At 35.9% G+C, this 72,089-nt stretch overlaps 1 protein-coding gene across 1 annotated transcript; it reads left to right on the top strand.

The window, feature by feature from the left end:
- Positions 1 to 20,897: 20,897 nt before the first annotated feature.
- On the top strand, positions 20,898 to 70,263 carry LOC141660795 (polyadenylate-binding protein-interacting protein 12-like). Its single transcript, XM_074467778.1, has 9 exons — positions 20,898 to 21,030; positions 67,913 to 67,991; positions 68,083 to 68,095; positions 68,336 to 68,378; positions 68,461 to 68,573; positions 68,700 to 68,759; positions 68,847 to 68,894; positions 68,967 to 69,035; positions 70,207 to 70,263. Exons 1-9 carry the CDS (start codon positions 20,898 to 20,900, stop codon positions 70,261 to 70,263), a joined length of 615 nt encoding a protein of 204 aa, XP_074323879.1.
- Positions 70,264 to 72,089: the final 1,826 nt, after the last annotated feature.

The following is a 72,089-nucleotide window of genomic DNA, read 5'->3' as shown; positions in this document are numbered from 1 at the left end:
TTCACTAGTGGCCCATTTTTAATCTGGTAGCAGCTATCCTCTGAAACACTTAAATCTTCTTCTAAACTTTTTCCCACCTTTACTTATATCTCAAATACTCACCATTTACTGTAACTCCCGAATCCATCCTCGTAGGTATAATTGCTTCATAGGACAAGTTTTAAACTGGGGTATAGAACAGGGTGTGGGGTAAACTGAAGAGATACACTCGCAATTGAATGTCCAGTAAAACAAGAGTAAACAGATGGAGGTTCTTAAATAGATAGTCTCGTATCAAGAGGTGATAGAGTAGCGTAGAATAGCTTGAAGAGGTGCCACTGTCATAACAGAAGGTAGTACCGTTAATACTGATGGAGGAACAAGGTGCAAATCAAATCCGAGAGAAGATGACGATCCTTGAACGGAAAGCTCCAAACGATCGGATGATACCAGGAAATCAGGATCCGCCATTATCATTGTCTAGAAATCACGTCACAAGCTAAGAATCCTGAATTGCAACACGAACCGTGCCGGAGACCTACTATACAGTCGCACTCAACCTCACGATGACTTATCTTTCTATTTCCTATTCCTAATCCTAACCTTCAACCCAATCCCGATAATTTAAGCTTGTTTCAGTGACTTATAACCTGTAGCTCTGATACCAACCTGTGGCGCCCTCCAAACCCGGGTCAGAAGTTTGGGGTCTACAACACATATACAATATATAAACCTGTATATGAAATATTATTTGCAATGACCCTACTTTACATAACCACGGATCGCAACAGGTTAAAGTATGAAAACAAGCCACAACCTTAACTTTTATTACAACGTACCAAATCCCAACTAATTTAACTTACAACTGATATTGAAATTATTCTTAGAATCTTATTATCTCACTACCATATGAAGCTTCTGCTAGCTCGATCCAATTCGAACTGGAATCCTAGCTCGCACTTTAGACTGAAGAACTTCACTATCATCCATATCCTTCTTAACTGTAAATATATAAAAAATTCACAAGAGTGAGCTAACTAGCTCAGCAAGTCATATTATCAATAACTGAGGTCAAACAATGATCAAACGAGATGATTCGAAGGAATCAAGTTTCTTGTTAAACAATCAATAGAATTGGATATTCATTTTAAGTTTTTAAAAACCAAAGTTAGGCTGCTGATCAGTCACGCACTAACCCCGAGCAAAGCACACAGCACTGCTCTAACTACTGGATCCAAGGCACACATTGGCCTAACTTGACCATTGGTATGGTCTGACCACGAATCTGGTCCACTCAAAGAAAAGTATCCAATTCTAAGGTAGTTCAATATGATAAACAATATAATTCAATAAAACCAGATCATAATCAATAGCAATAAAACATTTGTATAAGAGCATGATGAAAATTCATGGGTACCAAAAGGGTATGTCAAGGTATATAAAAGAAATGGCCTCCAGCCTGTAGGAGAATCGGGTATTAGATGAACAATGTTTGTACAAGGTTTTAGTTCTTTGATATCACAAGATATGGTTGAGTATAAGAGTTTATGTATGTTTAAATAATTTTGTTCCAGTGTTTGGTATATGATGGGTATATATTTGTGGAGTAATATCATATTTGTGTGGTTCAGTATCTGGTAAATCAACAAGAAATGGTTCACAAAGAATAAGGCTTACGGCTCAAGGATCAAATGATGTGGCTCAGGTTCAAGGCTGAAAGATTCAAAGTATTTACAATATAAAACAGAGCTATTTGAACATTAACAATATGTCACAAGAGAATTTGGAAATATTTGCAATATATCTTGAGAAAGGTTTAGAACTACTTGCCTTATCATAATCGATTTCAACTTCACTTGTACTCGTCTAATGACTCTATTCAACAACCACTCGTATGCTGCTCCTATGCCTCGCTTCTATCCTCTGATCACTTGCTGTATTTTCTACATGTCAATTCTATTTTCTCATCACCTGATTCCCTTTCCTACGCCTTGCTTACTCTGCTAGGCCTCATAAGCATCTATCAATATTCATCCCACAGTGTTCTAATCGTCACATGGACGTCATAAGGTTTCAACTACCCTTCGTTTCACCAAAATCCGATTAACGGATTGAAAGTTACGCTATAAACAAATAAAAACCGAACATGTACACCGACAGTTAACCAACAAGTCACATATAGCACATAACACGTCGAATAATCAATAATATATCATTTATAAAGAAGTCTCGGGTCATAAACAGGCTTTCAAGTATTTAAAATGATTTTTAAAAAAATTTCGGAATTAAAACGGGTAATTGGATTAATTCCAAAGTAATAAACAGAGTTCGGTTGGCCAAATCTGGCTTCAAAACAATTTTATAATAATTATTGAGTCTTGAAAACAATTTAAAATAATATTTTAAAGCTCGAAACTATTTTTCAGAATTTTTAAATTATTTTAAAATAATTAAATCCAATTAAATAATCAATTAACATCAATTAATATTAATTAAACTAATTAATCAATTAATATTTAAAAAATTGATCAATTAATTAATTAATTATTAATTAAAATTAATTAATTAAGTAATTTAGATTTATTTTTAAATTAAAGATGAATTTTTTAAATTAAATAAATGATTTTTTTTGGAATTTAAAATAATTAAAATTACTTTTAAAATCATTTTATTAAAAAGAAATCCGGTTTTTGAAAATAAATAAAACAGAAATTGAATTTTTATAAATTTTTAAAACGCCAGGGACTAAGTTGCAAGTATCACAAACTCGGGGGGTCAAATGGCAATTTTGCCCTCGTCCCCGACCTATCGCCGGCGGTCGCCATTAACGGCGACCCCGAGCTTTTCCGGTGACACCTCGACAACCCAGAAATCAACCAGAGTCACAAGAAAATGAAGTTGAAACCTCCAGGAACACGAATATAGGATCATGATTGACAACCATCCAACGAAACGGCCGGAATCTTAATCGGAAAATTCCGCCGCCGGTCTGAACAATTTTCCTACGAGCCACATTTAGCTATCCTCTGTTAGTCTTGTATATACCAAACAAATCCTTATTCCACGATCTATCTATTGATGTAAACCGTTTAACCTAATAACCCCTAACGAATAAACGCCTAAAATCAATTGGAAACATTCATAACATTCATAAACCCTAATTTACAATTTCGAAAATCAAACACCAAATTGAACACGTTATTGAACTCCAAATCACACATATAATATATCAAAATCATCAGGAAGACGAGCTCTACAACATGCAATCATCAAATCATACAAACAACCTCTCGAACAAAAATTCATAATTTAAATACCAAGAAATTCGAATATAAATAATTAAATAGAAAATCACCTGATGTTTCTGGGTTGAAATTGATGGAATATTTGGATTCTAGATTTCAGTAGCTTCGTTTTGAGTATATGTACGCCAAAATCGGATATCGATAACACCTCTGGATTTGTGTTTGATTACGAAGAACAAAATAGAATTATAATATTTTCTCTGTAAAAACTCTGTAAATACTGTTTGCAAATGATTTCTGGTACAAAATAAAATACGGTAAAGGCTATTTATAATTACGGGAAATTAGTATCCCGTTGGATCATTCCGGATATAAAACGGTACGTTTATTTATAAAAACTGATCCCAACGGTACCGGTTTTTGGTATAATTATCCAAATCAATACAATTTGTATTGCGGTCTTGGTCTCAGCCCCTGGTTACACGTATTACGAGGTGATAATTGTGATAGTTTAATAAAAAGATCCCGTTTATCAAAAATACGAGTTGTATTGATTTACCGAAACGAATAATTTATCGAAAATGTTGCGCCGGGACCCGCACATGACAAACCGTACTCCGGATCGAAAAAGTCGAAACATGGAAAATGCTCGGAATATTGCAACTAGGTTTGGAAGGAGTTTTCGGAAGAGTTTCGGGTTATAAAAATGTAAGAACGGATGACGTCGGTTGGTTCCTGATTGTATAAAATAGTTTTTAAATACTCGGAAAAAGATTTTGTAAAATCCATATATTTCCTATAAAATCATAAATCAACATAAAAATAAATAGGAAGATATGAAAATTATTTATATTTTATTTTGAACATTTAAAAATTAAAATACTCAATTAATATTATTTTTAAATATCCAAACACATATAACACTTAACAAATAATTCACAGAATAGATACTGAACATACATAATAATTATTTATTAGTAAAAATAATTACACGATATATCCCGGATATTACATGACATCTCCATAAGAAACTCCTGGGCCAGCTTTCTCCACAAAGTCTGATAGCAGGGCTTTATTTCCAGTCATATATCCTGAACATCCACTGTTCAGAACTAGGATGTTTTTCCAGCTGCCCTGCAATCACAAAGACCACTATTGATTAGTTTTAAGGACCCATACTTGCTTGGATCCTTTGGCCTTATTAAGTTTGTTAGCATTTGCAGTGGATTTAGTTTCAGAGTTTATGCTAACATGCTTTTTATCAGACTTTATATCAGACTTTGCATCAGAATTTATACTAGAAGGAATTACACTAACTTTCTTTAAAGAAGGTTTTATTTTATAATAATCATAGTACAAACTATGATATTCCTTACAAGTATAAATAAAATGCCATAAACTACCATAATGGAAACAAGGATTTTGTGGTTTAAATCTAACAGACCGACTCTTAACTCCTGATTTAGAAGGTAAAGAGTTTATATATTTATTTTTCCTGCAAAAAGAAGCAAGATGGTTAGAATTTCCACAATTATAGCATTTCTTTCTAGGAGCATTAGGAACAGGCATATAATTATTACTTTTATTCACACCTTCCTTTTCATTCCTATTTTTCCTAGCTTCCTTTACCTTGTTCACATTTTTAATCTCTTTCAGCTTATACTTAAGCTGCTTCTTTGTCATTAATCCTATATTTACTACAGCTAGTTTATCCTATTTTAATTTGTCAGAAGTTGACTTTTCTTTGACTTCTGTCTTAGAGTCTTTCATCTCTTCAGAATCAGACACAACAGTTTTTGCTACAAATTTAACAGGATTTACCTTTGACTTAATTGGCAAAGTCCCTTTCTCACTTTTACCATCTTTATAACCTAACCCCTCTTTCCAGTTTCCACTACTTAGAATATTCTGAGTTGTTTTGCCAGAGTTAGTCCAAGTCCTAATGATTTCTCTTTCTTTTTCTAATTCAGATTTTAGATAATCATTCTGTTTAAGCAATTCATTCTTAACATACACAGCATTATCTATCTCTGTCTGAATAGTGTTCTGGTGAACTAACTCTTTTTCAAGATAGCTATTTCTGTTTTTGTACTTTAGATTTTCAGATTTTAATCTTTCATTCTCTAAAGTCTGATATCTATAGCTAATATAAATGTTTTTCAGAAATAATCTCAACTCAGTAATATCATCTGTATCAAAAGCAAGAGTTGATAGAGGTACCTCTAGTTTAGCAGCATCAGAACTGCTATCACCATTTGCCATTAGGGCATAGTTCACCTCTTCTTCAGATTCTGAAGTGTCTGCCCAGTTTTTCTTCTTTGTAATAAGTTCCTGGCCTTTATCACCTTTTCCTTTCTTGCAATCAGGAGAGATGTGGCCTCTTTCACTACAATTGTAGCATTTGACATTTGAGTTATCTCCTCTGTCAGACTTTCCTCCTTTGCCTTCAGACTTTCTGAACCCTTTCTTGTCAGCACTTCCACCTTTCCTGGAAAACTTCTTACCCTTTCTGAATTTCTTGTAGTCTATCTTTGTGATACCCTTCACCATAAGAGCACACAGTTGCATCATCTCAGCATCAACATCCACTTCAGATAAATTTTCAGGTTCTGAATCATCATCATCATCAGAATCTGATGACTCTGAATCAGACTTTATGATGAGAGCATTTCCTTTTGCCTTCCTAGAGACAATTGGCTTTTCTTCAGCCTTTAAAGCAACTTCCTTAGACTTCCCTCCATGCCTCTTCTTTCTTTGCTCCATCTCAAGTTCATGAGTCTTGAGCATCCCATAGATTTCATCAAGAGACATATCAGCAAGTTCATAGTTGTCTCTTATTGTAGTAGCTTTCAAATCCCATTTTTCAGGAAGAGCTAGTAGGAATTTCATATTTGAATCTTCTGTATCATATTCCTTATCCACTAGTGACTGATCATTCAACAGCTTTGCGAATCTGTCATATGTATCAGTTAGTGACTCATCAGATTTTGAGTTAAAGTGCTCATACTCCTGTGTGAGTATTGTTTTCCTGTTCTTTTTGATGGCATTGGTTCCTTGACATCTTACTTCCAATGCATCCCAGATTTCTTTTGCAGTCTTGCATCCAATCACCCTGTTTGACATGACATTGTCAAGTGCACTATGAAGCAAGTGTCTTACTTTTGCATCCTTACCTAGTTAAGAGATGTCTTCAGTGGTGTATTCTCTCTTTTCTTTGGGAATCATCCTCTGTGGCTCATTCCCAATTGCAACAGAAAGCTTTGTGGGCTTGTATGGACCATCATGAATTCTATCTAAATATTCTGGATCTGTAGCTTCCAGAAACATGGCCATCTTCACACTCCATACAGGGTACTCAGACACCCTGAGCAAAGGAACCCTGATGGTTTCATATCTACTGGTGTTTTGAATGGGTTGAACCTTTGCAGGTTCTTGAGGGTCTGGTATTTTTGCTTGTTCAGACATGATTGATTGTTTGTTTGGATCTTAACTGTTTGTAAGCTTAACAGATTGGCTCTGATAACACTTGTTAGGCTTCAATCATACTATAGAAGGGGGTTGAATATAGTATCTATAATCAATTCGATTATGAACACAAGTATGTAACAGAAAACAAGTTTATTCAATATAACAAACTTTGTTACAGTAGGTTAATCTACTCTCTCAGTGATGTATGATATCACTAAGAGCTGCTAGGGTTACAATTAATAATATTCTCGTGAACGATAACACTTATAGTGTAAACCCTAAGCTGTGTTTATATAATGCACAGTTACAAGATATCTTCTAATTGATATGAAATATATCTCTTCCTAAAATATATCAATCAGATATTATCTTTTTACAAGTCTTCTAGTGTGCAACTCCTAAAGCATATCTTCCTTTGTTTAGTCCAGATCCTCTCCTAGAAATCAGCCGCACTTTACTTCTGAAGCATATCCTTCCTTAAGTTCTGATATCACAAGTTCTAATACCTTAAGTTCTGATATCTTCCTGTCTTCAGTAAATCCTGATTTCCAGCTGAGTCCTCATAAGTCCTGATATTAAGTTCTGAAATTAAACACATCAGATTAGTCATGACATCATAAATATATCTAACAGCCATAATGGATTCGTTGAGCCATTGGACATTCATATGTTTTGCCTCTTCCACGTCAGAAGCAACTTCAGTTTGAAGTATCCCAGTGGTGAATTATGAAAGTTGATGTGGAAAGCTTAAACTACCACGCAAGTATGAAAACATGAAGCCTGTCTGAAGAGTATTGGTGAGATATCCCCTCTGGTGTTGGGATATCATCGCAAAATACCGGCATAAAAATGGACATTGTGTTACGACACAAATGGTTATTGTTACGGCCAAACTACCACAAACATCATGGAAGGCTTCAATGGCAACATATGATGGGCTCATTTCCTTCCAGTTACAGCAATGATGGAGTATTTATTCTACAAGACTGTAAGAATTCTGGACACACATCGAAATATTATTGAGGATAGCATGCAAAGGGGGGAAGAATTGTGTTCACGTTCATCATCTATGCTTTCTAAGATAGAAACCAAGGCTACCGCACACAACGTCACAACTTATAGTTTTATGCGAGCGATGTTCAGTGTACGTACGCATCAGTACATGTTCAAAGGATGGGTAAAGGGAGGCAATACACAAGTTTTTAAGCTAAAAGAGGGTAGTTGCATGTGCGGGAATGGGAAACATATCATATGCCGTGATCTCATATAGTTGCAGGATGTATGAAAAATAGCATTCAGTGGAAGCATCTCATTGAACCTTCCCACTATAACCAAGAACAACAAAAGTTGTATATGCCATTAATATCCACTACAACCAACTGAATATTGGAACTATCAATTACCCCTAAAATGGAAAATGTATGGTAAGTTGGTGGCCGATGAGTCCCTAAAGAAGAATAAGAAAAAATGCGGTGAAAAGGGGCAATCCGTGAGAATAAGAACGAAGATGGATGCTTCACATTTGGCCAACAAATACAACACCTGCCATCAAGAAGGTCACACAAAATGGAGTAAAAAAATGTTCATTGCGCCCGGCTACATAAATCTGATCTTGTAATTTTGACTATCATTTTAATTTAATTTTCACGTCAATTCATAAGGTGGATCTACACAAAGTATATTACAAAGTCTACAATGATGCAAATTTAATTTAAACACCCTTACAATAACATAACATCAAAACAACATACTAACATCCCTTCCAATATTCTGTGAAATTACGCTAAACATCACGTCTTCTACAAAACGGCTATAATAATTCAGTACCCGCCATGGATCATGGACTTATCATATTTCACATGATCTCGTTAGCCTTTGGCTTCAAATTGATAATCTAGATTCTTATTAAGAATAATCTAAATGAACAAGAAATTAAATGAATTCAATTATTTAAGGGAATATAGTGTTCTCAACTTTTATAAAAAGTAACAAAATAAACTTGACTTGTCAACTTTTAAAAAGTAAAGTCGACTTGTCAAATGATTTCACAAAGTTCATAGGATGCTGTCGAGGACTGTCACGCTGCATTACTATAGCCCATTGTTTTGATATTCTTACACTATATGCTTCACATTGTCCTACACAAGTTCATAAGCACCTTGTCCGTCAATCCTACTCATGTTATTTACAACAATATCTAGTTATGGTCTATATATGCATAAAACATGGCATGTGCAAATCTTCTCACAAATATGAAAAGTTAAAACAAATACCGTGTGTACTTAAAGGAACTGCACAACTCATAAATTCACAAGAGTAGTCACATGCAAATTTTTTAAATAATTTGACAACTCAACTTTTGTTCTCAAATCAATGACACGAATGAATACTTTCATCTTCAAAATTATTGCCCCAATGACATCAAATATTTTCACATTCTTAAATGCACAACTTAATATGACATTTTAACAATGTAAAATTTTGCCAATATATATCTGCAAAAATATAAGTCATCAACTAAATTTCCCACCTTTGTAGTATTACATTTTCCAAATTTTGAGAGTGCTATACTCAGGTCATGGACAAGGGCAAGGGACATGCAAGTTCTGATATTGGTAATAATGGGGAAGTTAATTGGTATAAATGGACCGAATCTCAGGAACCTACTAGAGCTTAACGAGCAGAAATCTGTCTTGTCAAACAATTTGTTAGAAGAATGCAAGGTTTACGGGCCGTACAAGGGTATGCCATCTGTGACAATGAACAGTTTGTTGGCTATGGAGAAATGCACTTGAAGTTTATGAAATCAACGATCGAGTATGAAGAAAACATTAATAAGAGTTTCAAAGATGGTCACATTTCAAAGGAGGAACATGACTATGAGTTAAAGCAAATGTGTCGACACTACCACTTCATTGAGGACGAGCTTGAGATGAAGAAAAGGGAGTACGAGGATGTAGTCGCAAGGTGTAGGGCTGAAAAGATATATGAAGAGGACCAACAGTGGGATAAAAAATATGCGAAATATATTGTCAAACCTGGGGATTTTTCTCAAAGCCACGATGATGCTGGTATGGCTACAACCATCTGTCATAGCACTCAGGGCCCCAACCCGTGGCCATCGCGTGATACTCGATCGAGTAGGTACGCCTCGACCCACGAATATGGGGAGGGAGGTCATATGCATACATCCCCTCAGATATAAGAGGATGAGGATGTAGATGATGAGATGGCTAACGAGGTTGCGGATCCAGAGTTTGATCAGTATGTAGTTAATCTTGCGGATGACTAAAATATTTCCAGCTTCTTTCATTATCCCCTATTTCGTTGTAGTGAAGGTTTCTCATTTTATGTTTACTAATTCGATGTTCACTTGCAATGTAGTTTGTTCTCCATTTCAATGAAAAATGCACTCGTCATTATATTTATTTGTCTACAACATTACAGAAACTTTTGTACTCATTGTGATAACATTCCCAAAGTTCATGACAATACTGCTATTAAGCTACCCTGTTTGGGGTTGAAACACTATCTCTATTATTGATAAAAAAATACTTTTTTCATATATCCATGAAAATGGCTTTCGGGAACACAATATTTTCTCAACTACCACGGTACCTTCTTTGGAGGTAGGAAATTCATATTATATATATATATATATAATTTTTTGATTAAAATAAAAATTACCCACTTCAAATAAATTTACAAAACTTGTGAAATATGAAAAAATTAATGCAATTTTTTTTTCAAATTTTATGTACAAACCGAAAATTCACTCTTCGTTATACTTGTTCATATATCCTTCTAAGGAACCATTTTCGGGTGTCAAAAAATATATCTTCATTAATTTTTTTCATGAAATTTTTCTGTCAAGTGGGAGTAGTGTACTTTTACTGCAATATTAGGCAAAAAATATTATAAGGATATAATATATTTTCTAATCCTCTCAAAACCGTTGTCGAACATGAATTTTAAGTTTGAGGGTCGGTTGAGTTGCGCAGCAGGGGAAGGAAAAAAACAAAAAACAAATATATACACCAGACTACACCACTTTAAGTGGCACATCATACTCCAACGCCACTTCACGTGGCGTAGTGTCTTATTTTTGCAACTTCTGTTTCAAGTGGGTTACTTTTCCAAACAACCCATTCAAGGATCCCAGAAATGCAACGAAGCCGCTAATTTCAGTGGAACTATTGTGGATCCAAAATGTTGGCTCCGTTGCATTTCTGGGAGACTTGAATTCATTGTTTGCAAAACTAGTCCAGTTGAACACAATTTTTAAAAAGTGTTCCACTATGCCACTTCTAGTGGCGTTGGGTGATTCTGCACCACTTAAAGTGGCGTAGTTTGTTTTTAATGTTTTTCTTTTTGTTTTCGCTTCCCCTGTTGCTAACTCAACCGATCCTCAAACTTGAAATTCATGTTCAAAAAGGGTTTTTAGAGGATTAGTAAGTATAATATATCCTTATAAAAAATTTTTTTTGCCTAATATTGCAATAAAAGTAAAATACTTCCACTTGATGGAAAAAATTCAGGAAAAAAATTAATGACAATATATTTGTTGACACCCGAAAATGGTTCCTTAGAAGGAAATTTGAACAAGTATAACGAAGAGTGATTTTTAAATTTTTTAAAAATATAGTTATTTACTAAAAAATTTAAATTTTGTGACTTTATATAGTAATATTTGTACACTACTTTGACAATAAAATTTAAATTTAAGAAAAAAAATAGTTAGATAAATGGTTTTTAGCCACCTGAAAATGGTACGAAAGCATAATGAAAATGTTAGATAAGTTCTCCAAAATAATACAGTAAATTGGGAAAATATATTTTTTATAGAATGAGCATATTAAATTTGAAATTACAATTATACAGAAATGACATAGTATAGATTACTATGCTCCATTTTTGTTTCCTGGTATGAAACAAACAGAAAGTAGCAAATATAAAATAGTTAAGTTAAGATAACTATATAGGAATTTTTTGTTATCTAAAATACAACATCTAGCTTGAAAACAAAAACTTGAAAATACAACAACTTCAAAGCAACAATACTTGAAAATACAACTTCTAGCTTAAAAATAACTAGGGACGAATTTATTACATTCGAGCGTCGTTGATACTGGTTTCCACTTCCCGCACCTTCACAACCACCTGAGCACGAATCGCTACCAACTTCACCTTATAATGTGCCCAAAATTCCATTTTCATGTCTTAGTGTTTCCTTACCATCTCCTTGTAAAGCTGGTGAACAGCTTCCAAAGCACAGCTTGTCAGTGGCTCATCGAGCCAAAAAAAGTAAGCATACGTCCGCCTAACACACCACTCCTAACTCCTACTGGCATATTCATCGGTCCACATATTAGATATCTCAGGTTCCACACTGCAAAATCACATTTCTTGCCTCTCCATCATAGCAATGGTTAAGATAAATATGAATGAGATTATAAACTTATGTTAAAAATGACAATTGGAAACTATTATTTATAGGCAAATATTTTAAGGCAACTTATCCCTTTGGATTCACATTTTATCCCATCAGATTTTGTGGTCATCCCTTTTGATTGACATCGTATCCCTTTGATTCAATTTTCAAAATGTTATCTGAATTAAAGCAGAAGTCGCATACATTCTTCTTCAAATAATTTGAATTGACTGCTGACTGTATGTATTGAAGTTTGTAAAAAATCATTATAATTGTATAGTCACTTTGGCACATGAATAAATACTGAACATGCAATTTGAAATTACTTTCTGTTATTGATAAGATATCAGTGGTTACTTTTACCAGTGATTTTGTATTGGTAACTTTTATCAGTTATAGTACATGCTAAGTCAATTGCAAGTCAGAAGCCCTTTGAATTCACTGCTTATCCCCTTAGAATTTTTGGTCATTCGATAAAAAAATTAATTATAATTGTATAATCACTTGAACACGCGAATAAAGATTTTACATCGCTTGTTGTTGTTACTAAGATTTCAGTGGTTACCTTTATCAGTGATTTTGTAGTCCCTGAAATTTATTTGTCGATAAATTTTGCGACGTAGCCCCTGAAATTTATTTTTCGATAAATTTCACTATATTATCACATCATCAATTTCTTGTTGGTATGAAGGAAATGTCTGTCAGTATTGTTTATAAATTTTTTGCCATATTTTATCACATATTTATTTTGTCACATCACTTTGTGATTAACTATTTCAAAATTGCAGAAGCAATTTGCTTTATGTTGTCACTATAATTGTATAGTCTTTAGCACGTGAATAAAGATTGAACATGCAATTCAAAATTGCTTGCTGTTGTAGATTAGATTTCAGTGGTTACTTTTATCAGTGATTTGTATTCTGTTGCGTGTCTGAATTACAATAAAGGTCATGAATAGTCTGTTACATGTTTGAATAACTTTTATCAGTGATTTATAGTTTGTTGCTTGTTGTTGCGTGTTTTAAAATATGAACTTGTTAGGTCCGTAATCAACTGTAGAGTGGGGATGAATATAATTTATGCAAATAATTCGATAAAGCTTTAACAGAAGCAACAGCTTTTATATTAATCTGATAAAAACTGTTACACAAGTACTCTCTCAAAGGATGAAAAATTATCCTTGAGAGATGCTAGGTTATCAAAAAGATATTACAATTCGTTAACGCAACTCATGAAGAGTAAACCTAATATGTGCTTATATAGTGCACAGTTACACAATCAATAAGGAATCATATTCTATTACAATAAGGAAACCTAATACATATCCATGTATGATTGCTTCTGAATAAAGTTCTCCACCACCTTGAATTCTGCAATCCTTTTCCTTCTCAAATATCTACTAAAGTGATTAAGTCCCGATGACATCAACTGCTGATCATCAAGTATTGATAGACAAGTATTGATGACGTTACCTTCAATAAGAACTGATATTAAGTCCTGATAGTTTATATCCTGATATCATCAATTATATCTAACAATCTCCCCCAACTTGTGCATTATGTAATCATGTACAAGTTCTAATTGATGATGTCAAAACTATCTAAATGCAAAAATCAAATAAACATATATAATCTTATAGACAGTGATTATCAGATTTTATTCTTCATTCTGAACTCTAACACAGTCTATAGCTTTTTCAAGAAAATTCTTCAGCGGATTTTCTTCCATTATGTCCAAATACCATTGCTTCTTCTGTTTATGTTCTTTCAGTTCTTCTGTTGATTCATCATTCTGGTAGATGGCATCCCTAAGGTCATGTAACTTTGAATTTCCAAGAGATAGATCATCCAGTTCCAGAAATCCAATTTTTTTTCCATCTGGATTAAAATGTAAGACTTGCCTTCCTAGACTCATTTCTATATTAGCTCCTCCAATAGGCATATCAACAGCATATTCAGTTTGATTAATGTACTTTAGAATGTAGTTTGATTTGTAAGTCATTCCTCTCTGCTTCAACTGTATCAGGTTCTTTATAAATGTAGACCATCTGGCAGTTACATGATTAGTTACCTTGATAATTGTAGAAATAAGTTCTAATTCGTACCATGATTTATCTCCCAACTGTTCTTGAGTCAACCTTAATCTTCTCCCAGACTCCAGAAAATAAATCATTTTCTCTCTAACAAGATCAATAACAATTTGTACTGATATGATCTTCTGTAAGTCTTCAAGCATCACATTGTCTCCAATTTCTATCAGATTTACATGCTTCCTTAGAATCAAAGCAGCACCTACAGATAGATCAACATTTAACCTTCCTAGACCACTTGTGATTCCAGGTTTTCTAGCATGAGAACTCCCACTGTAAATCTTCTTTAATGTTTCATAGGATTCTCTTCTAGGTGCAGGTTTCTTGCTTCCCCATAGTAACTTCCTTTTCTCTTCAAAAGTAAGTTCTGGCTTATCAGAGTTTATGTTTTCACAATCAGGATTTGATAACTCAGCTTGAATTGGGCTTGAAGAATCAACAACATGAGTAGTATCAAAGGTTGTAATTGGTTAAACAACAACATTAGCTTCTTCATTAACTTAAGCAGTGTCAAAATTAACTTTAGTTTCTCAGCCAAGTCAGCTCCATGAATCTTTCTTCTTTGATGAGCCTAACTAACCTTTTCTTCTTCAGCAATTTCATCAGTATCAAAAGCTTGAGCTACTGTATAGATTGGATCTATCAGTAGTTATGATTTAGGTGCCTTAGATACTGATTTCCTTTTAGTAGCTTTAGTTTTAGGCTTTGATGGCTTGGACTTCTCTCCTATCTTCTCTTTCCCCTTATAACTCCTGTCAACAGTTAAGATTTCTTGAGACATGAGAGATTTTTCAGTATCTGCTTGACTTACCTCCTTATGACTACCCCTTTGGTTGGTCTGTTAGAAGATTATCTTCATATGGATCTTGAGAGATAACAACATCAGTATTTTCTATCTTCATAGAATTCTTGAATTCTTCCTCCATCTGCTTTAGTTGTTCTAGATCAACTCCAGGATTTTCTTTCTCAAATATTCTTCTACTCACCTCAGAGTCAAATGCTTGAATCTTTGGGTCCTTGTAGAACAGAGTTGTCTTTCTGCCTTTTACTTCAAAGTTTGAAGATACTGACTAGCTTCCGTACCAGCTTGTATCTCCAGAATGCATTGGTTATCATCAGTAGTTGTGACTTTCAAAGTTTATTGAGTAGTTGTAGTCACAGTCAGTTCCTTTGATTGTTGAATTATCCTCTCACGTTTCCTGCTTCTTCCACCTTGTCTAGACTGAGACCTAATTGTAAGAACCCTGATTTTTGTAATATTTTAAAACTTCAATGAATAGTAACTGGAACTAATTATGTAATACGTATGGAGTTCATCACAAATATGAATAGTGGAATTTTGGAAATCCGAGATCATATTCTTGTTTATCGAGGAAAATAAGTGAATGTAAAAGCCGTCGGAATTCGAAGATTCACGATTATACTACGTGTTTTCGTATCTGTAAGGAATGGCGTAGAACCGGGAATACTACGTGGAATAAACATTATATCAAGGTTTTTCTATGATCAAGAGAAAGGAATAGAATTGGTTAAAGGATTATAAGCAATAAAAGAATTCACTACAAAACGAAATGTTATGCGGGTAAACTATCGGAATGAAACGACAATCGCATGTACGATAAATAATCGAATGAGAAATAAATTCCATGCAAGTTGGCCATGAAAAACCAAGCTAACTAGTAGTTAGGAGATGTAACTAGGGAATTAGAAGCTAACTAGAATAGTTAGTGGAATAGTAGTAGAATAGTAAGTGAATAGTAAGTGGGAGACAAGGAAGTACAAGGCCATACCTCCTCATTTCTACTCATCTAAAATTGTCAACCAAGCATTTTTTTGGCTGATTATTATGTCCATATATACACACTATCAAACACATCTTATACACTTCCACACTTTAACAAAAAAAACCAAGCCAAACCCCCCCCCCCACCCATCTCTTGCTCTCAACTGCTTCATGCAGAAAAGGAGAAGAACTCTCTTCTTCACTTCACTTCTCCATCCTTCCCTCTACTAAAAATTCTATAAAAATTCACAAAGCTTCCTTACATCCTAGTAAAGTTATGTCTATGATTTCATGGCCAAATTCTTAATGGTTTGTGAGAAACAAATTCTTGAAGTTCAAGAACTTTATGGACTGTTTTGACTATCATGGTTTCTTGGTTTTGTTTCTTAAGGATCTAGCCCTTCTAAGTGTTTTTCAAGAAAACCAATCCCTAATCATCTTAGTACTAACCCTCCTAGTGCTCAAGAAGGTATAACTTCCAACTCTTTAAAGTTTTAAGGGTGGGTTTAAGAGTTATTTATGATGTAGTGTCAAGATCCAAAAGTTTGTGAATGTGTGAGGTTGTTTTGCTCATATTCTTGCTAAGTACTTGAGTTTTTGAGTTGTTATGCTTGTATGTGATGCTAGACAAAGTATATAAGGTGTATTTGGGTAGATCTTGAGAAGTAAAAAGTGTTGTGTTGGTCATAAGTAGTGATTGTGTCAAGAACAAGTAGTAGAAATGGAATGTGGAGCCAATTACACTTGGTCTGTCTTCTGCAGTGTATTCGGCCATATAAATATTTGAAACTTGTGAGTAACTGGCCATGACTTGGTAGACCTTGATTTGTAGTTTCTGTACATGTGTGGATCGTCATGAGGGGATTTACGGTTTAGGAGTTATGACCGATTTAGTGTAGAGCGTTCATCCGAAAAGCCAACTGCACATAAGGCCACTTGCATGATGATTTTGAAAGGCTAAAAATGATTTCAGAATCTTGGAAAAATCATGATAATTAAATAATGCAGCAAGGAAGACTGTCCAAAAAGAATTTTAAGAAAATATTAATTTTTCGATTTTATAAAAATGTTTTAGTGAAGTGAATCGATAATCGCGTACTAACTAAGATCGTTGGTTATGGATTTTAGATCGCCAACAAAAGCCCTGAGACCATACCACTCCTAGCACTCGAGGCAAGTTTACGAAACCCTATCACAAATTATCCATGCTATATATATTGTTGTAATATTGATGCCATGATTTACAGTTTGAAAATATATGCTTGTCTGTGATATCAATACATTCAAATTATGCGATTGTTTAGGAAAACAAACTTCGTTTTATACGAGTATGAGAAATTGAAACGTAATTTTAATATAATACAAGATAGTGGGAGTCAGAGATATTTTAAATCGATTTAAATCCGGAACGAGCCGGACGCGAAAGATTTCTATTTCAATAAACAAAGTACTTTCACATAACATACATATTAAGCGAACGATTGAGATTTGATTTATAACTATAAGAGATAATCGAATATTCACTCAAGGGATATCCTATTTGATTATTTATTTATAAGTAATACCTAAAGAGTTACTAAAATATCCGAAAAATACTTAAAGAGATATTGAATTTTTTTTTAAATCAATTCACTCTATCTAGAACGTATGTAACCATTCAAAGGATAATTATAAGATGTAAAATCCTGTCTTAAGTATTTAATTGAGATTTTTATCAATTTATTGAACCCTTCTTAAAAATATTATGAGACCGTAAATATTTAATATTATGTACTTCTAAAAATCATTTAAAAATAGACATAGTTCCCAAGGATACTTTCTAAATTATTCAAAATTCTCGGAAGAGACCAATCATCTGAAACTTATCAAAACCTTAGGGAACTTAGTCTAGAGGCATAAGGGTTTTGCTTCCTCGCTCAATAAAAAATAAGTGAACAATATATGTAAAACTTTACTACAGTTAAGGGTTTGAAAATGATTTTAAATTCAAAACTCCGACAACTCCCAAGGATCAATTGAATTAAAAGTGATGAATAAATCATCTTATTTAAAGGTCAACTCAGGACGATCTATTCCTTCGATAAAGGATTTTGTGTAAATGATATAATTATTTTGGGACTGGAATGTGGCATGCTCGGCACGGAGAGGTATCGGGTAGTGACCAGGCGCGGAGTGGCGCAGTGTACAGTTATATGGTCTCTGTGACCATTGACTTTCGGACTTGCACGGAAATGGGCAACCATCGTGTAATGTCTTGATAAGCCCAAAGGCGGCTAGGTTTGTATTCCTTCTACTAGTAGAGAAAATTTCGTATTCGGCTGATCACCGGTACGTGGTTTATTCCAGTATAGTCCTGAATTCCCGACCTTGAATTTGGGGGTGTTACAGTAATGGTATCAGAGCCCTAGGTTATAAGTCTCAGAAACATTAGGGTAAAAAAAATGGTGAATCAACTGAATCAATGAACTAGAACTCACATAGAGTTCGTAGTCGGGCTACGAGGGAAGCACTGACATTAAGAACCCTTAGGGGTGATTTAAGTCTCCAAGGATAGTAATGTGTGTGTTAAATGACTTATAGCTACCCGATGTGTCAGACCCTGAGGCTGTAGAGGCGTATGAGAGAGAGCATGATGAGGCCCTTTTAGCTGAGACCGAGGTAGCTGACCCTGCCCCCACTGTGGGCTTGGAGGTATTCGAGTACCCGAAGACTGACCCTGAGGAGGATCCAGAGGAGGACCCCACTGAGCCAGACACTGAGATAACCCTTCCTGAGGATATTCCATACGGCAGCACTGAGGTTCCATCTCCAGAGATGATGAGGGTAGATGTGTATCAGAGGTCGATAGAGCGTTGGTTAGATCGGCTCTCAGCAGCCCAGGCTCGAGTCACTGAGCTCGAGAACGAGATGGGAGTAGCAGATTTGATGGATAGGATGATAGCTCTGCAGGCCAGAGTCACTGCACTAACTGAGGATTTAGAGGCGGAGTTAGGGGCAGCCACCCCAGTGAGGACACCCACCCCGCCCCCTATACCAGTTAGTCCCGCACGGACTGAGACAAACAATGGCATGGACCCTATTCTTGATGGTGTGGCAGCAACTCCTGCAGATTCCCCACTTCCACCACCCATACCAGTCATATCCCTAGCAGATCATGATTGGGTGGTAGGTCGCTATGCTACTAATCTGACAGTGGCCGAGGCCCGTATTGCCGAGCTGAGGGACCAGCTTTCCATCGAGCGGCACATGAGGATAGAGGCCCGAGGCAGGCGAGGATACCCCAGCGCCCGACGCGTGCGCAGGACCATTCGCCGCATAGAGCAGAGGACCATCGGTAGGATTCACCGCTTATCCCCACAGCGTGACTTGGTAAGTAAGCGCGAGGTTATCAGGGTTGTGGTCCACGCTATGAGGCGGATTCGTGATGTTGCTCGTGGCTAGTGGACACTTTTAGTAGTTGGTTATTGTTCCTCAGCGGTGGAACTTAGTTGTTTTGTGATAGTTGTTTTGGTTGTTATCTTTGACAGTGCCACCAGCTAAGGATTATTGTATTAAGGAAGATTGTACTTTTATTATTCAGTATGTTGTACCCAGACCTGGCATATGGCCAAATTATGTAAATTATCGTGTTGATTAGTTGCGATTTCTAGATTGTGGTTTAATCTTCTTTCATACCTGCATAATTATATACTGTCATAACGAATCAGGAAGCATGAGGATTGGCAAATGAAAATAACCTAAATAAGTTTATGTAACAGGAAAATGCCGCCAAGGAGAATAGTAACAAGAACTCGCCCGGCTGTATCTGGCGGCCAGGGCAGTAATAATGAACAAGGGCATCGAGCACAGACCCCGCCATTAAGAATTAATGAAGAACAAAACGAGTATGATGATGAGGACTATGAAGAATCAGAGGTTGAAGATACTCAGGGGATGGAAGTGCCAGTGAACCCTATGGAGTAGTTTGTAGAATTTCTGAGGCAAAACCTGCAACAGCAACGACCACCCCAGCAACCCCAGCAGGCCATGGCTAATGCGTTTAAATCTTTCAAGTCGGTCAAGCCCCCAGAGTTTCACGGTGTTGCTGACCCAGTTCAGGCCAGGGCTTGGCTGAAAGAGGTAGAAAAGACCTTTGAGCGAATGGGCACTGAGGAAGCCCACAAGACTAATTTTTCCACTTATCTCTTAAAGGGTGAGGCTAACTATTGGTGGGAAGCCAAGAAAAATATGGAGCCCCAAGGGATTGTTACTTGGGAAAGATTCACTGAGTTGTTTTTAAAGAAGTATGTCCCAAAATTTATGGAGATTCAGATGCAGCGAAAGTTCCTAGAGCTGAAACAAGAGAATATGAGCGTAGCGGAATATGAAGCTAAGTTCACAGAATTGTCGAGGTTTGTGCCACAGCTGGTGAGCACCGAAGAGCAAACGGCTGAGAGATTTCAACAGGGATTGAAGCAGTGGATTCAGAACAAGTCAGCAATTCTGGAGATAACTGACTATGCCACCCTAGTGCAGAAGGCCACAATAGCTGAAGCATGGAGTGAAATGAGCCAGAAAATGAAGCAAACTAAGAAACAAAAGTTTGATGGCCGAAGCAGGAGTGTGGGAGGGGAGAGCTTCCCTAGTAAGTTTTTCAGGGGGACGACCTCCCAACCCAACCGCAGTACAGGATTCTGGGGATCAGGGAGCGTGAGTGTGGCCCGGAGCGGGAACCAAACGGGAATGTCTTATCATAGCCAACCACGACCTCCTCTGCCAGAATACAAGAGCTGTGGTAAGAGGCATTCTGGGCAATGTATGCAGAAACCGGTGACATGCTTTAAATGTGGTAAGGTAGGGCACTATGCCACAGCTTGTATCCAGGAAGCGGCTAAGTGATTTCAGTGCGGAAAGACAGGACACATGAAGAAGGACTGCCCTGCGGCAGCCCAAGCTAGCTCGAGGGGTAGTGTAGCTGCATCTAACAGAGTGCCGACTGCCAGGACCTTTAATATGACTGTGAAAGATACCGTAAGGAACACCAATGTTATAGCAGGTACGCTCCTCCTAAACTCCAATCCCGCCAATGTGCTATTTGATTCTGGAGCTACTAAGTCTTTCGTATCTAAGAAATTTGCTGAAAAATTGGGCTTAAAAGTGGAACCTTTGAAAGAATCTTTCCAAGTGGAAATAGCTAATCAAGAGATTATCCCTGTAAATCAAGTTTATGCTAACTGCAACCTAGAATTATGTGGAGTGAGATACTCAGTAGATTTAATTCCCTTTCGAGTAGGGGAGTTTTCGATGTGATATTAGGAATGGATTGGCTATCTAGAAACCATGCCCAGATTGATTGCGAGGGGAAGAAAGTAAAATTGAAAACACCTAGTGGTAAGAGTATAATAATTAAGGGGCAATGGCAAACCAAGAAATTTCTAACTATGGTGCAGACCAAGAGACTTTTAAGGCAAGGATGTGAGGCCTACTTGGCTCACGTGGTGGATACCAAACGAGAAACCCCTGAGATCCACACCATACATGTAGTTAATGAGTTTGAGGATGTATTTCCCAAGAATCTTCCCGGACTACCCCCGGATCGGGAGATAGAATTTGCCATGGACTTAGCTCCCGTCACGGCACCACTATCAAAGGCCCCGTATCGTTTGGCCCCCGTCAAAATGAAAGAGTTGGCTGATCAACTGCAAGATCTATTGGATAAAGGAATGATTAGACCGAGCGTGTCCCCTTGGGGTGCACCCGTATTATTTGTGAAGAATAAGGACGGCAGCATGAGACTGTGCATCGATTATCGAGAGCTGATGTAACACCCCCAAATCCGGGGTCGGGGATCCGGGTTGTCACGAGTTCCATTTCCCTTAATAACACCCAATCTTAATAATTACTCAACTACTCTGTACGGTGACCCCACAATAAACACACACACCACACGTTATAGTCTCAGAGATGAACATCCAAAAATAACCACAAGTCATTTTATTTCACAATTATCTGCCAATACACCTTAAAAGGTTTTCTGAATAAATTTACATTTTCTTTGCCATTATTACAATTCATAAATATACATAACTCTGGTACATCAAAAGTTGAAGCCTAGTCTATTGGTAGTTCCCTACCTCAGCTACAGTGACTTCAATGCCTATAGGAAGCTGCGGAACGCTTCCTATCCGCTCGCGAATTGGGAGCTTGGTCCTGTTCATCTTGTCTATCTGATGTTGTGTGATGAAAGAAGAAAGCAAGGGTGAGCAGCAAGCCCACCAAAATAATATGTATAATGATTAACAATATATGAGCCTTCTCATAGTACTCATGAAAGTCTTGGTCAAAAGAAATGAACCAAGTTTGATATTTTAATGCGATGAAGTCGCAAAATATTTAGTATATATACATATATACTTTTCAAAATCTTGGAAGTCCTCTTCCATGCATAATATACACAAAGTTACAGTTTATAACTGTATAAAAATATCGTTGCAAGGTGATCTAATATATCTAACCTTGTCTCAATGTTTTTCTGAAAATCTTTGTCATTCATAAGACAATTATTAACTAGATATAAGTTTAAAAGATGAAGTTACCAAATACTTCACTACACTTATATCATTTATAAAGCTACTTGAACTACCACTGTTCAAAGTATAATGAGTTTTTACCAGTTCATCACATAGATGAGGCTACAAGACAAGATTTGAATAGATTAAATCTTTAAAATATTATTAAAGGAAATGAAGTTATGACATACTTCATAAAGTTCTGATATATATATATATATATATATCCACATATACATCTTCCTTTATACATTTCCTGAAAACCTCTGCCATGTAAAGTATGAACAGAATTGCAATATCCAATAAATTTAGAAAGGAAAAGAATTTTGGCATAAACCAGATATCTTGCTGATCAGGCAAAGATACCCATAAGTAACCTTTTCTACTAGTAGATGGACGAATTCCCCACTGGTCATCACCCTGGTCGTAATAGGACCTTATGTTGGACTGCCACTCAGCCACTTATGCATTTGATGGACTCCCACTGAGCCACTTACACTATCATGGACGCCCACTGAGCCCATGTTGCTTATGCCGACTCAATAGATGGACTTACTTCCCGAACGTTGGGTAAGTAATCAATTCATTTACCAAAACTGCAACCTTGTTGCAAATATAAAATACACCACAGAGCCGGATCCCTCAGGTTTTGAGCGAGTATTTAAATCCCCTTAAAAAGGAAGATCTTAAATATAAAAATGAGTTTTGGGATCCGCTCTAACTTTTAAAAATCATTTTGAAGACTCGAAAACTTTTTAAAGAGTGTTAAATAATCTTTATAAAAATAATTGAAGTAGAAGTATTAAAACTTATACTTAAAACGAGTATTAAATAACCAAAGATATACTTATACGAAAGTACTATCTTTATTTGAATAATCAAAAATAAGTTTGATTATCGACACCTTATTCTTTAATACAATAAAGAATATTAATAAGTAATAAGCGGAGTCATAATACCTCGAATGAATATTATAAATAATATTCATAAAATAAAGGAGTCATACATCCTCAAATGAATATCCAAGTAATATCCAATAATAATATAAAAGAGTCATAAGCCCTCGAATAATATTCAAAATAATATTCATAAAATAAAATAAAGTTATCGAATAAACCTTATTCGATTAATAGTTTTGAAAACTATGACCATATATATATATAAATATATATATATATACGGAATCTACTCGGGATCCTCGACTCCCGGTTTTAGAAAATGTTTTCACCTTTGGGTCCCTATACTAAGGGTATATGCAAATTACCGTTATTCTCTAGCATAGGTATTATCAACTGAATCAACAATTATATATGGCAAGAATACGAAACAGGCATGCATATGTACCATATAACATGCTACAATATATCGCAAGGATCTGCTATAACAAATATGCATTTAACGCAAGATCATGCATATACACAAATACATCACAACAACAGTTATAACGGGTAGAAAACTTGCCTGAGCGACTTGGGGTGATAAAAGGCTCGGGATGAGTTTGGTAACCTATAAACAACAAGTAAGTTGGAATTAAACCAAAGTCACTTGTAAATCTATACTTTAACTAACTTAGACTCTAACGCTTGTTTTGCGCTTACTGATTCTCTTAAGTCACTCGAGTACCCTCGGCTCCACCATTTTTAATAATTTAACCTTTACGAGTTTTAAGGCGACTCCTTCGCGAGTGTCTTACCAACTGCCTAACACACTTACCATAAATGTTTCATACATTAATTAACCCTTTTTGGTCTTTAACCTATGTTTCAAAGTAAGGCGAGGGGAAAAGTTTTGTTCGCGAAACACCGTTACTTGAAACGGTCATTTCTCCTAAACCGTGCATCGGAATCGAACGAACTACATATCAAAACGAAGCTCGTAACACGAGCTATCTAGACATGGCAATGGTCATAATCTAGCAGGGGGTTCTCAGGTCCTAATGTTATGCACAGAAACAGTCTAAAGAAAATCGGACGTTACGACGACTATGTTTACGCGATTTCCCAATTTAAAACCATTCAAAACCAACCCAATTCAACCTCAAATCAAACATACAACCAACATCCATCCTTATCACATCATATCAGCCCCAACCAATTCAATTTTAACCTTCATACTTATGCCTAAGCTTGAATTTAACTATACTACAATCTTTTAACTAAAACAACAACATTTACCATTCCATTTCAATCCCAAACTCTAAATCACAAACATTATGCTACAATATCACCCTACTAATCAAAATCATCTTATAATACATAGGAATCTAGGGTTTGGAGATGATATACCTTCCTTGAAGTGGTGGGAGGAGCTAGGAAGCCTTAAGAAGCTTTGAGAAGTCTTAGGAATGCTTGGATCTTCAAGGAAATCAAGAAAAATTTCAAGTTAAAAACTTGAAAACACTATTCATTGTCTTCTTCTTTGATTAAATGAAGAATATTGAGAAGGAATTGATGGCTTAAACTCATGATATAGCCCTAACTAAGCATAAGGATGATTAGGGAATTAACTCACCAATTTAGGAGGCTTGGATCTTGAGTTTTGAATTTCTTGCCCTTTAAAATGATAAAAAGCCGAGAGCAAAAGATGAACAATGCCTTGGTTTCTTTTTTGATTTTGATGAAGAATGAATTTGCTTGGCTTGGTTGATTTGATTTTTGTGTTTGTTTTAGTTAATTACCTAGTTGCCTTTGATTTTGTGTGGTTAAAAAGCCACCACATCTCCTTCCTTCCCATGTCATGCCTATGTCATGTTGTGATGTCATCCTTCCCTCTTTGTCCTCCTCTCATTGGTTGGGTGACATCACTCTCTCTAATCCCTTTGATTAACTTCCTAATTGTTTGCCTAATGACCGCTGATCTGTTATACGGTTCGCTTAACTTTCGTTCTCGTTTATCGTTTGAGGGATCATGCCCGGGATCTTATTACTTAGGTTCCCTTAACCTTTCTCAATACATTATATTCCTTTTTATGATCCTCTATTATAATCCTTTAATTTAAATCCTTTTATCCTGTTAACTTATACTCAATTCTTTCCGTATCTATTGGATTTCCGAGAAAAATCAAAGAGTTTGAATTTGGATTCTGACGATCTTTACATACACTTATATCCCATATAAAGTACTAATAAAATCTCAGAATATCCATATCAGAACCCCTACATAGTGTGGCATGAAAAGTTTTCTCATTCAGCAAAAACACTATTCATAAGGGTTTCAAAATTTCAAAAAAATTGGGGTTATTACAGTCTCCCCTCCTTAAAAGGATTCCGTCCCGGAATCAGATAGAAAATGAATAGGGATACTCTCTTAGCATTGCACTTTCTAACTCTCGAGTAAATTTTCCCACATTGTGGTTCTACCATCAAACTCCGCCTAGTTTGATAACCCTTCTCCTAAGTACTTGTTCCTTTTCACTCTATAACCCTTCCTGGTTGCTCCATATAGGTTACGTCTGGTTGCATGTCTATGCGCTCATATGTCCCTATTTATCTGGCATCCGAATTACACTTCCTTAACATTGATACGTGAAACACGTTATGACTTGCTACATGTTCTGGGGTAAGGCTAGCTCATACGCTAACTTCTCAATACTTCTTAATATATCCAAGGGTCCGACAAATTGTGGACTTAGCTTTCCGTTCTTTCCGAATCTCATCAATCCTTTCCAAGGGTTTCCAAGGGGATACCTTTAACAACACTAGGTCCCCTACTTCCTATTCTTTGTCCTTTCGTGTCAAATCAACATACTTCTTATGTCCATCTTGGGTTACTACCAGCCGTCCTCTAATTAGATCTATTATATCACTGGCCCTTTGGACTACTGCGGGTCCGAGCATCTTGCGCTCTACAACTACATCCTAACATAAGGGAAATCGATATTGTCTTCCCTCAAGGATCTCATAAGGCGATATCTCAATACTGACATATGATCTATTGTCGTAAGATAACTCAATCCGCATTAAGTGATCATTCCAAATTCTTTCAAGTCTATTGCACAGACTCTCATTATAGTTTTTAGCATTAGAGCTTTTGCTTCTCAATACCCATTCTTTTCCAGTTCGTAATCGCTACTACCTTCTGTTCCTAATATTATACGAGTTATAATTTTGCTCGCTAGCGTTCTATAACCTTTTAATAACCACATCAACCTTAGTATCACGAATGTGTTTCCATTCCGCATACTACCACCACTTTATTACTCCTTTTTCAGTTGTTTCTATTTTCCAAAATTTGATCAATCAAATAGAAGTAACGGAATTTGTTGAGAGATCACTATGATCATGAACACTTGTTATATCGCATAGTTAGTACAGAAGGTGGCCAGCCTTTAGTACTTGACAAGCAATTAAACAATAGCTGGTATCCTACTCGGCTTCTATCACACAGATAGATAGTCATTCGGCAATACCTCCCCTTCTGGAAGGGTTGTTCTTCTCAGTTTACATGAAATGAAAAGAGAAAAAAGAACGAACTGAAGAGAATTGTATATATGAAAAAAAATATTGCCATAAAATATCTGGGTTGGAACCTACCTCTGAATTATAGAGGTTTGTCATAGGAGAACAAAACATATATGTATATATATCAACATCAAGTATTATCGCATCGCATTTCACATGCTTAAATATTTTTGTTATTCCGTCCATCATTCTATGGACCCATGCTCTTCCTCGAGCTTATACACAATCACCTTTGAAACTCCTTCGATACCGAAAATCGAACCTGGGATCTCATTCTAGACATCATCGTTACTTGAATTCTATGCTTGCACCGTAACCTTCCTCGTATAATAATACGATTCTCTATTGATAAGAAAGAATAAATAATCAATAGGTAGATACTCTACTTAATTAGTCTATCAATGATAACTTATACACTACCACGACCCGTTTAGTGGTACTCAATCTCAACATCCATTCCAATACAACTCTCACGGTTGTAACCAGCTCATTACTCGCAGAATCATTGCTGCATTACTATGGTCCACTACTGACCTATTGTCGTCATTCACGTTCCATGAAATCTTAATATCTAACCATACAGAGTCCATACATCTCGTATCAAATCCTTCTAAGGAGGTAACATAATCACCATTCATGATTCATGAAGAACACTCCTGATCCTGACATACATACATGACATGAAGCAGATAAAATTGCAGAAGAGTTTCAATCAAGGCAACGATAGCAGGTTAATACCATTCTTAATCATATGCCTTCAATAGAAGACTTAACTCAAAGGTTCGTCTAGTCCTTTTTGAAACATGGTCCTGGATTATCTCAAGATAGGACCTTCTAAGATAGATAGCCCGTTCATGGCGATTACACGAATTAAACCTTTACCAACTACTATTACGGTTGGGTATTGCACAGTCATCAGAAGGAATGTCAATCTTCCAAACCGTAATACAACCTTCCCGGCTTCAACCATCATCACTGTATTCCTTTGGCACACGCGCCTATAATTATCCTCTTACCTTTAAAGTGTCGGCCACCTCTTTGGCCTTTCCTGATAGTAAAATTTCCTTACAGTCAACGTCATTTTAACCACCTCCAAATAATTTTCTACCTCATTTCAATCACAGCTTATGTGAAAATGATTTTCTTTAATATTTGATGAGTAAATAAAAAAAAATATCACCATTTTTCCATAAGTTATTGCCTCAATCTTTAGAGGTTAATCACTGTCACGACTGACTCTCAATCATACTTAGAACATCTTTTATCTTAGGTCCTAATTGCCCTGAACAATTTCGACCTTTACTGGTTCGATTCATACTTTCTCGTGGTTTAACACGTGCCTCACTTGGAAATATTATAATTATGTCATATTTCCTTTATCAACATTTCTATTCTTGAGAATTTTGAATATTACCTTTCTCCTTGTAAAACCTCTAAGGTTATCCTTCAATCGTTCCTCCTGTATTCCCTAGATACAGGGCATATCACAATACCATTTACTAATACTAGAACCATTGTCTATATTCTTCTGAAAAATTTCTCCACTGATTCTTAAAGGTTGTTGTTACCTTAACCCTTTCCCAGTCATACTGTCAAAACTCATACTGTCCCTATTAAGGGTGACATGCCAACCTTTATGCAGTCCCCTAGGATTCATTTTAAGTTACCAATGTTCTATCCTTAATTCCACCTTTAAAAGGTACCTGCATCCTTCCATGGATAAATCAAGTCATATATCCTTGATAGATTATCTTATTCATCATTCCCACCTCGATAGTCTATACCTAACTTCATAATAGCATCCTTATTCAAATTGAGGTCAATCCATATGGCCTCCAAAAGATAACAATGGTCATCAGCTTTTCTTTCCTGATTTGGTAATGATAACATGGATGTTCTGGAAGATATTGGTCATGTTCAACGTGAACTTCTTCTTAATAATTCCTTATTTACTTTTGTTGTTTATCTCAACAGTCATCTCAATGTTGGGATACCTCTCATACCTGGTGTCTCCCTTTCTGAGTATCGAGCCACCGGTCTTACATTTCACATTATTCAAGGTCACTTCCTTCATCCAATTTCCCTACTTTCTTACTTTCTTGTCTCCTTAGTCTATCCGCGTCTCATTATTTATCCTTCAAACTATCTCAAGGTTTCCTCAAATCCTCCCAACTTACAGGGGGTAAACTATATGTATCTCTTATGCCTTCAACCATCAACTTCAACTCATGGTGAATCACCCTCATCCTGATAAATGCATACTTTTCTATGTCTATTGCTACGAGTCTTTAGGGTTTCCTCATACCCAACTCCTTTATCATACCTCAAACTCTATTGCCCTTGTATTCCTTTCCACTTCAGTTTCTTTTTTTTTCCTTTCTCTTATCATTATTTCATGAACCAACACAACATAAGCATTGAATTCAAACATCCCGTCATTCTGGATTCGTGTCCTTAGAACGAATCTTGACAACTTTTACAACTTAGATTCATAATTCATCATACTCGTCTGTCTTTGATCTGGCTCTAAAGCTTTTACACTATCTCCTTATCTTTGGGAATTACTTTCCCGAAAATAATTGACTGAACTTAAATCAGTTTATATAATCTCTTGCTCCGTGCCTTCCTTGGTCTTTCACCAGCGGGTGGTCTCTTTCTTAGGAGGGTAAGTGACAAAACAGTCTTTTGTGGTTCGTCAATCATTCAGAATCTCAAATGATTCATCTATTTCCTTTAGCCAGGCTCTTGCCTCGACTAGGTCAACCTGTTCCTTGGAACTCTGAGAGCTTAGAGACTTAAAGGTCCTGAAAGAATTTCATACCACATTGTTTCCTCAAGGTGGTGGTTAGGGGTAAAAGTATAAGTTCTGTTTAGACAGGTCCATAAATTGCCGTATAGGGGTACCATCTCGGGTCTCCTTTCCTTACTCGACTTTCTATTTCCTTAATATGAAATGTTTCATCCTTCTCCCATAATCGGGGTTATCTTATACATTAAAAACCTTGTTTTCCACTCTATTATGTTATGGGTTCTTTCTTTCTTGATGGCAACCTCCCTGACTATCACATTCTGGGTTTGCCCTAAATCCTATTCCTTAAACTATGGCTCTCATCTAAGTTCTCATCCTTAAGCTCTTGAACTTTCGGAACCCAAATTCTATAGGAATACCTCATTATTCCCTTATCATCTTTCTCGGTATTAATCTCATATTTATTTGTTGGCTCTCTGCCTTCATTCATCACCTTTTTCTGGCACAATATGCTCTTTTCCAATAATTCGGTCTCTATTGCAATCTCAAACAGCTTTTCGGTACCGGCTCCGGTTACCTTCACTACTATTTCCATTTTCTCAAAATCTCTTATCAATTCTCCCAAAGACATTATCATCTTGAGTCTCTCCTTTTTACTAAGGGCATCAGCCACCACATTGGCTTTCCCCGAATGATACAGAATCTCCCAATCATAATTCTTGATTAGCTCTAACCGCCTCCTCGGGCGTATGTTGAGCTCTTTCTACGTAAAAATGTACTAGAGCTCCTATGGTTTGTGAATCTCACACTTCTCTCCATACAAGTAGTGCCTCAAATCTTTAGGGCAAAACTATTGCCACGAGCCCAAGCTCATGGGTGGGGATATCGAATTTTAAATTCCCTTAATTGTCTTGACGCAGACGCGATTATCTTGCTGTGCTATATAAGAAGCACCCTAATTTCTTATGCGAAGCGTCACTTACAAATCACAAAATCTCCTTTTTCCATCCGGCAACGCCAACATAGGGGCCGTCACCAACCTTTGCTTCAGTTCTTAAAAGCTGTTCTCGCATTTCTCTGTCTATTCGAACTTCTCAGTCTTATGAGTAAGCCGTGTTAAAGGGGCTACTATCTTTACAAACTTGAACGAACCTCCGGTAGTGACCGACCAATCCTACCTCTCGTAGTCGACCTAACCATGGTCATCAATTCATCAGTGGTCCTTTATTCATTCTTGTCAGGATCCTCCTCAGCAACTATCCCTTCTAGGACAACATCCTCAACCGCTACATCCTCAATATCAACATCATCCGGTCCTGCATTAGGACACTCTATCGGATCCACAATCCAATCTCCAATTAGTAATAAACATCAACACGCTGTTGCTCCTCAACCTCAGGGTTCGGAGTCCCGCTACCATCTACGATAACGAACTACGCTTCTATCACGATATTTATAAGGGTTCCCATAAGGGTTTTAACTGTCAGTACTACGTTAGGTAGCCCGACTATGAACTTGGCAAGAGTTCTTATTATCTTAGTGAACTTATTATCTTAACGTCACATCATCTCTGAGGTTTATAATGCTTAGCTCTGAAACAAAATGAATATTCGTTAGAACATAAAAAAAGAATATGATATTTAAAAATAGAAATTTAAAAATAGAAATATTAAGATGCTTAGTTAGCTAAAAAAGCAAGATATACAAATGAAAAATAGACATTTTGAAAATTTTCTTATTCGCGAGGAGCTGGATGAGAAGAAACTCTCATGTCCAGTTCTGTAGTAGAGATGGAATTCAGAACCAACCATCAACTATAACCCCAAAAGAACCAGATTCCGTAAACAACATAGAGGAAGAACCACTTCTGTAACACCCCCAAATCCGGGGTCGGGGATCCGGGTTGTCACGAGTTCCATTTCCCTTAATAACACCCAATCTTAATAATTACTCAACTACTCTGTACGGTGACCCCACAATAAACACACACACCACACGTTATAGTCTCAGAGATGAACATCCAAAAATAACCACAAGTCATTTTATTTCACAATTATCTGCCAATACACCTTAAAAGGTTTTCTGAATAAATTTACATTTTCTTTGCCATTATTACAATTCATAAATATACATAAATCTGGTACATCAAAAGTTGAAGCCTAGTCTATTGGTAGTTCCCTACCTCAGCTACAGTGACTTCAATGCCTATAGGAAGCTGCGGAACGCTTCCTATCCGCTCGCGAATTGGGAGCTTGGTCCTGTTCATCTTGTCTATCTGATGTTGTGTGATGAAAGAAGAAAGCAAGGGTGAGCAGCAAGCCCACCAAAATAATATATATAATGATTAACAATATATGAGCCTTCTCATAGTACTCATGAAAGTCTTGGTCAAAAGAAATGAACCAAGTTTGATATTTTAATTTGATGAAGTCGCAAAATATTTAGTATATATACATATATACTTTTCAAAATCTTGGAAGTCCTCTTCCATGCATAATATACACAAAGTTACAGTTTATAACTGTATAAAAATATCGTTGCAAGGTGATCTAATATATCTAACCTTGTCTCAACGTTTTTCTGAAAATCTTTGTCATTCATAAGACAATTATTAACTAGATATAAGTTTAAAAGATGAAGTTACCAAATACTTCACTACACTTATATCATTTATAAAGCTACTTGAACTACCACTGTTCAAAGTATAATGAGCTTTTACCAGTTCATCACATAGATGAGACTACAAGACAAGATTTGAATAGATTAAATCTTTAAAATATTATTAAAGGAAATGAAGTTATGACATACTTCATTAAGTTCTGATATATATATATATATCCACATATACATCTTCCTTTATACATTTCCTGAAAACCTCTGCCATGTAAAGTATGAACAGAATTGCAATATCCAATAAATTTGGAAAGGAAAAGAATTTTGGCATAAACCAGATATCTTGCTGATCAGGCAAAGATACCCATAAGTAACCTTTTCTACTAGTAGATGGACGAATTCCCCACTGGTCATCACCCTGGTCGTAATAGGACCTTATGCTGGACTGCCACTCAGCCACTTATGCATTTGATGGACTCCCACTGAGCCACTTACACTATCATGGACGCCCACTGAGCCCATGTTGCTTATGCCGACTCAATAGATGGACTTACTTCCCGAACGTTGGGTAAGTAATCAATTCATTTACCAAAACTGCAACCTTGTTGCAAATATAAAATACACCACAGAGCCGGATCCCTCAGGTTTTGAGCGAGTATTTAAATCCCCTTAAAAAGGAAGATCTTAAATATAAAAATGAGTTTTGGGATCCGCTCTAACTTTTAAAAATCATTTTGAAGACTCGAAAACACTTTAAAGAGTGTTTGGAGTAAAGCTGATTTAATGAAGTAAATCAGTCCCTAGTATATTTAGAAAATGTCTGAATATTATTATTTAAATAATATTCACATAAAGAATAATCTTTATAAAAATAATTGAAGTAGAAGTATTAAAACTTATACTTGAAACGAGTATTAAATAACCAAAGATATACTTATACGAAAGTACTATCTTTATTTGAATAATCAAAAATAAGTTTGATTATCGACACCTTATTCTTTAATACAATAAAGAATATTAATAAGTAATAAGCGGAGTCATAATACCTCGAATGAATATTATAAATAATATTCATAAAATAAAGGAGTCATACATCCTCAAATGAATATCCAAGTAATATCCAATAATAATATAAAAGAGTCATAAGCCCTCGAATAATATTCGAAATAATATTCATAAAATAAAATAAAGTTATCGAATAAACCTTATTCGATTAATAGTTTTGAAAACTATGACCATATATATATATAAATATATATATATACGGAATCTACTCGGGATCCTCGACTCCCGGTTTTAGAAAATGTTTTCACCTTTGGGTCCCTATACTAAGGGTATATGCAAATTACCGCTATTCTCTAGCATAGGTATTATCAACTGAATCAACAATTATATATGGCAAGAATACGAAACAGGCATGCATATGTACCATATAACATGCTACAATATATCGCAAGGATCTGCTATAACAAATATGCATTTAACGCAAGATCATGCATATACACAAATACATCACAACAACAGTTATAACGGGTAGAAAACTTGCCTGAGCGACTTGGGGTGATAAAAGGCTCGGGACGAGTTTGGTAACCTATAAACAACAAGTAAGTTGGAATTAAACCAAAGTCACTTGTAAATCTATACTTTAACTAACTTAGACTCTAATGCTTGTTTTGCGCTTACTGATTCTCTTAAGTCACTCGAGTACCCTCGGCTCCACCATTTTTAATAATTTAACCTTTACGAGTTTTAAGGCGATTCCTTCACGACTGTCTTACCAACTGCCTAACACACTTACCATAAATGTTTCATACATTAATTAACCCTTTTTGGTCTTTAACCTATGTTTCAAAGTAAGGCGAGGGGAAAAGTTTTGTTCGCGAAACGCCGTTACTTGAAACGGTCGTTTCTCCTAAACCGTGCATCGGAATCGAACGAACTACATATCAAAACGAAGCTCGTAACACGAGCTATCTAGACATGGCAATGGTAATAATATAGAAGGGGGTTCTCAGGTCCTAATGTTATGCACAAAAACAATCTAAAGAAAATCGGACGTTACGACGGCTATGTTTACGCGATTTCCCAATTTAAAACCATTCAAAACCAACCCAATTCAACCTCAAATCAAACATACAACCAACATCCATCCTTATCACATCATATCAGCCCCAACCAATTCAATTTTAACCTTCATACTTATGCCTAAGCTTGAATTTAACTATACTACAATCTTTTAACTAAAACAACAACATTTACCATTCCATTTCAATACCATTTCAATCCCAAACTCTAAATCACAAACATTAAGCTACAATATCACCCTACTAATCAAAATCATCTTATAATACATAGGAATCTAGGGTTTGGAGATGATATACCTTCCTTGAAGTGGTGGGAGGAGCTAGGAAGCCTTAAGAAGCTTTTAGAAGTCTTAGGAATGCTTGGATCTTCAAGGAAATCAAGAAAAATTTCAAGTTAAAAACTTGAAAACACTATTCATTGTCTTCTTCTTTGATTAAATGAAGAAGATTGAGAAGGAATTGATGGCTTAAACTCATGATATAGCCCTAACTAAGCATAAGGATGATTAGGGAATTAACTCACCAATTTAGGAGGCTTGGATCTTGAGTTTTGAATTTCTTGCCCTTTAAAATGATAAAAAGCCGAGAGCAAAAGATGAACAATGCCTTGGTTTCTTTTTTGATTTTGATGAAGAATGAATTTGCTTGGCTTGGTTGATTTGATTTTTGTGTTTGTTTTAGTTAATTACCTAGTTGCCCTTGATTTTGTGTGGTTAAAAAGCCACCACATCTCCTTCCTTCCCATGTCATGCCTATGTCATGTTGTGATGTCATCCTTCCCTCTTTGTCCTCCTCTCATTGGTTGGGTGACATCACTCTCTCTAATCCCTTTGATTAACTTCCTAATTGTTTACCTAATGACTGCTGATCTGTTATACGGTTCGCTTAACTTTCGTTCTCGTTTATCGTTTGAGGGATCATGCCCGGGATCCTATTACTTAGGTTCCCTTAACCTTTCTCAATACATTATATTCCTTTTTATGATCCTCTATTATAATCCTTTATTTTAAATCCTTTTATCCTGTTAACTTATACTCAATTCTTTCCGTATCTATTGGATTTCCGAGAAAAATCAAAGTGTTTGAATTTGGATTCTGACGATCTTTACATACACTTATATCCCATATAAAGTACTAATAAAATCTCAGAATATCCATATCAGAACCCCTACATAGTGTGGCATGAAAAGTTTTCTCATTCAGCAAAAACACTATTCATAAGGGTTTCAAAATTTCAAAAAAATTGGGGTTATTACAGCTGAACAAGCTGACCATTAAGAACAAGTACCCATTGCCAAGAATAGATGACCTCTTTGACCAACTAAAGGATGCAACGTATTTTTCCAAGATTGACCTTAGGACAGGTTATCATCAACTTAAGATCAAACCGGAAGAGATACCTTAGACTGCATTTCGCACTAGGTACGGACATTATGAGTTCCTAGTTATATCATTTGGTTTGACTAACGCGCCCGTGGCTTTCATGGATCTGATGAACAGAGTCTTTAAAAATTATCTAGACGAATGTGTGATAGTCTTCATCGATGATATTCTAATTTACTCTAGATCGGAGGAGGAACATGCAGAACACCTCAGGATAGTATTGGAAATCTTACGGAAAGAAAAATTGTATGCCAAATTCTTAAAATGTGAATTTTGGTTGAAAGAAGTTCAGTTTTTGGATCATGTGATTAGTAAGGAAGGAATTCTCGTAGACCCTGCAAAGATAGAAGCTGTCTCTAATTGGAAACAACCAACCACGCCCACCGAGGTAAGAAGCTTTATTGGACTGGCCGGGTATTATCGAAGGTTTGTAATGGATTTCGCCAAGATAGCAGGCCCGTTGACTAGACTTACTCGGAAAACATAAAAGTTTGTTTGGATAGATAAATGTGAGGAGAGTTTCCAAGAATTGAAGAAAAAGTTGGTATCGGCCCCAGTGCTAGCCCTACCAGACGATAAAGGGAACTTTGTGATTTATAGTGATGCGTCCCATAAGGGTTTGGGATGTGTGCTGATGCAGCACGGTAAGGTGATTGCCTATGCATCCAGGCAATTAGAGGAATATGAAATGAGGTACCCCACCCATGACTTAGAATTAGCCGCCATAGTGTTTGCCCTTAAGATGTGGAGACATTACCTATACGGAGAAAAGTGTGAGATTTATACTGACCAAAAGAGTCTTAAATATATCTTCACCCAGAAGGAGCTAAACATGAGGCAGAGAAGGTGGTTAGAATTGATTAAGGACTACGACTACGAAATTTTTTATCACCCGGGGAAGGACAATGTGGTGGCCGATGCCCTTGGTCGTAAGGAAAGATTGAAAAGGATCACCACGTCAGAGGATTTGATCAGAGAATTTAAAAAGTTAGAGATTGAGGTCAAGGTCGTTGAGCCAGGGACCGAAGGCTTGTATGAGATGGTTATGCAACCAGAGCTACTGGAAAAGATTAGGCGATGCCAAGAAATAGTGTTGAGGGAGAACAAGGAAGTGGTAAGCGGAGAGGAGGCCAAGTGTGACCCAGACGAGAAGGGAATTAGGAGGCATGCCTACAGGATATGGGTCCCTAACGTCCAAGAATTAAAGGATGAAATTTTATGTGAAGGACACAGCTCTAGATATACGGTCCACCCAGGAAGCACCAAAATGTACCAAGATTTAAAGGAGTACTACTGGTGGCCTAACATGAAGAAGGATGTAGCGGAGTGGGTCAGTAAGTGTATGACATGTCAGAGGGTAAAGGCAAAACACCAGCGACCAAGCAGACTCTTACAACCCTTAGAAATTCCGATGTGGAAATGGGAGCAGATAGCTATGGATTTTATGGTAGGATTACCCCGAACTAAACTAACCGTGATGCAATATGGGTAATTATAGACCGACTAACCAAGTCAGCGCACTTTCTTCCAATCAAGGAAACCTACACAGTGGATAGATTAGTGGAGCTATATATTAAGGAAATGGTGGTAAGACATGGAGTGCCAGTAGCTATCGTATCTGACCGAGATCCCCGATTCAACTCCAGATTTTGGAGGAGCTTTCAGGAATGCCTAGGAACCAAACTAAACATGAGCACCGTTTACCATCCGCAAATAGATGGACAAAGTGAGTGTTATTCCCAGTGGACTAACAATGAGATTTACAGAAGGGGGGTTGAATGTAAATCTCAAAACTTTTTCAAGTTTTGAGCAGTTTCTAAGACTAAGTGTTTTGATGAACAAATGTGTGTGAATTGCTTTAAGCTAATACAGACAGATATATATATTCAAGCACAAATGTAAAGAACACAAAGAACTTAAAAACTTTTCTGGTGGATATGTTGTTCCACCAGAGATGTGTTATTTCAGAAAATCTGTGAATCAAAGAATTGATCACAGCTACTTCCTAGTACAAACTAGATGGTTTTCTCTTTGGATTTTTCTAAACAGCTCTGGAAAACTCCACTTCTAATTACTAGCTGCTACTTGGTTTATATAACATCAAGTTTATAAGTGAAGACAAAACTGTAAAATACAATTAAAAGATTCTTCACATGTTTCTTCTTCATTTCTCTATCCAATGCAATTTAGGTTTAGCTGTGAATCTTTGAATACTTCCTTGTTTACACCAGAATGGAAATGCTGGTTTTTCTTGATTCCTCCTAGAGGCTGCCACATTCCAGTTTGTCTCTGTCAACCCATGTGCCTCTGTCAGCTTATGAATTGTCACTATCAACTGCTATTGAACTTAGCATCCGTTGAAGCTTTTATCCGTTGATGGCTTTATCCGCTGAAGCCTTATCCGTTGATGCATTAGCAGTTGAAGCTTTATCCGTTGATGCACTCATCCGTTGATGGATGTTATCCGTTGAAGCTTTAGAGACATCCGTTGAAGCTTTGTTTCTCATCCGTTGAAGGCCTTTAATATCAGTTGATACTACTTCACTTATACAAAATTACAAGGCATGAAATATTTACAATTAGCCTTCCTATTTGCATATCCAATAGTAGTCAACATGACTTATAATTTCCCACAACATCTAAGAATTACAACTTAAATACAGAGAATGAAATGTGCTACAATACTAAACTTATTTCTAAGTAAAGCTACTCCATCAACGGATAGCGAGAATGGTCTTATCCGTTGAGGCTATAAACACCAGATTTCTACTTAAGTGTTTTGTTGAACTTATCATCAAACTAATACACATATTCCTAACAATCTCCCCCTATTTATGTCTACTAGAACTGTAGGCATAAATTTGGGTTTAACTTGATGATAACAAAACACTTGACAAACATATGAACTGAAATAAAGAAGAAATTCAAAAGTGTCGCAAAGGTGTATATACTGAGATAGAATTGAAGAATTACATTGTTTCCAAGGGTGCTCCTTTAGCCTGAGCAGATTAATTCCTTTTCCTTTGATTCCTTGTTTTCTTCTCTAGCCTCCTGTCATTCTCCTCTATTTGGAGTTGGAGTTGTCTGTAGAATTCAGCTTCATCTTCTTCATTGATGTCCAACTTAGATTGCATATCCTTGAGAGTTTCATTACTGGCAATCTTAAGCTGATCTTCAAGTCTGAAAAATCTTCTGACTCCTTTATTGTCTCTGAACTCCATCAACCAATGAGGTGATTTATGAACTGTAACTCCATGCTCTGGGATGAGTAATGTTCTAGGCAAGGCATTGGACTCCCACCAAGTTTTCCTTATGCTGGAAATCTTGTTGAGAATCTCAGTTTTAGCAGTTCTGGTAAAGCCAGAATCCCTTTTGATAGCTGAGTAGACTCTAATCAAGGTATAATAGCCTTCATCCAGAATTCTGTAAAGAGGCCAAGTCCTTTCCCCACTTCCTTTATATTTGAACACTAGTCTTTCTGGAAGCTGTCTGTAGGCATCTATTCCCCTTACTTCCTCCAGCTCATCCAGATAGAGTTCAATGTCTGTAAATTCCTTTATGTCACAAATGTGAACATAATCATCCTTTGAGGCTTGTGGCTTAGGCTTGAGTTTCTGAGTGAATTTGATTGAGGTTAGGGGAGGTGTTGATTTGATTTTTCTTTTCTGTTTCTTTGATGGTGGAGAAGTGGTTAAGAAGGTGGGTAATTTGATGGTGTCCCAACCAATTGGTTCCTCCTTAGGAGTGATTGTTTCACCATGGATGTTTATGAAGGGGTCAGGCACAATGGGTTCAGGAATAGAAGGTAGTGGTTTGGATTTTGATTGGGTTTCTTCAGTTTCATCTACAATCTTCCTTTTTGCATTGACCTTCTTCCTGTTCCCTTTCTGCCATTCCTTTCTTTCCTCACTTCTTTCTTCCCCATCATCACTAAACATGTCCCCCATACCTACATCTTCACCCTTGTCTTCAATTTCTTTCTTTTCTTCAGCTTGACTTGACTTTAGCTATTTTTCAAGCTTTGCTTGTGCTCTTTTGTCAGCCTTTAGCTTTTCAGCTTCTTCCTTCAACCTTCTGGTTTTTTCCCTCTTGGCTATTGAGAATTTGGGATGTCCTTGTATCACACAGATACTCTTTCCCTCTCTGAAGATAATAGCCATGTTCATTCTTTCAACCACATCCTTGGTCTCCTTGTGCTTTATGATATTACCATCCAAAACCTTGTCTTCATCAGGCTTTGGAAGAGGAAAATCCATTCCTTTCAACTGAGCAAGGCTTAGAGGGTTCTTTGTAGAGTCCTTGTTGAATCTGTTGTTGGGCTTCAGAACCATAGGTTTCAGATTCTTTGAAGAAGTCTCTCCAACCTTATTCCTCCTTACTGGCTTGAGCTTCATAATGATTGGCTCCACCTTTGTGCTATGCTTCACAGATTGTGATTTTGAGGTTAGAGCCAAACACTTGTTGCATCCTTTCATCAATTCTCCTCCTTTGCTCTTTGACTTTCATCTCAGCTGCTGTTATCTGGATTAGATCAATTCCATCAAACTTTCCTTTGATTTGAAGTGTTGGAGAAGTGGTGATGGCAGGAACTAGCACTTTAGATATTTGAACTTTTGTTGATGGCTCTCCTTCCCCTTCCCCTTTATTCTCCCCCTTTTTGTTATCATCAAGGATAGGGGTTAAGCCTTGTGCTTTTTCCAGCTGGGATTTTGAAGAATGGTGACCACAGAGTTTTCAATGACTTGAACTCTGTCTTCCAACTTGGCCAGCCTCTTGTCAGCATCAGATTCTCTCCTCAATCTCAGCACAAATCTTGCATTGTACCATAAGGCATGACTGAATCCAATTTCTCAGAATTGTAGAATTTTAAGTCAGCAATATCCTTCTTGAGTTCATCCACACTCAAATTCTGTCTGATGTGCTGCAACTTCAGGAGATGCAGAGATTCTAGGTGAGCTTGAAGAATAGCCTTGGTACCAGCATTTGAAGTTTCCTGAAGGGCCTTTTGAATAGCCATAACCTGCTTGACCAAAGATACACCAAACTGTCCTGGTGCAGATTTCTTTGTCCATGCCCATTCAGGTAAATTTGGAACAGAACTTGGGCCTTCATCTTTTTGGATTTTAATCGCAGCGGAAGCATGTAAAAGCACTTTTACACATATAAAATCCAAATAAAAGCATATAAATCGTGATTAAAACATAGGGATCGATTACTAACCTTTAATATGCGATCCAAAAGAAACGATCGGAGATCCTTAGCAGCTGCTCCTCAAACGTGAAGCACTCCACCGGTATCCACCAAGAAAACGATGTTAAGGAGGAGGAGGAGGTGGAGAGAATTAGGTTTTTATAAATTTTGGGGTTAGAATAAAAATAGGGTTTATAATAGTATATTTATAGGCAAAATTTTCAGCTGAAATTTTCCCATAAATATTATTATTATCCCATTTATTATTCTCATTAATAATTAAAACACCTTTTAATTATTAATCCTTTTTCTAAACACTTTAGAAATAATTCTCTCTCTTGATTTAATTTCCAAAAAATTAAATCCTTAATTAATAATATTAAGAACTTTTCTTAATTAATTTATAATCAATTAAATCTCATTTTATCAATTATTAAATTTGCCAATTAATTATTTATTTCACAAATAAATAATTATTAGCCATTATTAATTAATTCCTCCACCATTAAATCATTCTCTTTTTATGGTGTGACCCTGTAGGTTCAATATTAAGCCGGTAGTAGAAATAAATAATAATAAAACTATTTTATCATTATTTATATAAATTCTCTAATTTATTAAATATGATTAATTAATTAATCACATTTATTCTACATCGTGAGGGATACTTCTCAGCATATCGCGACTATCCGAATAATATGAATTCACTGCTTAGAACACCAAGAACCTATTCAGTGAATAGTTACCGTACAATAAACTCCTTCTACCCTACAATGTCCCGATTAAATACAAGGCATGGATCTCGTGTCAAGCCTATCTAATTTAATCACTTGCTTACCATTTACTATGCTTAGTTCTATGCAAATCAGAAACTCCTTTCTAATTTCATTCACTCTGGCCAGAGATTCTTGAACTAGCATAAGTGGATCAGCCTTGAACATTCGCTTCCTTCACTGAAAGGGGTAGATCCTTTATTGATCATACACTATCTTCGTGTACAAATTCCTATACCCAGTAGAGCCCTAATAATTGTCCCTAGAGACTAAGAACTAAACCAAAGTATAGTTCAGTGTACACAAGATGACTATGAAGACCTCAAGTCTAAGGATACTTATACAACTATCACTATGTGAACAACTGCTGACACGTGAGTGAACTCCATCAGTTGTTCAGCTGGGCGAGTCATGTTCAGTGAACTTATTCTATAATAAGCACCTACATACTAGCTATAGTGTCACCACACAAATGTCTATGAGAACAGACATCCTTCATAATGAATCAAGCATAGTATGTACCGATCTTTGCGGATTATTAATTACCAGTTAGTAATCCTATGACCAGAAACTATTTAAGTTTAGAGTTATCATCTTTTAGGTCTCACTATTATGATCTCATCATAATCCATAAAAAGCTTTACTCTAAACTATGGTATATCTTATTTAAACACTTAAATAGATAAAGCCCGTAATAAAAACAAAACTAGTCTTTTATTAATATCAATGAAATCAAAACAGATTACACAGGAAGTTATTCCTAAATCCTAATACATGATTGGACTTAGGACATATTCCTTTCAATCTCCCACTTGTACTAAAGCCAATCACTCTGGTATCTAATACCCATCTTGTCTTTATGACGATGAAAGTGACTTTCAGAAAGTAGCTTTGTGAGTGGGTCTGCTATGTTGTTATGTGTGTCAACTCTATTTCAATACAATACAAGAAATGTTACCGCGCTCCCACTAACCCTTTTGTAGACACATGGTTCATCTACGTTTTTGATAAAACCAAACTCTGTGATTGTCTCATCAAAATGGATGTTCCATTTACGAGAAGCTTGCTTTAAACCACATATGGTTCGTAGCAGCTTACACACTAGGTTTTCATTTCCCTTGGAAAGAAAACCATCTGGTCATTTGCCAGATCTCATAGTCGTAGTAAGTAGCAATCGCAAGCAAAATCCGAACTGATTTTAACAGGGCTACACGTAAAAGGTTTCATCAAAGTCAATCCATTGCCTTTGTTTGAATCCTTTTGCCACAAGCCTGGCCTTATAGGTCTCCACCTGGCCATCTGCTCTAATCATTCTTTCGTATACCGTATACATAGATTCCTTTTCGGATTTCATGGCACTATGCCATTTCTCTGAGTCAACACTACTCATAGCCTCATTATAGGTCACAGGGTCGTCATCATCAATGATCGACAACTCATTGTCATTCTCAATGACAAGGCCATATTACCTCTCAGGTTGGTGAGACACTCTCCCTGACCTACGAATGGGTTGTTCCACAGAAGGTTATTCAGTCAGAACAGGTGTTTCCACTTGATCCGTAGTAGTTTGTGCTTCTTGAACTTCATCAAGTTCAATTTTGCTCCCACTGTTTCCTTCAAGGATAAACTCCTTTTCCAAGAAGGTAGCATGTCTGGAGACAAACACCCGATGATCGGTGTAAAAGTAATACCCTAAAGTCTCTTTAGGATATCCCATAAAACTACATTTTACGGATCGAGATTCCAGCTTATCTGGGTCAACTTTCTTGACATAAGCTGGACATCCCCAAATCTTAACGTGTTTAAGACTCGGTTTCCTTTCTTTCCATATCTCATACGGAGTTTGAGGAACAGATTTGGAAGGCACCTTATTCAGTAAATATGCTGAGGTTTCCAATGCGTAACCCCATAGGAATACTGGAAGATTTGCATAGCTCATCATGGACCGAACCATGTCTAATAGAGTTCAATTTCTCCTTTCAGATACCAATCTGGAGGCGTCCACTGGGAGACTATACCATTTACTTTGAGATAATCCAGAAACTCTCCATTCAAGTATTCACCACCTCGATCTAATCGAAGAATTATAATACTATGTTTGGTTTGTTTCTCCACTTTATACTTATACTCTTTGAACTTTTCAAAGGCTTCAGACTTGTGTTTCATCAAACACATATCCGAATCTAGATCTATTATCCATGAAAGTAATGAAGTATGAAAATCCACCCATGGCTTGCGTAGACATTGGTCCACATACATCTGTGTGTACCATTCCTAGCAAATTTGCAGCCCTCTCTCCATGTCTACAAAATGGAGACTGCAGTGCCACAATGAAGTGAGATTTTCATCATCCCTTTTCTTTTATTAGTTTGTTCAATCTGAAGTAAATTATGTCACATTTATATAGACCATTATTTAAAGTACCACGTTCATAAAGAATATTACCTCTAAGAATAGAACATTCATTATTCTCAATAATAAATGAAAATCCAGCCAAGTCTAACATGGGAATAGAAATAATATTCCTCACAATCGAGGGAACAAAATAACAATTATTTAAAATAATAGTCTTGCCCGTAGGCATATGTAAATGAAATGATTCTACATCTTTAGCAGCAACTCTTGCTCCATTTCCCATCAGTAGAATCACCTCCTCTTCCTCAAGAGTCCTACTTCTCCTTAGTCCCTGCAACAAATTGCAGATATGAGAACCACAGGCAGTATCTAATACCCAAGTAGAAATTTTTATTTAATGACATATTCACTTCTATCATGAACATACCTGAATCAGAAGCGGTAGTTTCACTACCCTTCTTCTTCTTCAATTCTGCAAGGTAAACCTTGCAGTTCCTCTTCCAGTGCCCCACCTTGTTACAGTGAAAGCAAACAACTTTGCTCTTGGGGTCTTCAGCTTTTGGTGGAACCGGCGTTTTGTCACCTACTTTCTTCTTCTTGGAAGGGTTCCTCTTCCTTTTCTTAGGATTGGAACCTTCACCAATTAGCAACATTTGCATCATCTATCCACTTACGATACACAACATGTTCATCATTATGCGCATCGCTAGCAGGTTCAGTAGGCTTAGGTGAGTCAATCACGTATTCCAGCTTCTCAATCCTGAGAACAATTCTCAAGTTTCGAAGCCAGTCAGCATAATTAGGACCAGTCAACTTGTGAGCATCTAATATGCTCCTGAGTGATAGTGTAGAAGATATAACGTACAAAGTAAATCTGTAAATGATAAACACATAACAACACTTAGCAAATATTCGATTTCATTTCAAAACACTATATGAATCGGGTCTTTATTCATAAGTGGCTCCCACTAGTTTATCTAATTTATTCAACCCCCTACATGAAAAATTAAGCATTCATAATGCTAGTGGGAATAGGGATCCTACATTCCATTACACAACCCCGGCTGTAGCACGAACCGTCATGTAATGTTCAATAGGCAGACAACTCTTGTCAATTACATCTTATGTTATTCCCTAATCAAACTTTAGCCTCTTGAATACTTGAGTCACGGTTGTGGCACGACAAACTCAATATTCTAAGTCAAGTCTAACCCAACATTCCGTACAATTGAATCAGTCCCCAAAGGCCCACGGCTGTGGCACGTACCGACCTTTAGATTCTTATTCAATGTACACATCTCTATGTAATAGACAAGTATTTCTTATTTCAAAATAAAATCCCTCGGCTCTAGCACGAACCGACAATGATTCAAAAATAAGAACTACTTTCTATCATGTTGGAAGGCTATGACCGACACAAGCCCGGTGTATCATTGGCCAATTACTACTTGATATTATTTAATTTTAGAGGGATTATATTACGTTACAATCATAATCATATTATAAAGAGATTCTTCCTTTTAAATTAAATATTTCAAATCAATAATCGATAATCAGATGATTCCCAGATCGGGTGGAGCATTGTCAAGAGGCGTCACTTAATAACCCTTTCTTACAGATAGAAATCTGTTGTTGACAGAATCATCCTTTCTCTCAATATTGAAAATTCATATTCAATTACATGTTTCATAAACACAAGAATCTCATGATTGTATTCATAATATTATTATTAAGGTTATGAAACAATTTCACTATACTAGGTTGTCTAACAAACGCCTTATGTTCATTTAAGTTCACATAAATCTATCATCGCATGATAAACTAAGCATATAACACATATATAAACATGAATAAATGTCAAGGTAGGCATGTTACATCATCTAGCATATTGGTCTAAGCATTATACATCTCTATGTATCACATGAAGCATTTAAAAGCAGTTAAAACAGTTAAAAACAGCTTTAAAACACTTTCGGAAATATAAATAGTTCAAAACTTTATATAAACTAAAATTTGATCACTCCATTAGATCCTTCTCGGAAAAACGAATCCAATGATATATTGCACACCCAAAACGGAGTTACGAAACTCCCAGAAAATCAAATTTAATGTGGACAGTCGGGTTGTAACGCATTATAGGAACGCGTTACAAGCCCTGTAACGCATTCCGGTAATGCGTTACAACCCTTTTAAGCCATTAAAAGGTGTAACGCATTCCGTGAATGTGCCACAGGGTGTAACGCATTCCCAGAATGCGCGACACCCATTCGCGCGCACGTTCGCCACACGCGCCTGCAGCAGCCGCCGTGCTTTTCCTCGATCGCCGCGCCTGACAGTTCTGTTCCTTGCTTTGCTTCCCGTGCCATCAGTCAGACAAGCAGCAGCAGCAGATATATATATATACATACTTACAATTTATATATATATATATGATTATTTAATTACGAATTTTAATTGCAAGATCTTCAAAAATTCATAATAAAAAATCTATACATCATAAAATTATGAAAAAAATACCTAGACGATCTACAACAATTGTAGAACCCAGATCAACATTCAAAATTATTCTGAGAAATGATTTCTCATCAGACAAAATTAATACATGATATAACTTGTAAAAATCATAATTAATTCATACAAGCACATAAAATTCTGAAATTTTTACCACAGATCTATATGCATACAACCTATGCTCTGATACCATTGTTGGATTTTAATCGCAGCGGAAGCATGTAAAAGTACTTTTACACATATAAAATCCAAATAAAAGCATATAAATCATGATTAAAACATAGGGATCGATTACTAACCTTTAATATGTGATCCAAAAGAAACGATCGGAGATCCTTAGCAGCTGCTCCTCAAACGTGAAGCACTCCACCGGTATCCACCAAGAAAACGACGTTAAGGAGGAGGAGGAGGTGGAGAGAATTAGGTTTTTATAAATTTTGGGGTTAGAATAAAAATAGGATTTATAATAGTATATTTATAGGCAAAATTTTCAGCTGAAATTTTCCCATAAATATTATTATTATCCCATTTATTATTCTCATTAATAATTAAAACACCTTTTAATTATTAATCCTTTTTCTAAACACTTTAGAAATAATTCTCTCTCTTGATTTAATTTCCAAAAAATTAAATCCTTAATTAATAATATTAAGAACTTTTCTTAATTAATTTATAATCAATTAAATCTCATTTTATCAATTATTAAATTTGCCAATTAATTATTTATTTCATAAATAAATAATTATTAGCCATTATTAATTAATTCCTCCACCATTAAATCATTCTCTTTTTATGGTGTGACCCTGTAGGTTCAATATTAAGCCGGTAGTAGAAATAAATAATAATAAAACTATTTTATCATTATTTATATAAATTCTCTAATTTATTAAATATGATTAATTAATTAATCACATTTATTCTACATCGTGAGGGATGCTTCTCAGCATATCGCGACTATCCGGATAATATGAATTCACTGCTTAGAATACCAAGAACCTATTCAGTGAATAGTTACCGTACAATAAACTCCTTCTACCCTACAATGTCCCGATTAAATACAAGGCATGGATCTCGTGTCAAGCCTATCTAATTTAATCACTTGCTTACCATTTACTATGCTTAGTTCTATGTAAATCAGAAACTCCTTTCTAATTTCATTCACTCTGGCCAGAGATTCTTGAACTAGCATAAGTGGATCAGCCTTGAACATTCGCTTTCTTCACTGGAAGGGGTAGATCCTTTATTGATCATACACTATCTTCGTGTACAAATTCCTATACCCAGTAGAGCCCTAATAATTGTCCCTGGAGACTAAGAACTAAACCAAAGTATAGTTCAGTATACACAAGATGACTATGAAGACCTCAAGTCTAAGGATACTTGTACAACTATCACTATGTGAACAACTGCTGACACGTGAGTGAACTCCATCAGTTGTTCAGCTGGGCGAGTCATGTTCAGTGAACTTATTCTATAATAAGCACCTACATACTAGCTATAGTGTCACCACACAAATGTCTATGAGAACAGACATCCTTCATAATGAATCAAGCATAGTATGTACCGATCTTTGCGGATTATTAATTACCAGTTAGTAATCCTATGACCAGGAACTATTTAAGTTTAGAGTTATCATCTTTTAGGTCTCACTATTATGATCTCATCATAATCCATAAAAAGCTTTACTCTAAACTATGGTATATCTTATTTAAACACTTAAATAGATAAAGCCCGTAATAAAAACAAAACTAGTCTTTTATTAATATCAATGAAATCAAAACAGATTACACAGGAAGTTATTCCTAAATCCTAATACATGATTGGACTTAGGACATATTCCTTTCACATCTCCCCCTAAGTTCATGCTTCCATCCAAAGAAACAGAGTCATCATCATTAGAATTTACTTCAAATTCTTCAGATGGTTCACCAGCTTGAGAAGGCATCCTATTAACACCAGCTTTATCTCTTTGAAGAGATTCTGAAGTGTGCACTATGTTCAAAGTCTGCTCTGCCTCCACATTGCCCTGAGCAGCCAAAAGTTGATAGGCTGAAACAGGATGAGTAAAAGTGTCAGCATCCAAGGAAATGTTATCAATTGCAGCTTTGTAATATTGCTGAAATTGTCTTCCCTTTTCAGCATCATCCACAATCATTGACTCACTAGCAATGGTTGGATCCACCCTTATAGCTTTTGTACCTGTTTTTCTCTCATTTTCTCTATATTCTTGCATCAGGGGCTCCCCCTGGCTCACACACACCCTCACACCCTCACCCTCACCTACTAAGGTGGCACTCCTCTCACTCACTTTTGCCATGCTGGAAGAAATAGCATGCATATTTTGACTCTCAACCTCTCCTGTTGCCTGGGAGCAACCCAGCCTCTCACTCAAATTATCACTCCCTTCCCTCAATCCTAGAAGTGATTGTACAGTAACCATATCTTCTACACTTGGAATTGATTCAGATATATGTGTAGAGACTATCAACGGATAGGGAGTATCCGTTGAAGTAGAAACTGATGATATCAACGGATAACTGTTGTTAAGCTTATCCGTCGAAGAACAACCACTTGTCAACGGATGAGCGATATCCGTTGAAGAAGGAAAAGATGTAGATATTGAAAGTGACATAATTGTTGAATCTGTGTGGATTGATTTTAAGTGAGGTGACACAGATTCTTCAACTAGGTCTGAAAGAATTGGCTGATGATCCAACAAATCATCTAAAAGATGATGATCACCAGGATTTGAGTGGAGCTCCTCCCTGAATTTTAAAGAGGGAGAATCAGGAATTGATGTGAATATCATATCCACATCCAGAGATGGTGATGGAGAATTTGGTGATTGATGTGTGTCTATTATGAGAGAATGGGGATGTGACTCCACATTTACTGGAGCCACATCAAGCTGAATTTGAGAAGGCAAAGATACAGGTGGATGTATCTGTGCAGTGTGTGCCCCCTGTGTTGAAACTAGGGTTTTAGCCTTCTTTCTTCTTGAAAAGGCTTTGATAGGTGAATGTGTGGCTTCAGTGTCCCTCCCTATTTTTTTCTGTATCCCTGGTTGGGGACTATTTTCAATAGCTGCATCCTTTTGGGAGGATGCAACTAGGGATGTGTTTGAATCCTTTTGAACCACCACAGTCTTTTGAGAAACTGTGGCTTGGCTGGCTAGGGTACCACTCACCTCTCCTACCTTATCCTGGGGGGTTTCTTGATGTTCACCCCTCCCCTCACCACTCACACCCTATTCACTCCCTTCAGGGTTTATGGTAGTTGTTACAACTGTTGTCTTTTGAGAAACAATAGAGATGGTTTTCTTTGACTTATGTTTTGGAATTTTAGTTTTGGTGGCTTTGGTAGGAATCTGTTGGGACAGAGACACAGATTCCATTGCCACACTAGAAGGCAAAGAAATAATGGGGTTGGAAGAAGTAGGAGTTGCAGAAGCATTTACCTCACTTACCTGAGGTGCATTCATTATAGGTAAATATACCAATGGCACCTGGCTGTTGAGGTTAATTCTCAAAAGGTCTGCAAGGACCCTTTTCTCTTGTGCCCAGCATTTGAGTTTATTGCTCTCATTAGTTATGACCAAACCTTCAGCAACATGGTTAGCCAATAACATAAAGAATCTAGCATAGTAGATGTTATGAGGTCTATTAGCTTTGTTACCTAACCTGGAACCTAATTCTAGCATGACATAGTTGCTAAAATTAAAGTACCTATCAGGAACTAGCATATAGAGCATATTAACAAGAGATGAAGTTATGGCATCAAAATTGCTAATCTTCCCAGAGAAAACCTTGATAAAGGCATCTCCAAGAAAACTCCATTCTTTCCTAAGGCCCTTTCTTCTAATGCTCCCTAAACTAGCAGAATCAAAAGAATAGCCTATGGAATCTAACATAGCAGATACATCATTATCAGTGTGTGGTGTCATGGTATTATTCTCAGGTAGCTTAAAGCAAGACTGTATATCATTACAGTTAATACAGTAATCCTTACCTTTGAGAGAGAAAGCAATGGTCATGTATGTGGTGTTGAACTCTGTTGTTGTGCAAATCTCCTCAATTACTTCACAGTAGATAGTTGGGGCTTCCAGCATTGCATAGCTTAGTTTACAGTTTTTGATGAAGTCCATCATCTTGTGATAATCTGAGTGGGCTTCATTCTTTTCCACAAAGGCTACGAAATTGTTCTTTTCATAAACAAATCCAGACTGCGACATAATCTTGACTACTGGTGCCATTGTTGTGAGTAGAGGTTGCAGAGAAAGATTGAGAGTTTTGGGAGAGAATGAAAGCTTTTGAAAAATTGCAAGAAAGCGTAAAGTGAAAATAAGAATTCAAGGGGGCTTTTATACTTTCTTGAATTAAAACGTAAATATAATGATTAAATAATTCTTTTAAGTAAATTACAGCCGTTTGAGAATAAAATAAACGGTAGAAATTCTTAAAACTGCCTTTAATACAAATACACACAACTGTATATATATGTATCGACGGTTAAGTAAAAGAATCAACGGCTGTGACTCACTTAAAATGACTGATGTGACACTTCAACGTATGAGGTAAATGGTTATCCGTTGAAGATTAACACAGTTTTATCCGTTGAAGGATAAAACTACCAGAAATATATTTGTCTTTCAACGGATAATGAACATCCGTTGATAGAACAATTTTGGCTTTCAACGGATAGGGAATATCCATTGATGAAATAAACTATATGTAAAGCCAACTTTGTTCTTGCAACAAATTCATTTCAGGCTACAATACAAATTGCAATAAGACCATGAAATTATGAATAATTAAGCATACCTAGCTCACTTACTAATCTTGTGAATGTTGATTCATCAAGTGGCTTGGTAAATATGTCTGCAATCTGCTTTTCACTTGGAACAAAATGAAGTTCCACTGTACCTTTCATCACATGTTCCCTTATGAAGTGGTACTTGATGTCAACGTGTTTGGTTCTTGAGTGCTGCACTGGATTTTCAGTAATGGAAATGGCACTTGTATTGTCACAGAATATAGGAATTTTGTCAACAGTTAGCCCATAGTCAAATAGTTGATTCCTCATCCACAATATCTGTGCACAGCAACTACCAGCAGCAATGTACTCAGCTTCAGCTGTTGATGTAGAAACAGAATTTTGCTTCTTGCTGAACCATGACACAAGTTTATTCCCTAGAAATTGACAGGTGCCAGTTGTGCTTTTCCTGTCTATTTTGCAACCTGTATAATCTGCATATGAATAGCCAATTAGATTAAAACCAGACTCTCTAGGGTACCAAATTCCTAGATTTGGAGTCCCTTTGAGATATCTGAAAATTCTTTTAATAGCCACTAAGTGAGACTCTTTAGGGTCAGCTTGAAATCTATCACAGAGACATGTAAAAAACATTATATCAGGTCTACTAGCAGTTAAATATAAAAGTGAGCCAACCATGCCTCTATAACTTGAAATGTCCACAGACTTTTCAGCCTTGTTTAATTCAAGCTTGGTGGCAGTGGCCATGGGAGTTTTTGCAGATGAACAATCCATTAAATCAAACTTCTTTAAAAGATCATAAATATATTTAGTTTGACTAATGAAAATTCCACCACTAACTTGTAAACCAAGAAAATAGGTTAGCTCTCCCATCATGCTCATTTCATATTTACTTTGCATTAACTTAGCAAACTTTTTGCAAAGCTTATCATCTATAGAACCAAACATAATATCATCTACATAAATTTGAACAAGTATTGTAGAGCCATTAACATTTCTAAAGAAAAGAGTTTTGTCAACAGTACCTCTTGTGAAGTAATTATCTAGCAGAAATTTTGACAAAGTCTCATACCAGGCTCTAGGTGCTTGCTTTAGTCCATAGAGTGCTTTCAACAGATAATACACGTGATCTGGAAAATTTGGATCTTCAAATCCAGGAGGTTGGCTTACATAAACTTCTTCCTCCAATTTTCCATTCAGAAATGCACTCTTGACATCCATTTGATAGACTTTGAAATTGGCATGGGCTGCATAGGCTAGAAAGATTCTGATGGCTTCAAGTCTGGCAACTGGAGCAAATGTTTCATCAAAATTTATTCCCTCTTGTTGAGAATAGCCTTTAGCAACCAATCTGGCTTTATTCCTTATTACAATGCAATTTTCATCCATCTTGTTTCTGAATACCCATTTTGTGTCAATAGAACTCTTGTTCTTTGGCTTGGGTACTAGCTTCCATACTTTGTTCCTCTCAAATTGGTTTAGCTCTTCTTGCATTGCTAAAATCCAATCTGGATCCAATAGAGCTTCTTCCACTCTCTTAGGTTCCTCCTGTGATAGAAAACTACTATACAGACATTCATCCTGAGTAGCCCTTCTAGTTTGCACTTTAGATGTAGCATTACCAATGATCAATTCAAAAGGGTGATTCTTGGTCCATTTCCTTTGAGGTGGTAGATTAGCTCTAGATGAGGTTGCCTTGGTATTGTCATGATGTGAGATAGAATGTTGATTGGTTGAAACTCCCCCTGAGTTGCTGATCCTTTGAAAGGAAATAGGAGTTCTATCACTTGATGAAGTGAAATGATTATCCGTTGACAGACTGTGATCAACGGATGCTTCATTATGAACTTCAACGGATGATGCACTTTGTCTTTCAACAGATGCTGCATTGCTTCTATCAACGGAAGCTGAATTATGACTTTCAACGGATGCAGCATTCTGTGCATTGTCCAAAGGTAGATTTTGAATTCTTTTCAAGGTGCCTTCTCCATCATTCTCATCTTCACTATCATCACAATATATCTCAATATTGTCAAATTTTAGTCCTTCATGATATCCCTCATCTGTTAGTCCATCAATCTTTTTATCATCAAACACAACATGCACAGATTCCATGACAATGTTGGTTCTTAGATTGTAGACACTATATGATTTTCCAGCAGAATAACCAACAAATATTCCTTCATCAGCTTTTGCATCAAACTTTCCTTTGTGATCTGGTTGATTCCTTAGAATGTAGCATTTGCAACCAAAGACATGAAGAAAGTTTAAGGTTGGTTTTCTTCTCTTGAACAATTGATAGGGAGTCTTGTCTTTTGCTTGATTGATTAGAGAAATATTCTGAGTGTAACATGCACAGTTAACAGCCTCAGCCCAAAAGTATGCTGGGAGTTTTGACTCTTCAAGCATTGTCCTTGCAGCTTCAATTAGTGACCTGTTCTTCCTTTCTACCACACCATTCTGTTGTGGAGTCCTTGAAGCTGAGAACTCATGCATGATCCCATTTTCTTCACAGAACAACTTCATGGTTGAATTCTTGAACTCAGTTCCATTGTCACTCCTGATATTCCTTACTTTGAAATCTGGATTATTGTTGACTTGCTTGATATGATTGATAATGATTTCACTAGCTTCATCCTTTGATCCAAAAAAATAAGTCCATGAAAACTTTGAGAAATCATCTACAATCACTAGGCAATGTCTTTTCCTTGAAATTGACAATACATTGACTGGTCCAAAAAGATCCATGTGTAGCAGTTGTTATGGTTCATCAATTGTTGATTCAAGCTTCTTACTGAATGATGCTTTCTTTTGCTTTCCTTTCTGACAAGCATCACACAGTCCATCCCTTGTGAATTCCACTAGAGGCATTCCTCTAACTAAGTCTTTTTTGACTAGATCATTCATTGTCTTGAAATTCAAATGGGACAGCTTCTTGTGCCATAGCCAACTTTCAACTGGACTTGCTTTGCTGAAAAGACAAGTAATTGATTCTGCATCTGTAGAATTGAAGTCATCCAAGTACACATTCCCTTTTCTAACTCCAGTTAGAACCACTTTGTTGTCCTTCTTATGTGTGACAACACAGGCTTCAGAATTGAAGGAAACAATATTCCCTCTGTCACATAGTTGACTGATGCTCAATAGATTGTGTTTGAGACCATCAACTAATGCAACTTCATCAATGATGACATTTTCTTTTGAAATCAAGCCATATCCCATAGTAAACCCTTTGCTGTCATCTCTAAAGGTTATGCTAGGGCCAGCTCTCTCCTTGAACTCTGTGAGCAGGGTGAAATTTCCTGTCATGTGCCTTGAACAACCACTGTCCAAGTACCATAGATTCCTTCTTTTTCCCTGCACACAACAAAATCAATCAAGTTGATTTTGGTACCCAAGTTTCCTTGGGTCCAGCCTTGTTAGTCTTTTTCCTAGACTTCATTCCTCCTGCATCTTTTGACATAGGCAACTTTGGGTCAACCTTGATCTCAGATGCAGTTGGTTGAAGTGTAGGGTTAGTCACAGAATCATTTAGCACATTTGGTTGAATTTGATAAGGCATAGATTGTGCAAACATATTATTCCAGATAGGCATATTGTATGGCATTTGAGGCATACTGAATGCAGTAAAATAGGGATTATTAACATATGGCATGTTTGCAAAATGTGCATGAGGATTCTGATGAGATATAACAAGCATAGCATGCAGAGGTGACATAGACATGTTAGGCATGGAGGGAGTTAAAGGCATGGGAGCATTCTTAACAGATTTGCAATTATCAGATAGATGATTAACACTTTTACAATGCACACAGCTTTTTCTAGGAGCATACTTATCAGGTGTGTAATTGTTGTGTTTGTTAATCCCTACCTTCCCATTTTTATTAGATTTTCTTTTAGTTTCCTTTTTATTAGATTTTCCAGGCCTTGATTACCTCTTGCTTACGTTCTAACTGTTTAGAAAGAATTTTTACTTTCTTAACAGCTTCTTCTAGTTCACTCTCAACAGTCAAGCATTTAATTTTAACCTTTTCAAGCTCAATTACCTGACCCTCTAACATAGCATTCCTATCACTTAAAAACAAATTATTCTCTTTGATTCTTGTGTTTTCTTTAGCTAGTGATTTAAGGGAAATACACAAATGATACAATTCATTGGACATATCATTTATGGCTTCATTGCATTCAATATTAGAAAGCTGAGAGAGGTCAGTAGTAATTACCTGGTTGCTTGATGAACTAGTTTCATTTTCATCAGAATTAGCCATCAGGGCTAGGTTGACATATTCCATATCATCATCTTCATTGGCTTCATCTGCTGCCCAATCATCTTGAGTCAGAAAAGCTCTTTCCTTTTATTTGAGCAAATCGAAATATTTCTTTTTGTAATCAACTTGCTCAAATTTCTTCTTATCAGAGGTTGGCTTCCTGCACTCATTTGCAAAGTGTCCACTAATGCCACAGTTATAACATTTGAACTTAGATTTGTCCACCATGTTTTTGTTTGACTTAGTGAATTTTGTATTTTTCTTGAATTTCATCTTTGCAAACCTCCTGGACAGAAAAGCCAGATGTTCATCAACATCATCAGAGTCATCTTGACTGGAATTGTCTTCATCCTCAGCTACTTGCTCATTTCCCTTGCTTGATTCTGATTTGCTTGTGCCAATTTTGAGACTTGGCATTGTCTTTTCCTCATTCATGGCTTCAATCTTCTCATTGTCAGCTACAAGTGCAACTGATCCTCCTTTTCTCTTTCCCTTTTCCAACATCTCATCTTGCTCCATCTCGAGTTCATAGGTCTTCAAAATTCCATATAATCTTTCAAGTTTGAAGTCCTTATAATTGTAACACCCCCAGATCCGGGGTCGGGAATCCGGGTTGTCACGGTCTTTCTTTCCACAATATCACTTTACTTAATTAATAATAAATACCCTCATGCTGTGACCCCACACTAACACACACCACAACTCGTTATAGTCTCAGAGATGAAATTGAAATAAGTACAAGTCTTTGAATCCACAATTTAAAATTATTACAACCCAAAATGATTACTTGATAATTTACAGTTAATTGTCATTATCTGCCACAAGTTATAATTATACATAATTGGATTCTCAAAAGTAGATGGTCTAAACTACAATGGATCTACCTCTGCAGCTATAGCAGCTACAATATCAGCGGGAAGACGCGGGACGCTTCCCACGCGCTTGCGCTGGGTCTGCTGGAGTCTGGCCATCTCTCCTAACTGTTGTTGTGTGATGAAGAAATAAAGCAAGAGTGAGCCTTACAGCTCGCAAGATAATATGTAGTGATAACAATAATACCAGTATCTAAATGGATACTTACTAAAATCTTTATCGTGTGTAAGATAATTACTTACTAGATATAAGTAAAAACAAGGAATGAAGTTACCAATACTTCCCCCACACTTATATCATTTATAAAACTACTTGAACTATCACCGTTCAAAGTATAATAAAATTCACGAGGTCATCCCATAGATGAGACCACAAATAAACTTGAAAATATTTGATCTTTGAAATATTTTGAAAAGAAATGAAGTTACGAGATACTTCATTCAATGGATACACCAATAAAAATGTTTGACCCTGTCAATGCTTCGGCAACCACCCATTAGTAGCCTTTCGATCGAAATGCTACGGGTAGTGTTGCAGAATTATCCAAATGGATGATGAACTCATTACGGGAGTTTACCGCGCCAGGAAGACCACTTACGATGATCAGTCGTAGTAGTACAACCCCACCATTTTCTACATGTAGAGGAGAACCTGTCGGATTTACTTGTCAACCGAACACTGAACTCCTAAGGAATGGACCGCCTTAGCGGAACTTCCAGGCCATTTGGGCCAATATAATAAGGCTGGGCCGGCGCTACTCGACCACTTACGCCACTCCTAGTTCAGATGAAATCCATGACTCTGAAACGTAAAGCTCGTTTCCCCCTTTCCCCAAGTAGAAACTTGTTGATACGGCTCCACCAAGAAGTCGTATCTAGTTGGAAAGGAAAACTCACCGATATTTCCCAGGCGATGCCTGTTAATGGATTAACTTGTTCCAAGAATTTTACTTCCCGAATATTGGGTAAGTAATCAAAAAAACTCTTTTACCAAGACAGCAACCTTGTTGCGAATATAAAACACACCACCGAGCCGGATCCCCCATGTTTTGAGCGAGTATTTAAATCCCCTTTTTAAAAGGAAGATCTTAAATATAAAAATAGTTTTGGGATCCGCTCTATCTTTTGAAAATCATTTTAAAGACTCGAAAACACTTTAAAGAGTGTTTGGAGTAAAACTGATTTAATGAAGTAAATCAGTCCCCAGAATATTTAGAAAATGTCTGAATATTATTATTTAAATAATATTCCCATAAAAAAAATAATCTTTATAAAATAATTGAAGTAGAAGTATTAAATTTATACTTGAAACGAGTATTAAATAACCCAAGATATACTTATATGAAAGTATTATCTTTATTTGAATAATCGAAAATAAGTTTGATTATTTACACCTTATTCTTTAATAAAATAAAGAATATATCTCAGCAAATAATCGGAGTCATAGATCCTCAAATGAATATTCAAATAATATTCAATAAATAAAATAAGCTGAGTCATAATACCTCGAATGAATATTATAAATAATATTCATTAAATAAAAGAAAGGAGTCATACATCCTCAAATGAATATTCAAATAATATTCAATAAATAAAATAAAGTTTAAAGTTATCGAATAAACCTTATTCGATTAATAGTTTGGAAAACTATAACCATATATATATATAAATATATATATATATATATATATATCCATATCCATATAAAATCTACTCGGGATCCTCGACTCCCGGTTTTAGAAAATATTTTCACCCTTGGGTCCCTATACTAAGGGTATATGCAAGATACAACTATCCTCTAGCATAGGTATTATCAAATAAACCAACAGATATATATCTCAAGAATATAAAACAGGCATGCATATATACCATATCACATGCTACAATATATCGCAACATTTGCTAAATAACAATCATGCAATATCACAAGATAATGCATATACATACATTTACATCACAACAACAGTGTATCGGATAGAATACTTGCCTGAGCGACTTGGGGGTGAGAAAGGCTCGGGACGAGTCTGGCAACCTATAAACAACAAGTAAGTTGGAATTAAACCAAAATCACTTGTAAGTCTATGCTTTAACTAACTTAGACTCTAATGCTAGTTTTACGCTCACCGATTCGCTTAAGTCACTCGGGTACCCTTGGCTCCACCATTTTTAATAACTTGACCTTTACGAGTTTTAACGCGATTCCTTCGCGAATGACTTACCAACTGCCTAACACACTTACCATAAATGTTTCACACATTAATTAATCCTTTTTGGTCTTTAACCTACATTCCAAAGTAAGGCGAGGGAAAAAGTTTCGTTCGTGAAACACCGTTACTTGAAACGGTCGTTTCTCCTAAACCGTAAATCGGAATCGGACGAACTACATATCAAAACGAAGCTCGTAACATGAGCTATCTAAACATGGCAGTGGTCACAATTTAGCAGGGGGTTCTCGGGTCCTAATGCTATGCACAAAACAGTCCAAAGAAAATCGGACATTACGACGGCTATGTTTACGCGATTTCCCATTTTTAAAACTACCCACAATCATCACAAACCATCCTCAAATCCACACACATCAAACACCCATCCTTACCACATCATAACAATCCCAAACAATTCAATATTACTCATTCATACATATGCTTAACCTAACTTTAATCATGCTTTAAGTTTCTTTAAATCAAAACCACTAAATTATCATTTCATTTCACCACCATTCCAAATCTCAACTCTAAACATAACAACAAGATACCATAACATCTTACTCATCAAAATCACTTTATAATATATATGAACCTAGGGTTTGAAAGTGGTATACCTTCCTTGGATTGGTGGGTGAAGCTAGGAAGCCTTAATAAGCTTGGAGTAGTCTTAAGAAAGCTTGGATCTTCAAGAAAACAAGAAAAAAAAACTCAAGTTAAAACTTGAAAACACTATTCATTGTCTTCTCCAATGATTAAATCAAGAAGCTAGAGAAAGAATTTGTGGCTTAAACTTATGATATAGCCATTACTAAGCATAAAGAAGGTTAGGGAATTTTCTTACCAATTAAGGATGCTTTGATCTTGATTTTTGAAAATTTTATGCCTTGGAAAATGAAGAAGGCCGAGAGCAAATATGAGGAATATGCCTTGGCTGATTTTTTGATGAAATGATTTGCTAGTTGGTTGGCTTGGTTTTGTTTTTGATTTAGCAAATTACCACCTTGTCCTTGAATTTGTGTGGTCTTAAATCAACCACACTTCCTTCCTTCCATGTCATGCTTATGTCACCCTTATGATGTCATCCTCCCTTCCTTGTCTTCTTTCTATTGGTTGGATGACATCACTCCCCTTAATCCCTTTGATTAGCTTCCTAATCGTTTGCCTAATGACCGCTGATCTGTTGTACGGTTCGCTTAACTTTCGTTCTCGTTTATCGTTTGAAGGATCATACCCGGGATCTTATTACTTAGGTTCCCTTGACCTTTCTCAATACATTATATTCCTTTTTATGATCCTCTATTATAATCCTTTAATTTAAATCCTTTTTATCCTGTTACCTTATACTCAATTCTCTCCGTATCTTGTGGATTTCCGGGAAAAACCAAAGTGTTCGGAATTGGGTTCTGACGATATTTACATACACTTATATACTTCATATAGTACTAATAAAATCCCAGAATATCCATAACAGAACCCCTACATAGTGTGGCGTGAAAAGTTTTCTCATTCAGCTAAAACACTATTCACAAGGGTTACAAAAAGTTGAAAAATTTTGGGGTTATTACAATAATCTTGAGAATTTCTTAGAGAAACAGTCATAGGCTTCCATTCCTTTGGTAGAGACCTCAGAAATTTTAAGTTGGAGTCCTTGACTTGGTACACTCTACCATACAGCTTTAATCCATTCAACAGTTTCTGAAATCTGTTGAAGGTATCATTCAATAATTCTCCTTCTTCAAAATGAAAATATTCATACTGTTGAATGAGAAGCTGCATTTTGTTCTCTCTAACCTGCTCAGTATCTTCACAGATGAGTTGCACAGTATCCCAAACTTCCTTTGCAGTTTGGCTATTAATGACATTGTCAAACATATCTTGATCTAAGCCATTAAACAGAATGTTCATGGCTTTCTTGTCCTTGTGAATCTCTTCAATATCTTCAACAGTCCATTCTGCTTTTGGCTTGGGAATAAACTGTCCAACACAAACTGTTGCAGTAGTAGTTGTGGCCACCTTGTGGGGGATATGAGGACCATTTTCAATACAGTTGATGTAGCTTTCATCTTGAGAGAGTAGATGTAAATGCATCTTCACTTTCCAGTGATGATAGTTATCTCTTTCCAGGACTGGAATCTTTATACCAATATCCTTCCTACTTATGATGTTAGCAGAAGGAGTCTTTTTACTCATGATGTTAGCAGAATTGATCTTTAAACTCTTTGTATGTTAAGAGCTTGCTCTGATACCAATTGTTATTCCCAGTGGACTAACAATGAGATTTACAGAAGGGGGGTTGAATGTAAATCTCAAAACTTTTTCAAGTTTTGAGCAGTTTCTAAGACTAAGTGTTTTGATGAACAAATGTGTGTGAATTGCTTTAAGCTAATACAGACAGATATATATTCAAGCACAAATGTAAAGAACACAAAGAACTTAAAAACTTTTTTGGTGGATATGTTGTTCCACCAGAGATGTGTTATTTCAGAAAATCTGTGAATCAAAAAATTGATCACAACTGCTTCCTAGTACAAACTAGATGGTTTTCTCTCTGGATTTTTATAAACAGCTCTGGAAAACTCCACTTCTAATTACTAGCTGCTACTTGGTTTATATAACACCAAGTTTACAAGTGAAGACAAAACTGTAAAATACAATTAAAAGATTCTTCACATGATTCGTCTTCATTTCTCTATCCGATGCAATTTAGGTTTAGCTGTGAATCTTTGAATACTTCCTTGTTTGCACCAGAATAGAAATGCTGCTTTTTCTTGATTCCTCCTAGAGGCTGCCACATTCCAGTTTGTCTCTGTCAACCCATGTGCCTCTGTCAGCTTATGAATTGTCACTATCAACTGCTATTGAACTTAGCATCCGTTGAAGCTTTTATCCGTTGATGGCTTTATCCATTGAAGCCTTATCCGTTGATGCATTAGCAGTTGAAGCTTTATCCATTGATGCACTCATCCGTTGATGGATGTTATCCGTTGAAGCTTTAGAGACATCCGTTGAAGCTTTGTTTCTCATCCGTTGAAGGCCTTTAATATCAGTTGATACTACTTCACTTATACAAAATTACAAGGCATGAAATATTTACAATTAGCCCTCCTATTTGCATATCCACTAGTAGTTAACATGACTTATAATTTCCCACAACATCTAAGAATTACAACTTAAATACAGAGAATGAAATGTGCTACAATACTAAACTTATTTCTAAGTAAAGCTACTCCTTCAACGGATAGCCAGAATGGTCTTATCCGTTGAGGCTACAAACACCAGATTTCTACTTAAGTGTTTTATTGAACTTATCATCAAACTAATACACATATTCCTAATAGTAAGTGAACCATTTAGACATTGGAGGACATGTTGAGAATGTGTGTAATTGATTTTAAGGGTTTTTGGAATGAACACATATCTTTGATAGAGTTTGCCTACAACAACAGTTATCATGCGAGTATCGGAATGCCCCCATACGAGGCGTTGTATGGCCGAAGGTGCCGTTCGCCCTTGTATTGGGATGAAGTTGGTGAGATAAAGTTACTAGGTCCCGACTTGGTGCAAAGGACAAGGGACATAGTTCAATTAGTCAGAGGACGCCTAGCAACAGCCTAAGACCGACAGCGTAAATACGCCGATCTGGCACAGAAGGACAGAGAGTATGAAGTGGGTGACTAGGTATTTCTGAAAGTGTCACCATGGAAAGGATTGATGAGATTTGGGAAGAAGGGGAAGCTGAGCCCCCGTTATATTGGACCTTTCGAGATTCTAAGACGGATAGGACCCGTGGCATACCAGTTAGCTTTACCTCCAAATCTTCAACAGGTTCATAATGTTTTTCATGTATCAATGTTGAGAAAGTATAATACGGATGCCAAACATATAATGGAGCATGAGCAAGTAGACCTTCAACCAGATATGTCCTATGTTGAGCAGCCAGTCGAAATCATTAACCAAAAAGAGCAAGTACTCCGGAACAAGAGTGTCAATCTAGTTAGATTCTTATGGAGGCATCACAACGTCGAGGAGTCGACTTGGGAATTAGAGAGTCACATGCAAGAAAAGTACCCCCATCTATTTGTGGATTGATTCCAGGACGGAATCCTTTTAAGGGGGGGGACTGTAAGAATCCTGATTTTTGTAATATTTTAAAACTTCAATGAATAGTAACTGGAACTAATTATGTAATAGGTATGGAGTTCATCACAAATATGAATAGTGGAATTTTGGAAATCCGATATCATATTCTTGTTTATCGAGGAAAATAAGTGAATGTAAAAGCCGTCGAAATTCGAAGATTCACGATTATACTACGTGTTTTCGTATCCGTAAGGAATGGCGTAGAACCGGGAATACGACGTGGAATAAACATTATATCAAGGTGTTTCAATGATCAAGATAAAGGAATAGAATTGGTTAAAGGATTATAAGCAATAAAATAATTCACTACGAAATGAAATATTATGCGGGTAAACTATCGGAATGGAACGACAATCGCATGTACGATAAATAATCGAATGAGAAATAAATTCCATGCAAGTTGGCCATGAAAAACCAAGCTAACTAGTAGTTAGGAGATGTAACTAGGGAATTAGAAGTTAACTAGAATAGTTAGTGGAATAGTAGTAGAATAGTAAGTGAATAGTAAGTGGGAGACAAGGAAATACAAGGCCATACCTCCTCATTTCTACTCATCTAAAATTGTCAACCAAGCATTTTTTTTTGGCTGATTATTATGTCCATATATACACACTATCAAACACATCTTATAAACTCCCACACTTTAACAAAAAAAACCAAGCCAAACCCCCCCACCCCTCTCTTGCTCTCGGCTGCTTCATGCAGAAAAGGGGAAGAACTCTCTTCTTCACTTCACTTCTCCATCCTTCCCTCTACTAAAAATTCTATAATAATTCACAAAGCTTCCTTACATCCTAGTAAAGTTATGTCTATGATTTCATGGCCAAATTCTTAATGGTTTGTGAGAAACAAATTCTTGAAGTTCAAGAACTTTATGGACTGTTTTGACTAACATGGTTTCTTGGTTTTGTTTCTTAAGGATCTAGCCCTTCTAAGTGTTTTTCAAGAAAACCAAGCCCTAATCATATTAGTACTAACCCTCCTAGTGCTCAAGAAGGTATAACTTCCAACTCTTTAAAGTTTTAAGGGTGGGTTTAAGAGTTATTTATGATGTAGTGTCAAGATCCAAAAGTTTGTGTATGTGTGAGGTTGTTTTGCTCATATTCTTGCTAAGTACTTGAGTTTTTGAGTTGTGATGCTTGTATGTGATGCTAGACAAAGTATATAAGGTGTATGTGGGTGGATCTTGAGAAGTAAAAAGTGTTGTGTTCGTCATAAGTAGTGATTGTGTCAAGAACAAGTAGTAGTGATCGTCGCGAGGGGATTTACGGTTTAGAAGTTATGACCGTTTTGGTGTAGAGTGTTCATACGAAAAGCCAACTACACATAAGGCCACTTGCATGTTGATTTTGAAAGGCTAAAAATGATTTTGGAATCTTGGAAAAATCATGATAATTAAATAATGCAGCAAGGAAGACTGTCCAAAAAGAATTTTAAGAAAATATTAATTTTTCGATTTTATAAAAATGTTTTAGTGAAGCGAATCGATAATCGCGTACTAACTAAGATCGTTGGTTATTGATTTTTGATCGCCAACAAAAGCCCCGAGACCATACCACTCCTAGCACTCGAGGTAAGTTTACGAAACCCTATCATAAATTATCCATGCTATATATACTGTTGTGATATTGATGCCATGATTTACAATTTGAAAATATATCTTTGTCTGTGATATCAATACATTCAAATTATGCGATAGTTTACGAAAACAAACTTCATTTTATACGAGTATGAGAAATTGAAACGTAATTTTAATATAATACAAGATAGTGGGAGTCGGAGATATTTTAAATCGATTTAATTCCGGAACGAGCCGGACGCAAAAGATTTCTATTTCAATAAACAAAGTACTTTCGCGTAACATACATATTAAGCGAACGATTGAGATTTGATTTATAACTATAAGAGATAATCGAATATTCACTCAAGGGATATCCTATTTGATTATTTATTTATAAGTAATACCTAAAGAGTTACTAAAATATCCGGAAAATACTTAAAGAGATATTGAAATTTTTTTAAAATCAATTCACTCTATCTAGAACGTATGTAACCATTCGAAGGATAATTATAAGATGTCAAATCCTGTCTTAAGTATTTAATTAAGATTTTTATCAATTCATTGAACCCTTCTTAAAAATATTATGAGACCGTAAATATTTAATATTCCGTACCTCTAAAAATCATTTAAAAATAGACATAGTTCCCAAGGATACTTTCTAAATTATTCAAAATTCTCGGAAGAGACCAATCATCTGAAACTTATCAAAACCTTAGGGAACTTAGTCTAGAAGCATAAGGGTTTTGCTTCCTCGCTCAATAAAAAACAAGTGAACAATATATGTAAAACTTTACTACAGTTAAGGGTTTGAAAATGATTTTAAATTCAAAACTCCGACAACTCCCAAGGATCAACTGAATTAAAAGTGATGAATAAATCATCTTATTTAAAGGTCAACTCAGAACGATCTATTCCTTCGATAAAGGATTTTGTGTAAATGATATAATTGTTTTGGGACTGGAATGTGGCCTGCCCGGCACGGAGAGGTATCGGGTAGTGACCAGGCGCGGAGTGGCGCAGTGTACAGATATATGGTCTCTGTGACCATTGACTTTCGGACTTGCACGGAAATGGGCAACCATCGTGTAATGTCTTGATAAGCCCATAGGCGGCTAGGTTTGTATTCCTTCTACTAGTAGAGAAAATTTCGTATTCGGCTGATCACTGGTATGTGGTTTATTCCAGTATAGTCCCTTTCCTCCACTTTGGATAAATTATTGTGAAACCTACAACAGAAGGCCGATAAGGCTGAGTTTTAAATAAACATGTTGATGAATATATATCACATCCATTTGAGAATCTCGGTTCAAGCATCATATTGAGATTTTGAGATGAAATGAGTACGAGTATAAACTAATTAAACTGATACATTTAAAGTTGAGTTTATCATAAAATTGACAAGCATATAAACTTTTAGAAACCTTGAATATACAATGCTAAATGGTTGTTTTTCCCTATTTGATCATATTTAAATAATGGATATACATATCTTGCTGAGCGTTACTGCTCATTCCTGCTTTTATAAACATCATATCACAACAAATTACCAGCATGGCCCAAACCAGGACGACTACCCGCAAGCGGGTAGGGGACGCACGTGAGTACCGTAGACTGTTCGTCCGCCAGCCACCTCAGGTAGACGAGTAGAGATAGTTTCCTTTTGAGTACTTGAACTAAGACTATTTTTGACCCGAGCCAGTCTCATGTAGAGCTGTTCTCGGCGTTCACCGTTTTGAGATAATTTCCTTTGGTCTGTAATAACTTAAATACTTTAACGTTAATTTAGTAATGTTTCTGAGCATATAACTTGTGTGTGTGTGAGTTTGGTTAAAAGGTCGAGTAATGAGGTAAAAAGAGGATTAATTATTTATTAGACAATATTAAGTGATCGTAACAACCCGAATTCCCGACCTTGAATTTGGGGGTGTTACACTACAGACTTTTGATGAACCACTAGTTTCATAGATCTCATCCTCTTCTTTTCACAATCTCCTTCCTTCCCCCTTTATCTCAACCATCAGGATTTATGTCATCGGCATCTTTCAAAGTCAGTTGTTTATATTAAGATCACTACGCCATAGATGACCTATTTGAACATTTCAGCATAGGTGTTGCTTTAGCTGATGTTGCAATAGGTATTAAATTTTGGCCCTGACTCAACTTATGAGTGTTACCGTAGGGCTAAAAGCATGTTGTTGTAGTTCAATAAGGTGTTACACACACCAAGGCATTAGATTGTGTTACTATAAGCTATGATAAAAGTAAATTTTAATTTTAACTCATAATAAAATAATTCGTTAAAATTATTTGATGTTAAATTGATATTTTATGAAATTTTCTTGAAAAGTTACGATCCTTCAAATAAATAAATTATTAATAGTTTATAAACTATATAACATTTTATTTGAATTTATAATGAATATATTTTACTAAATTAATATTTAAATTTATCCTTAAAATTAATTTATTTGAATATATAAATTTATGAAAATTTTAAAGTTAAAGTAACTCAAATAATTAAATTATTAATATTTTGTATTTTCACAAATATTTTATTAAAACTTAAATTTTTAATTTTATATAATTAGTATATCAACTAATTTTGATTGAAATCCTAAAAAAAATTAGAAAATAATATCATGTAAGAGTTTTATATTTTATAAATTAATTGAAGTAATATATTATTATAACAAAGATAATGTTTGCATTTTTTAAAATATTAGAATATTTATAAAACTGAAAAGAATTAGAAGTAAATGGTGAAAATGGGCTGGGCCTGTGAAACTTGTTGTGCGGCTAAAATTTTAATGGAGCGGGACTTCAAAATTTCAGACAAATGTGAAATAGGGAAATGAAATTTCAGATTAAAGGGAGAATCGTTTTAGACTACGTCATTTGGATTACTCTCTCCAGCGGCGTGCAAGGCAACAAGCATGAGATTCAATTACTACTTGGGTGATGGTTAAAGAGGTTTCAAGCAATAAAGCCGATTATGGTTGGAATTTAATTACGGTTCAAGAAGCTGGGTTTAATTAGGGTTCGATAAGGTTACAATGGGTTGGATTTTGAGGTATAAACTATCTTCCATCTTCTTTTTAAACTGTTAATGTATATTTGATGAATAATTTTGTTGATTATTCATACTAAGGAGGTGTCCCTGCTTTATAATCTACTGTCAAGTAGCTTGATAATTATCAGATTCATTGTTATAATTCTTAACTTGTTTTATAGAAGCCATCCGTTCCTGTTCCTATTGACCAGTAGGGACCATATGTCAATAACTTAGAGCTTGTGGGTAAGAACATTCACTTTGAGCGTTTAATGCAATTAGTTATGTTAGTGTACCAATATTAACTTGAACATGACTTGTTAGCCATAATATTTTATACCAGTGTTGCATGAAATGATTTAACTTTTATTTTGTGTTATAGGTGTGTCATTGTCCTCATTGAGCAGAACTGTTATTATGGTGAATCCAGAGACACCCGAATCTAAAAAGTTGAAATCCTGGTTAGTTGCTACATTTTAAGTGTTTAGATATTTTTTTCTTCTGGAGTTGTATACAACTTTACTAATAATATTTCATTGTATCCTTGACAAGTATGATTCTTAAGGTAAGGGAAGTCCAATGGCTTCTGTAGGCACTGGCTTGAGCCCGTCCTCCAATAGTGGAGGTCGATCTCTGTATGCCGATAGAGTATCTCTTTCAAGCTATTGTTTTATGTTTTGAACCACTGATAACGTAATAACTTGTAAAGTTATTGTCCTAATCAGCACAGATGTGATGTAGAGATCAGGTGAATGGAAAGATCTTTGATGAATGCTAAACTCTATATGTTGAATATCATCCGAAGTCATCAAGCTTGATATGTAAATTTGTCGAGTTCACTGATGAGGGTAAGCTTATAAAAATTACTTGGGCATTTGTGCTTTTGAATTAGGTTCTCATATTTTATTGTTTGTTATGATGCGTGTGCAGATGGTGCAAGAAATGCTTTAAATCTTGCATGCACAATGCTTGGTTTTTATCCAGTCAAGGTGCTGCCTTCGAAAACTGCAATTGCACATATTAACCCAACATTTTTGCCAAGGGTAAGTATCTAAGCTCATTATATCATAATAATTTTCATTATTATTCCGTTCTTAAATATAATCAAAGATATGTAACTGGGAGGCAGAGTTATAATCATTTATTTCCTTTTGCGATGTCTTTTTTAGTCTAAAGATGAAAGGGAGATGTACGTAAGGACAATTTACTATTCAAATATAGATAAAAAGGTTATTTGAATATATATAATTTCTTGTTTGGTTGGTTGAGAGCTTTGAAAGGTTTCTTCTTAACATCACCATGATTGTTTCTTTCAGGTAACTCCAGCAGATGTCAAGCTCTTTTTTGAAACCGTCTGTGGGGAGGTTTGTGACTTTTTGAAGTTTCTCTTGTTTTAAATTTTTAACTGTCTTAACTAAACTTCTTGTCATCTATAGGTTCTTCGCTTGAGGCTTCTCGAAGACTATCATCATTCAACTCGTATTGCATTTGTGGAGTTTGTGATGGCAAGTAAAATGTTGTACTCGATATCTAAGGAGATCCATATTGCATTTATGCTTTATATAATAAGTACGTGGCTTAGTTGTCTCTGAAGTAATTGACTCTTTGGTAACGAGTTGACTTGAAAAAAATATTACATATATGGTTTTTTATAATATATATCGAATTTGCCTCCTGGTGAGATTTTTTTGAGTTAGATATTCATTTGTCATATAAATTATACTTTTATTCTGAGCAGAAAGGAGGATAGTCTCAAACTAGGCAGGTGATTTTCTCTAAGCATTATCGAGCCAGGGCAAGTTAATTTAACCATTTGTTTAAAACTGTGTTTAATTCCAAAACTTAAAGCAATCTACTATGCGGTAATGATACAGTTTTTTTTGTAATTTTAAACTTGTTGGTTTATGTTACCTTGCCATTGCGCTCGTTAGAGTTGCAGTCAAGCAGTACATGCATTACTTTATGTTCCTTTTTCTAGATTCTATTGTAGGTACCTGAATTTTAATTAAAAAAATTATGCGCCAATCATCATTTTTTTGCTTTCTTCTTAGCAACTGATCACAGTTTTTTGAAATTAATTCTGAGAGAACTAGTCACTTTTCCGTAGATGGGTAGGGCCTACCTGAAATAATTCTATGTTACATTGAATTGAGTTCTCATGTTATTGGTAGTGTGACGTGGTATGAAAATTATAAAATTTCAGGAAGGGGAGCAGGTAAATACTAATAATTGTAGTGAAAAAGAAGAAGTAAATAATGCTTAATCACCTCTTGCAGTTCTCTATCATTTACATTGTCTAGGAAATCCCTTTTAAACATGTACTTCTAGTTACTTTGGTTAGGTCCTATTTACATACCTTTCTTGTGTTATATTTATATAATTAGTTTTACAGCCCATTTGTTGATCATTTTTTAGACAGATTTTTGGTGCCAAATTTGTCGATTGTATGATGATCACAGTCACACTGTACATAGTGATCTGTCACTTGCATTTTTTATGTCATTTAGTATTTGTCTTCCTGGGGCTTTTTACATCCCTGTCTTGCATCATAGTGTGTACTGAATTACTTTCTCGTCTAATTTTTTTAAAAAAAATCTAATTTATTTTAGGAAGAAACATTTCTATTTTTATCGCAATGGTAAATGTTTGACCAAGGATTCTGTTTTTTTTTTGCAGAACAACGCGATTCCTAATTCGGTGCCACCGGAGACGGCTCAAAATCTGGTGATATAAGAGCCTAGACTCGGATTTTGACTTGCTTAAGAACCTGTGATCTTGACGATAATGGTGTTGAGTCTGTCATGTCGCAGCTTAAGATACCATCTTAGATATTATGCTTACATGACTTGCTGATACTAAAATGTAGTTTTTATAGAAATTGAATTATCTTTTTATAATAATAGTTATTGAGTTCATATTTAATTATTTAAATTGGGTTTTTACTCTAATTATTCTTGCAATATTTCCATTTATATTTTAGATTTAAATATTTGTCTATTTATTATTATATTTGTGAAAATTAAAGAAAAACAAGCAACAAAAAAACTATTGAATATGAATCTTAAAAAATTATGTGGACCCCACATATGGGTCCCACCATTCTGAAAGAAATTCTAAGATATTTTGCAACACAAAATATATGTTACTATAAAGTCCAAAAGATGTTGCTATCGAGATCATAGTAACAAAATGTGCTATATTGCAATAGAGTAGTTGGTATGTTGTTATAGATATATATACTAACTAGCTACGAGTCAACATAGCTTTAATGTTGCCTTAGCCCTATTTGGGCCATTATCAACATTTTTTGGTTCTATAGTAACACAGTTGAGGGGTTGCTTAAAGCAATCTATGGCGTAGTGGATTTAGCAATCTTCTCCTCCTTTTTGGCATCATCACCAAGTAGTAGAGAAAGAATCAGCTCCATTAAATTTTGAACCTCATCAAGTTGACTAGACATTTGCGCTTGTCTAGCTTCCAATCTAGCCTAACTAGCTTCAATCTGAGTTTGTCTGTCAAGAATTGGTCCAAGCTATTTGTGTATCTCCTAATGAGTAGTCAGCTTTGTAGCCAGGAAAGATTCTTTGATTTGATTGATTTGAGAAGTGGTGGCTTCCTGAGTAGTAAGAAAAGATCTTACCCGTAAAGTAGATGCTTTCAGATGATTAAGCATATCAAGATTCTGAATGATCTTTTCAGATGTATCCAGATGATTGACATCATAAGCCTTTGAGATAGGATAGTGAAAATCCTTCCATTTCTTGTTCCATATATCATCAAAGAAATCATGTTTCTTTTTAGCATCTAACTCTTTCATCTTTTGTTACCTCACATGTTTAGGCATATCTTCAGGGAAGAATAGATCATCCTCAGGATCTATAATAGCATTTAAAGTATCAGCTTCTTCACCATCATTACTGGTAAGATCTTTCATTAATAACTGGATTTTGAACTATCTGCTGAACTTTATCTCCTGCTTCAGCATTCAAGATAGAATCATAATTTGGGGTTGTATGAGATCCAACTGCTTCAGAAACTTCCATATCATCAGTATTTAGCTCCACATCTTCAAGAATTGTAGATAAATGAGCAAGAGCTTCAGGATTTACCTCCAGAACCTCAGTACATGTGGAGTACTGACCCTATAGTGAATAGATTCTGATGAATAGACTGTTCTGCTACTACATCTTCAGCAACAACAGGGAGAATTTTAGGTGATAGAATAGTAGAGTGAGTGGATTACAGGAAAGTATGAGTACTTAGACCTGCAGGGAGATTATCAGCACTTGGTACATCAGAGTTTATCTGAGGGTCAACGGACTTTTGTTCAGCAGCTGTTTCTTTTATACTTTGTGTACCTACAAAATATAGAAAGTAACACTTAACCTCTATGTTCTTTTAAAGTGGTCTCACTACTCCTCACACCACACATCTCATAACTTTCAATAGTTAGAGTTTCCACACAAGGATTACTAAATCCCGACTCTCATCTACATCTTGTTTTTCCAGGAAGGATCCTGCCTCTCTTTAATTATGTTTTTCTCTAAATCATTTCACAC

Source organism: Apium graveolens, chromosome 5 (assembly GCF_009905375.1).
Source record: "Apium graveolens cultivar Ventura chromosome 5, ASM990537v1, whole genome shotgun sequence".
NCBI lineage: Eukaryota > Viridiplantae > Streptophyta > Magnoliopsida > Apiales > Apiaceae > Apium > Apium graveolens.
The sequence above is the reverse complement of the archived record's forward strand: the minus strand, read 5'-3'. Positions and strand labels throughout refer to the sequence as shown.

Bases quoted from the DNA above. Each gene is read 5' to 3' on its own strand.
- LOC141660795 (XM_074467778.1), top strand. From the start codon at position 20,898: ATGAAGAAGGACTGCCCTGCGGCAGCCCAAGCTAGCTCGAGGGGTAGT. The intron at 68,574-68,699 runs GTAAGTATCTAA...TGTCTTTTTTAG, and splicing joins ACCCAACATTTTTGCCAAGG to TCTAAAGATGAAAGGGAGAT. The intron at 68,895-68,966 runs GTTTGTGACTTT...TGTCATCTATAG, and splicing joins TTGAAACCGTCTGTGGGGAG to GTTCTTCGCTTGAGGCTTCT.